Genomic DNA, 60,832 nt, shown 5'->3' with positions numbered 1-60,832 from the left:
AAGAAAGTGATGTGTAGTTGGGCAGGATGAGGTCAGCAGCAATAGAAGAAAGTGATGTGTAGTTGGGCAGGATGATGTCAGCAGCAATGGAAGGAAGTGATGTGTAGTTGGGCAGGATGATGTCAGCGGCAATGGAAGGAAGTGATGTGTAGTTGGGCAGGATGATGTCAGCGGCAATGGAAGGAAGTGATGTGTAGTTGGGCAGGATGATGTCAGCGGCAATGGAAGGAAGTGATGTGTAGTTGGGCAGGATGAGGTCAGCGGCAATGGAAGGAAGTGACGTGTAGTTAGACAGGATGAGGTCAGCGGCAATGGAAGGAAGTGATGCACAGTTATGCAGGGAGGTTGGATGATGTCATCAGCAAGGACAGGAAGCGATGCATGGTTAAGCAGGAAGATGGGATGGTGGTGGCAATGAAAGGAAGTGATGCGTGGTTAGGGAGGGAGGCAGGATGATGTCACTGAGGCTGGCACTTCAGCGAGGCCCCCCCAAGCCCCCAGGGGGTTCCCTGGAGAGCAGGGGACTATGCTGGGGTGGAAGACGTTGCGGCGCTGAGGCCTTGGGCAGGTCATGGCCACGTTGTGCTGCGCGGGCGCGGCGGGGCTAGTCGGGGACTGGACGGGATGTGCCCTCGTGAGGTCCCTTCCAGCCCCGCTTCCCTCCGACCTGCCGTCAGAGGATGCTCACGCTGTCACCCGCTTGCAGCTCGTGCCGGCCACGGAGGGGTTCGCATGGCTCCTCCGCGCTGAGGATTCCCGTATCGCAACGTCTGCAAATGGTGCTGGGACCCGGAGGCAGGCAATGGTGGCACGCTGGTGAGGTAGGTGGGGACCCTCCTAATCCTGCCTCGGTCCTGGCCCCGTGCCTGCCCCAGGAGCGGGTGGGCCGCCAGGAAATGCCCCACGTGGGCAGCGCTGCGTTTGTAGCCGCTCCAAAGCCGACCGGGTCGAGATGGCCGCGAGCGGTGCCGTACTTCTAGCCTTAATGAGGTGTGAACAGCTGGTCCCACTTTGCGTTGGCTCTGCCAGGAACTCGAATTGCTGATGGGATTGGATAAGCTGCCAGGGGGTTTCAGTGCCGCTGTCCCAGCATCCTCCGGGAATTGGACCACACTGACTGGCTGTGAGAGGGTTAAAACTGGCCTCTGCCCCTGGGGAATAGGTCGGGCGCCTGGGTTCCCTCCCCAGCACTGGGAGCGGCCTGCCTGCCCCCCGGACTCCTGGGTTTGCAGGGGAAACGGAGGTCGGGCCCCCAAAGGACCCAGGCGCCCGGGCTCCGGGAGCTTCCCTGTTGCCCTCCCCGGAGCCCAGACACCTGGATCCTTCTGGGGCCTCCTGCCTCAGTTTCCCCTGCACGGCTTGTTCTTTGCACGGGGAAGCAGCTACCCCTGCATCCAGCCAGGCTGGAGCCACTGGCTGGGAGCTGCAAATCCAGGACAGAGTTTGAGTCCGCAGCCCCGGCCCTCTTCCTAGGCTGGGGGACTCTGGGCCAGGGAGCAGGGCCAAGACCTGTAGCCAGCTTTGGGTGGGATGAGGGTGGCTGCTGTGTTGACCTGGCATGGAAATGCAGCTGCTTCTGGGGTGGATCCCAGCTGCCTTTCTACCCGGATCCCTCGCTGGGCATCGCAGGTAGAAGGAGAGAAGCGGAGCCCTCGGTCGCCGTTACCACGTCTCCATGCTTCTATTCCGGGGCAGAAATCAGCCTCCCTGCTTAAAGCCTCTAGTTTTGGAGGGCTCATTTTTTTCCCCGCGCCTGGAAACACCGCGAAGCGGGGAGACGAGGGTGGTGCCCCACGCCTCTCTGCCCACGTCCGAGCACCCCCGGCCATGCGGGCAGATCAGCTGCCCGGCCCTAAGGCCTGTTATTAAGAAGTGGCTAAAGGTTGAGGAGGGAGAGATCTCCCCCAGCGTGTTCCCACCCTTTCTGTTTGCTTTGGCAGGTGCCGGGCCAGCTGTCGAGAGAGCGCCGCGGAGCTCGGTCTGCAAGATGGTAAGATCCACGCCCAGGGCCGGATCCAGGATTGGGAGAAGGGGGCGCAGGAGCTGCGTCGTCCCGTGTAACACAATGCACGTTTTTCTGCAATCAAACAGAAGTTAAAAGGTTTGCTAAGATGCTGGGGGGTGGGAGGGGTCTCATGCTCTATTATCACCAGGGATCCCGATTAAAAAAATCCCCTGTTTTTGAATTAAAGTAACCCAAAATCCACATTTTTTCCACGATCAAAATGAAACACCAGTATATGTCTATTGACATATTTCAAAAGTATATCTATCTATCTATCTATCTATCTATCTATCTAAAATATAAAAATATATAAAATTATATATGTATATATATATATATATATATATGTATTTCTGTGTATTAAATATATGTGTATATCTATGTATTAAAAAAACACAACCCAAAATCCACCTTTTTCTATGATCAAAATGAAACACCACTTATATGTATATCTACATATTAATGGCGATTCATTTTAATCATGGAAAAAGGTGGATTTTGGGTTACCTTTTTTTAATTTGTAAATTGGGGATTTTTTTTTAATTTTTTTTTAAACAGAGGCAACCAGGATCCCTGATTATTGCTTCTGGCCTTTTGGCTCACTACAAGTATAGGGGGCATCCGAATCCCAAGACCTCCGGGCATGAGCCTGCACGTAGGACGCCTGCTAACGGATTTGGGAGCATCTAAAGTCCCAGGGTGAGAGCCTGGGACAGAGGATGCTCGCAGGTGGTAGTGCCATGCCCGGTGTTTAGACCGATTTGAGATCTGCCTGCTCAAGCAATGCGGTTTTTGGAACGATTGAGTTCTGCTCAATCAATATGACTTGGAACTGATTTGGCTAATATGACCTGCGACACGAAATATATTAAATAAAATTAAAAAATCCAAGTAGAACTATTGGAATGCGCATTGATTTATATCAAAGGAATCAAAACGCACGGCAGAGGGCAGGAAGGGGTTTCCCCCCTGCTCAGACTGGTCCAGACTGGGGAGTTTTGCCTTCCTCTGCAGCAGGGGCACGGCCTTGGCCTGGGGCTCTCCAGTGCCCATGACCCCCCTGGCAGCAGCAGGACGTTGCCCATCATGGTCCCCCTGCTTTCCCCAGGGCAGGGGGAGGCGCAATGCCTGGTGCGGCGTCAGGTTGACAGTCATTTTACAGAGTTTAGCTGCTGGGTTTGTCTGGGCTGGTTTGGGCAGCGCTGATCCTGCCTCCAACACTTTACAGTCAGTCATTTCTACACCTGAGTTAATGTGATTGCACCTGAGTTAAGGTTTTTAGCTAGCCTGCAGGGCTGGGAAAGAGAAGAGAGAGGTTTCCAGGCATGGCTAACAGGGCAAGGGGGCAGAAGAAAAAGGGTAGATTGAACAGTGGAGCATCAGGACTATCAAGAAGGAGAGAGGGTTGTTTATACCTGTGGGGTGAAGAGATTAGCAGGAATCAGGAAAAGGGTATATTGAAGAGTGGAACATCAAGACCATTAAGAAGGAGAGAGGGTCGTTAACACCTGTGAAGAGATTAGCAGGCATCTAGGAGATATCGGGGAGCCATGGAGTCAATTGACTCTCTGCTGCCTGGATAGAAATGCCACCGCCCCTCCCAGGCAGCAGGAATCAAAGGGGGGCACGACTGCAACAGAGCTCCCACCCCCGGCAACACCTGACCCTATGAATCATTATCGGCAGGTGGATCGTGCTAAGGATCAGTTAGATCCCCCCAGATCTGAGGATTAGGGAGGACTCCCCCCACCCAGGTCAAGACAGGTTGCTTCCCCTATGCTGAGCCGCATGGCTCCTTTGCCGAGATCTGGTCAGAGACTGAGCGGGTTTGAGCAGATAAGTGCCCGGGACGCAGAGATCATAGCGTGACTGATCCGTGGGAGGACGCAGACTGGGAGAGACCGGGGTGTCCAAGTGGAGAATGGAGCAGCTGGCAGAGCGCCCCGGCTGATCTCACTGGCGTGGGAATCGCGGCCAAAAAACCGTCTTCGTGGTGAAGCAGCAGCAGGACAGGATCTCGGTAGCTCTGCTGTCGCAGGGGCCGGGCCCGAGGGTCTCGTGAGACACAGTCCTGCGGTCCTGAGACCCGGCGGGGAGGAACCGGCCCAGCGAATCCCTCCCAGGCGGGTGGCCCGAGAGTCCCACGTCCGCACTCCCTTCACAAGCCTCTCTTTGCTTTCTTGGCTTTGACTGGGGATCCTGGTTTTCTCTGCTTAAAAAATATCCCCAATTTTCAGATTTAAAAAAGTAATCCAAAATCCACAATTTTCCACGATCAAAATGAAACACCACTATACATAATACACACGCGCGTATATATGTGTGTGTGCATATGTGCATGTGTCTGTGTAGATGTTTGTGTGTATTTATATGTATGTACGTGTGTATATGTGTGTATGCGGATGTAGATGTAGTGGCATTTCATTCCAAGCATGGAAAAATGTGATTGCCTGGATAGAAATGCCACAGCCCCAGTGGATTTTGAGTTACATTTTTTTAATCCGGAAATTGGGGATTTTTTTTTTGTATCAGAGAAAACCAGGATCCCTGGTTTTGACTCTGGAGAAAAGCCAGAGCCTTTCTTGTGTGGCAAAGAGCTCCGCAAGGGAGCGGGGTTGCACACGCTGGATTCCTCCTGGAAACCCCTGGGTCCGTCTTGCACGTTGCATGCAGGTGCTGGCTCGCTTTATCAGTGCTCCTGTTGCACCCTGCAAAGGATCCGGTGGCCGTCCAGGGGACCCCAGTTGAGAATAATTAGATCTGCGTTAGATCTTAGGGTCAGAGGAAAGTCGGGGTGGAAAGGACTTCAGGAGGTCACATCCAGTGCAAGCCCCGGCCTGGGGCAGGATCAGCCCCATCCAAACCCAGCGTCGAACCTCTGAGCAGCACGACCGTCAGCCCTGACGCCGCACCGGGCATCGCCCCTGCCCCTGGGAAAGCACGGGGGCAACATCCTGGGGTCACGGATGCTGCAGAGACCCCAGACCAAGGCCATGCCTCTGCTGCAGAGGAAGGCAAACCGCCCCAGTCCAAACCAGTCTGAGCAGGGGGGAAATCCCTTCCTGCCCCGGTGCAGCCTGAGCGCAGGGGCAAGACCCTCCAGCCAGGACCCTGCGGGGTTGGTGCCAGCCGGATCACAGCAAAGCTGGGCTGGAAACAACCCCACGTCGGGTCCAACCCCCTGCTCCAGGCAGGATCAACCTGGACTAAACCGTCTCCGCCCGTGCGCGTCGCCCCTGCTCTGCAAAGCGCCCAAGGGATGGAGACGCCGCCACTTTTCTCTTGACCGTCCTCTGCTTCCGCCTCCAGGTCCTGCGCTCTGCCGCCTCCGTCATCTGCTCACGGTTTGTCCTCGGGGGAGTTTGTTATCAGAGACCGCAACGAGCACGACGCGGGGCAGGAAGGCCTTGCAGGTCGCTTGCAAAACCTGCCTCGTTCCCGGGAGCCGCGACTAGACCTGCCCCAGGCGACGCTCGTCCACACCTCCCCGCCCGGAGGTAAGGCAGGAGCGGGGGCATTTCGGCCGTGCATTGGGAGCTGGCACACGCCCGCGAGGGGCAATCCCGGGTGTCTTTTTTGGAGCCGGTGTTTTCCCGTCTCGCCTGTCCTAGGGTAGTCCGATAGTCTCATCCCCGGGTTTTCCTCTCCGCCCCTTTGAATCTTCTCCGAGGTGTATTAAAACCCTCCCGGGTGGAGCTGCCCTTCTGCCAAGAGCAGCGGTGCTGAGCCGTGCAGCCCCGCGGCCTGCATGAATGCCGTGGGGCTGGTCCATGGGCCATAGCCCCTTCACGAGGTCCTGCGCCAGTCTCGCGTGGGTGCCCCCATGCAGCGCTCGGGCGCTGGTATCTGACCCCCGGGGTCTAGAAGTGTAGCAGCAGGAGAGTGACCGTTTGCACGGCCACCGGGTATCTGGACCGGGCTGACCCTGGAGCCGGGACGTGTCTGGGGCACCCTGGCCCTAGAGGGGCTGATTTCGCTGCCCTCCAGATGGGCTCTGACCCATCCAGCTGTCCCGCTCTTTCCGCCCACAGAGCCAGGCTGTCCAGGGGATGGGGCAATCGCTGCCCTGCGGCTCAAGCTATTTAACCTTTCTTCCAGCTTCTGACCTCAGCTTCCTCTTGGGTTTTTTTTTCCCAGGCGAAAGCAGGGCCGGCGCGGGCTGGAATGTGTCATATTCTTTTGATGGCTGCCTTGTGCTCTGGCGAGTCCTGCCAGGCTCGGGAAGCAAAGAGGACCGATCCCAGGGCAGTTTCCTTTCCCGGGGAGGCGCCAGGACTACACCCAGGGTCACCCCGGGGGCTTTGGGTTTTATCCAGAGGAGCCCAAGAGAAGCCAAAGCGAGTTCCTCTGAACTAGACTGAATTAAACTGAATTAGTTTGCCGGGAGAATGACTCATCCGGCACCGTTACCAAGAGCCAGAGGCACGCGTATGTCCTCGCTGCCGCGTGGGGAGGTCTCGGGGCCCCTCCCAATCCGTCCTCGTGGTCGTGGCCTGGTCCAGACTCCCCCCGCCTCTGCGTCTCGTACAGCTCGGGTTCAAATACCCGTCTTCCCGCCCAAGAACACGCACCAGGGATCCTGGTTTTCTCCGATTTACAAAAAGATCCCCAATTTTCAGGTGAAAAAAAGTAACCCAAAATCCACACTTTTCCGTGATCGAAATGAAGCGCCACTAATATAAATATATAGACATCCGTCTACATAGATATCTAGATATCGATCTATATCTACATATCGCTATCTATAGCTACATCTACGTATCGATATCTATCTCTATCTAGATATCGATACATAGGTATCGATTGATCTCTATAGATATAGTGGTGTCTGATATCGACCATGGACAAATGTGCATTTCGGATGACTGTTTTGCACCTGAAAATTGGGGATTTGTTTTTATTCGGAGAAACCCAGGATCCCTGACGATCACTCGGGCAATGGAGCGGGGATCCCGACTCACGACCTGCACCCCTTGCGCTCGCCGGATGGAGCCGTGGGTGCGATCCCTGGGCGCGTGCAGGTGGCTGGGATTGGGACGGGTGCTCCTAGGGGCAAGGAAAGGGTGAGGGGGGTGTGCGCCCCCGGGGCGGGTGATGGGGGTCGCGGGGGGCCCAAGCCTGGCTGGGCGAGCAGAGAATTGCTGCTGCCTTCAGAGCGCAGCTGCCAGCGCCCCGAACGCACGGAGTTACCCCGGGGGGGCAGGGGTGGGTACGGAGGGGGGGGCACCTGGGGGGTGAAAGTGTGTGTGGGGGGAGCAGCAGCCTGGAGGCTGAATAAAGTCACGTTTAGGAGCTCGTTAGTGCTGGGGCTTTTGTCTTGGGCATGGGGGGGGGGGGCAACTGGACCCTGATGCTTTCAAGCCTCCCCCCCACACCGAGGGGGGGCTGCTCCTTTAATTTTCAGCTGCTCCTTCAATGGTCCACCCCCAGGGACTGCCCCTTTAATACCCCATCTGCTGTTCCTCCTCCGACTCCTCCCTAGATCTTGCCCCTTTAATACCACCGCCCAGAACCTGCCCTTTTAATGCTCCATCTCTAGGGGCTGTCCCTTTAATACCACCCCCAACTTGCTTCCCCCTAAGAACCTGCCCCTCTAATGCCCCAGCTCCAGCTCTGCCGCTTTAATACCCCACCACCTGTCCCCCCAGAACCTGCTCTTTTAATGCCCCATCTCTCGGTGGATCCCTTGAATGCCCACCCCCACAAGCCTGGCCCTTTGCTACCCCCACCTCCCCAGACCCTGCCCCTTTAATGCCCGCCCCCTCCCTTGGCTTGCCCCGTTAACACTCCTCCCTGGGCCCCGCCCCACTTTGCCCGCTCGCTCCACCCTCCCGCCCCTCCCCTGTCTTGTCCCATCCCGGCCACCGTACAAGCGAAACCACTCTTCCTCCCTCACGTGACTCTGGTGTCTTTCCCCACTCTCGCGAGACTTGGCTGGCCGTGTTTCGAGGTAGGCGGCAGCGGCCGGCCGCGCCGGGGCCTGCGGGAGCGGAGCGGGGCCGGTAAGGGGCGGGGCGGGGCGGGGAGCAGGCCTTGCGGCGGGGGGAGACGCGCTGACCTCTGACTCGGAAGTTGTCCTGCCCCCTTACCCTCCCCCCCTTCCGGGGGGGCTCTCTTGGCTTCGAGGCTCCGTCCCCCGTGACCGTAAAGCCCCCCCCCGACCTCTGACCCCTGGCCTATGACCCCAGCCCCCCAGGGCCTGAGCTGTGACCCCTGCCCTGCCTCCCCGCCGCCCTGCTCTGTGCAGCCAGGTGACAGGTGTGCCCCCCCCCCCACGTACTTCATCCTCCGTCCTGCCCCCCCCCCCCCCCCCTCCCCCCCCCCCCCCCCCCCCCCCCCCCCCCCCCCCGGCCCCGGCTCCTGGTTTCCCTGGTTTAAAAAAACCCCACATTTTTGGATGAAAAAAAGTAACCCAAAAGCCACATTTTTTCCTGTGACGGAGGTGAAACGCCACGGATACGTTTAGGGATCGGATCTCGCGGCAGAGGTGATATCATCCTTTATTAAGCCGGCGGGAGTTCTGCTTTAAAAAAGTGTCTTTTTATCGCAAAAATCTGCTTGGTTTCATAAAAGTGATCATCATCTCTAACCGCGAGTTTTGCCCCTAGATCGATTTGGATACACCTGATACCTGGCTCAGATATTGGGGGGGGTTTCCGGATTTCATTTAGAGTTTTTCCGGATTTTATTTAGAGGTTTTTTCCAGATTGAATATATTTAGATTTTTTTTCTGGATTATTTATTTAGATCCCCCCCCCCCCCCCGATTTATTTAGATTTTTTTCCAGATTAATATATTTAGATTTTTTTCTGGATTTTATTTAGATTTCCCCCCGGATTTTATTTAGATTTTTTCCAAATGAATATGTTTAGATTTTCCCCGGATTTTATTTACATGTTTTCTGGATGAATATATTTAGATTTTTTTCCGGTTCTATTTAGATTTTTCTGAGGAATATATTTAGATTTTTCCCCGGACTTTATTTACATGTTTTCTGGATGGAATATATTTAGATTTTTTTCCGGTTTTATTTAGATGTTTTCCGGAGGAATATATTTAGATTTTTCCCCAGATTTTATTTACATGTTTTCTGGAGGAATATATTTAGATTTTTTCGGGTTTTTATTTAGATGTTTTCCGGAGGAATATATTTAGATTTTTCCCCGGACTTTAGTTACATGTTTTCTGGAGGAATATATTTAGATTTTTTCCAGATTAAAACAAGTCACCCCAAATCCACGTTTTTCCGTGATCAAACCGAAACACCGCTCTCTATCTCTTTATAACTCTCTCTCGATCTCGGTATAACTCGATCTCATCTCGATATATTCGGGTATCTCTATAGCGCTGTTTCAGTTTGATGACGAAAAGTGCGGAGTTGGGGTTACTTTTTTTAATCCGAAAACTGGGATTTTTTTTTTTCTTTTTTTTTTACTCGGAGCAAACCGGGATCCGTGCCCGTTGGCCTCGCTACCCTCCGTGCGGTTTCAGCTAGTGGTGCTTCCTACTTCCTTCCTTGACCTCGCTGCGTGGTTTGCAGCCGCCGTGGCCTGTTTTACTGGGAAGTGACGTGCGTTGGGATGCTTTCAGCGAGGCTGCACCAGTGCTCCTACTGGGGCTTGCACCCAGAGGCTCCTGGATAGAGGGTCTTGCCCCGCGCTCAGGCTCAGACCGACGTTGCACTGGGGCAGGGAGGGATTTCCCCCCTGCTCAGACTGGTATAAACTGGGCGACGTTTGCCTTCCTCTGCAGCGGGGGCACGGTCTCTGCCTGGGCTCTCTGCAGTGTCTATGACCCCCCACCCCGGGCTTTCCCTGCAGCAGGTCTGGGTGCGAAGCCCGGCGCGGTGCCAGGGCTGACTTTGCTCAGAGGTTCGATGCTGGGTTTGTCTGGGCTGGTTTGGACGGGGCCGGGGTCAGGCTGGATGTGATCTCTGTGGGTTCCTTCCAGCCCCGCTGCGGTCTGACTCCGTACCACAGTGGATCAATATGAGACTCTCGGTTCCTCGTAGAGCCTCGTTTACTGGAGGAGGCGGTGTTGAAACGTGCGCGTTCCTCGCTGTGTGTAGCCAGTGTGACAACACGTGTGGAAACACGTGTGAAGCATTGCAGGAGCAGGACTTAAGAGAAGCAAGGTCTGAGCAGTTCTAGCCACTCGCTCATCGTCAGCGTAGGAGACAAGCAGGGTCTCTATATGTATCTAAGGAGCATGTTTTGCCCCGTGGTACTCATGTTCCTCAGGCTTCTGGGTACCCGGACACTGCAATTCCCTTTGGCTCCCAAATGCTGCTGCATAAGGTGCGTCTCTGCCTCAGTTTCCCCCTCCCTAAGAAAGGGATAACACTTCTAAGCCTCCATGGATTGTTAATAAGAGAAACCCCTGTGTGCTAGTTAGGTGTTTGCTTGCTGCAGGTCCCTGTGGGTGCCTGCCATAGGCAGATTGCTTTAAGCTGAACATGTCTCAGTTTTTCCATCTATAAAATGGGAGTAATCCAAGCCTGGCGATCTCCTTGATGACTATACAATCCACATGCAAAGTGGAAGGTGAAACCCTGTCTCTGAACTTGTCTTCTGGTTTTACAGGTGTTTCACGTGAGAGTCACACCCCACCCCCCCCACCCCAAGAACAAAGAAACGGCTCAAAGATGTCGGACAGCGAAGACAGCAACTTCTCGGAGGATGAGAGCGAGCATAGCAGCGAGGCGGAGGAGGTAGAGGAGAATGAGGTGAGGCTGAAGGAGGGAAGGAGCCTTTGCTCTGAAGGGGCCCCTGGGGTTTGTGCACGGTTACAATAACCCAGGGTGATGTTTGGGCACGGCTTGGTGAACAAAAGAGGTGGCCCAGGGGTCTGGACCCCGGGAGGCTGCTGAGCTGGGAGTCTGGACACCTGGGTTCTGTCCCCAGCTCAGCCTCGGGCCTCGATCAAATCACTTCCCCCTCCTCTGAGCCTTGGGGCCCCGAGCGCTGCAGGTGCGAAGCTCTGGGTCCGAGCCCCAGGCCACCGGTTCCAGCCTGACCCCATTTATTCACGTATCACACTCGCATTTCCCCTAAAATTTAGCGCCCGAAAACTGGGGTGAAGGATATGGATTCGGAGCAGTGGAGCTTAAAAGAAAGATCTTTTATTTCTTCACCCTGCTTTCAAGGCACGAGTCTTACCATATTTTCTAGTATACAGTGTACATGCTCTCCCCAATAGCTGCTGGAAATTTGGAATGTTCATTATATGTTGCAAATACGGTAAGAGCCATTTCTACTGCTTACAGAGCACAAGCAGAAGTAAAATCTGCATGCGATTCTCAGGGAGTAGGCAGGTGAGCAGACTCGGCTCCCCCGCTTATCATGCCAGGTCGTGGGCAGTCAGGTCTAGGGGTCACCCAGGGTCAGAAGCAGCAGCCAAGGTTGGAGGGGTGTTCAGAATCTGAGTGTAAGGAAGCCGGAAGATCCATCCGGGGAACCACGTCAGAGATTGAGAGAGTCAGGAAGGGCACTAGATTAGGAGACCAGTGGGGGTGGGTATCCAGGAGATCAAACCAGAGTCAGGTAAGGCCAAACTCCAGGTCTGTGGGCAAGCTGGACCGTGGGTGAGGTATCCAGAGAACCCACCGGAGCCAGTAAAAGCACAAGCCAAGAGGGAGGCAGCCTGGGTGCAAGAGTTGAGCCTTGTTGCCCAGACCCTTCCCTTTCCGGGTCATGGTTTTGTATAGGAAGGGGTCAAGGGTCAGCTGACCCAGGATGGCCACTCTGGTAGCAGAGGGTGGGCAGGTGGCTGGGCCGAGCGATCAGATTCTGATCGTCTATGTCTGCCCCAGTGCTCTGCTGAGGAGGTGGCAGACTGGGTGCCAGATAAGCCAAGGCCCTAAGTTCAAGGAACTTGCTACAAGGAAAGGCCTCTCTATTTTTGCTCCTGCCTTTCAAAAAGAAGGTGCACATCTCACGCTGGGCTGCGTTGTATGTGAGAAAATGCAGTACTTAGGGGTATGTGGATAAATACAGCATCCCTGCTGGGGAAATGAGTTTGGCTGGTGTCTGTCAAGCAGGACCCATGTCCCCATTACTGGCTGCTTCCTGCCACATTGTCCCCCCTCCTTACCTCTGTTGTGGCCTTCTCAACTGTGGTGGGGTCCTGGACAGTCCCTTCTCCCAGGGACAGGTGAAGTTAGCCCCTTGGAGACTCCCTTAGGCAGGACAGAGGGCCCTAACCCATCCCCCCCTCCCCCCTTTGCAATGCGCAGGCAGAGGAGGAACATGCCAGTGTAGCAGGCAGTGAGAAGGAGGAGGCCGAGGAGGAGGAAGAGGAGGAGGAGGAAGAATATGATGAGGAAGAGGAGGAGGAAGATGATGACCGGCCAGCCAAGAAGCCCAGGCATGGCGGCTTCATCCTGGATGAAGCTGGTAAGTAAGGGGGCACCAGAGATGGGAGGTGAAGCCTGCTCTTGGGGCAGGTTCCCTGGGTGGCTAGGGAATTTGATTTCACCCACAGAAGGACAGGAGAAGCCAAAGCAGATTTCTCTCAACAATACCCCAGTTTATTGGGGTATTATCCATCAGCTCCCTTGAAAGTGCCCTTGCCCTCTGCCTTCTCTCGTGTGCTGATTGTTGGGATCCAGACTGGGCTGCATCTGGGAGGAGGGATGGAGGAACACCTGCAGCACAGCACCATGGAGTGAGGGGGGTTCAGCCTGTGTGTGTGGCATGCAGCAGATGAAGCAGGGGGCACATGGCAGGGAGCAGACAGCTAAGCAACAGATAAAGGAGGGGGAGCAGCAGATAGGGCAGGGGAGCAGAAAGGGGAGCAGCAGACGAGGCAGGGAGAAGAAAGTAGCGGCAGTAAGCAGAGCAGCTGATGGGGCAGGGAGCATAATGCAGAGCTGTAGGTGCAGGCATAGGGCAGGGAGCAGAAAGCAGAGCAGCAGACTGGGTAGGGGCTTTCTGGCTGTCCTGAGTAGTGGAGGAAGGAGGCTTCTCTTGGGGTCTCTCCTGAACAGATGGAGCTGCTGGGGACCTCAAGCAGGCAGCATCGGAGCTGCCTCTTGCCCCGTAACTGGCCAGATCCCCCCTGACCTTGTGGGTCTCTTCCCTCTCTTCCCCCCCTGTCTTCTGCAGACGTGGACGATGAGTACGAGGACGAGGACCAGTGGGAAGATGGAGCTGAGGACATCCTGGAGAAAGGTAAGGCCAGGCACCCCTGAGCCCTGCTCCCAGTAGGCTCCAGACTCTTCCCTCCAGAGCTTTTGGGTTGGCATCTTCCCACTGGAGCTGTGTCCCTGCATTCACACACACCCCCAACCCCCCCAGTGCCCTTCGTGGTGCTCAAAGAGACCTGGGCACCGCAATGTCACTGAGCTCTGTGAGGGTGAGGGGCTAGCAAAACCCTTTCTTTGGGGGCCCAGTCCCAGCACTCAGGAGATGGCACCAAGACCCAATCCAGGTGAGCACGGGGTCCTCACACCACTCCCCTGGCTCATGGGTCCAAAGGGTTGAGCACTGGTGTGGTAGGGGCTTGCTGTGCTCTCTGGGGCATGGGTTCAGTGTTTGCACAGCACCTTGCATTGGGGTCTTGCCCCACAAGCAGAGCTCCTAGGTATAGCTGCAGCGCATGTAATATCGGTCCACAAGCTGGAAGCCAGCTGGCCTGGTTCGATCCCAGGCCCCCACCGCACATTACACATAACACCATTAACTGCCAAATTGTGCAATAAATGCAGACCAGCCACACATGCAAAGGGATTATCACACCATAAAAAATGGCTGTCCAGCTACAAAGTTAGCTTGAAAACATGGGACAACTTTATAGCTGGTTTCTATCCAGGTTTAATAATATGAACATGTAGCAGGGCCCCTAGAGCTGTCAAAATACTGTATTTTCTGACCTACAACACGCCTTTGTTTTTGAAGGGCAAAAAAGATCTCTCCTCATAATAAGTAACTGAGTCGCAGCAGCCAGGCCTGTTTCCTGCACATCTCTGCAGATTTTCCTCCCTATTTCGGTGGCAGAACCCTGCTTTACCATATTTCTCTCCTATAATACACCCACCAGGTTCCAGCACCGGTTTCTTTCGGAGAGTCGGGTAGGAGCTTATTGTACGTGACAAAATGCAGCAGCCCTCGTGTTTGCAACAGGATGGAATTTTCCCTGGCTGCTGATAGCTTTAGTTACCTTCCAGAGCCAGACATCAGTCAGTGGCCAGGCCCAGATTCGAGACCTTTAGATCCAGAAAGTCCCGGGAACTTTGAGTCAGTGGAGGCGCTGTCAGAGCCAGGTCACTGCTGGTCAAATCCCCAGACCCAGTTTTCCATTAAATGCTTTTAAAACGCTCCCAAAACAGGTGTATTGCAGAAGCAGCTCCATAGCTAGTGGTTGGGTTGGGTTGGGCAGGGCTGATGCTGTCTGGAACAAGGGGATAGACCAGTGCGACCTGAGATACCTGCCCTGTTTTCCTCCAGTTCTATAAACCCTGATTTTTATTTTCAGCTGCTCCTACTATGCAGTTAAGCCAGCCGATTGCACCCGGCACCAGGAAAACCCCCTGAGCCTGATCCTGGGTCGATCCCTTCGTTTCAAACACCAGCTTCAGATTGACAAACCTTTGGAAGAATCAGTGGGAAAAGAGACCGGGTGTCTCAGAAACCCCTGAAAAACGAGCCAGATAACAAAAACCTCCCACTTTGGTTGCAAAGTCCGTTTCTGGCTGCGTTTTGAGCCAGACGTAATGCATCTCTGAGGCTTATCTTTGCTAGAGACGCCTGTGACGTCTCAGCTTCATGAGCCGTGGTGGCTGTGTGAGGCTACAGTCCACAGAGCTTCTTAGGGCTCTGTTTCGTTGGTGGGTTTGTCATCTGACCCTGGTTTGTTTCCAGAGCTGGAGGGTTGTTAAAAGGTGCTGCGGGGTGGATGTGCTCAGGGTGGGGGGTCACTGGCTGCAGCACGGGGCTGGCCCTTCCCAGAGGAACCTCGTTAGCAGGCTTGCAGCTGCAGCTGGTCGGTGGCTTTTCCGCCAGCTCCTGAGAGCAGCAGCTGCAGGCAGGAGACATGTCAGGAGCATCTGAGCTCCAGGAGATACCCACTGGTCCCATGCACAGCTCCACGTCCCCGCTTCACTGACTTCTCTACAGTGCTGGCTCGGCCAAGCTTGTTACCTGGGGCTGCCCTTGCTGGAGTGACGGCCTACGGAGCCATGGCCCTTGGAGGGCTTGGGAAAGGACATCTTCCCTCCCGCCCCTAGCCCCATAATGCCCCTTGCAGCCTGCCAGCCGGGCCTTCTGCCCAGCTGACAAGTGCCCTGAGGTTTGACCGGTGGTTGAAAATACTGTGGGGATTGGATAAAGGGGCTATTTCCTTTATAGATGCTGAGGCCAAGGGCGGGGGCAGATCTGTCTCATGAACCTCCCCTGGTGTAACCCAGGTCCTCCAGCTGCCCCGTGCTGCCCCCCACCGTCCCTCCTGTTCACTTCCCTCGTGCATCTCATTCGCTCCCGCTTGGTTGTTGTTTTTTTTTCTGCCGCATCTTAATTTTGTTACTTCCCATTTTCTGTTTTTCCCCCTTCCCCTTTCCAACCCCTCCCTCCCCCCCATGGTTGGTTTTGATGCTATTATTTGGCTCATCCTGTCTGCCTTCCACCATCACCACCTGCTCCTGAGCAGAAGAGATTGAAGGTAAGTCAAACCTGTCTTCATTCCAGCCTACCCCACCTCTTCACTGCCCCCTTTCCCTCAGCCTTGCCTTTCTGTCTGGTCTTTTTTTTATAAACCTTCCCTTCCTCTGCTTCCAGGGGTGCCAGAGGCCACTGATCCTCGGCCATGGGGCGGGAGAGGGCAGGGGGTTTGCTGTCTTCTGCATGCAGGCTGGAGGGCCAGGCACACGCAGGGCTGCGTGTGAGCTCCCACATGTTCCTGCTCTTCTCTCTCTCTCTCCCCTTCTCTCTCTTTTTCTGTCTCTCTCTTGCCTGGTGGTAGATGTAGTGTGGAGTGGGCACTCTTTTCTCTTCCAGCTGCTGCCGTGGGGGTGTTCAGGCTGGCTAGTTGTGGCCTGGCTGCAGCAGCCATGTGTCCGTGTCCCAGACACCTGGGTTCTGGGGTGTGTGTGTGTGTGTGCGCGCACACGTGTGCATGAAGTCTCTGGCTGGACTCGGTAGTAGTGTCCATGTTTGCGTGTGAATGCGAAGGTCCAGTGGCTTGACTGTAGTGGTTGGGTGGGCTTAACTCAATGGCAGCCGTGTGTGGGTTTGACTTAATAGCAGCCATGTTTGGGTGTAAGTGTGTGTGTGTGTGGTGGGGGCTTTAATGGCTGCCATGTTTGCACGCGCACACATTTGTGTGGGTGAAGTCGCAGTGGCTTTTCTTCATGGAAAGCTCAGTTGGGTATGGATTTGTGTGCATGGGAGGGATGAAATCTGGATAGCTTGACTCAGAAGCAGGTGTGTGTGTGAACTTCATGGCTTGCTTCTATAGCAGCCCTGTGTCTGTGCAAGCATAAAAACTCAATGGCCTGCCTCTACATGGCCATATGCATATATGAGCACAAAGGTTCGAGGGCCTGCCTCTACAGCCATGTTTGCGTGGTGCGGGGCAGGCTTGCTAGATCTACCTCGAAGCCGATGAGCCTCTGGGCAGCATTACACCAGCCCCAAACCCTCTGTCACAATCCAGTGGCCCCCACAAACTCCCTTCGCGGGGTCCCCTCTCAACTGGCTCCTGTTCTGGCCATGCCACGGCTGGGACCCCCAAACTCCTCTTTCCCCGACTTCCCCCCCCCCCCCCCTTCATGGCTGGCCTAGTCCTGCTATGCTCAGAGGGGGGTGTTTAACCCCCGTGTCTCTCGCAGCCTCCAACATCGACAATGTGGTGCTGGATGAGGATCGCTCCGGGGCCCGGCGCCTGCAGAACCTCTGGAGGTGATGTCTGCCAGGGCAGGGTTTGTGGGGGGAAGGAGGGTTCGGTTGGTGCTGGCAGCAGGAGACTGTCCTGAGTAGTGAGGGGATGGGACCTGAGACCTTCTACTGCCCAGGCCCCCTTGGCAGAACTGAGGAGAGGGAATCCCCATTTGCAGTTTGAAGGCTTGGATCCTTGGGAGGAATCCAGGGCAGGGGTGATCACATCCAGCCTAGTACACTGACCCTGGGGCTCTGCTTGAAAGCTAGGCTCCAGCCTACTGCCATGTCAGATGTGGGGCTGGAGATACCCCCCCTTCCCCCTTTGTGCAGCCATGCCTCCATCCTTCAGCATTTTGGAGGGGAGAAAGGAGATGGTAGTGGGGAGAAACCAACCCTTGAGCTGGTCCCAGAAGCTTCATGAGCTCTTGGGAGTGAATCCATCAAGGTGGAGCTGTGGGTCTTCCCCCTCTTTTCCCCCCCCCCCAACACATTGCTCTGACCCATTTTCTTGCTCACTTTCCCTTCTCTTCTCCCCACAGGGACCAGCGGGAGGAGGAGCTGGGCGAGTACTACATGAAGAAGTATGCCAAGTCCTCAGTGGGAGAGACGTGAGTGTCAGATCCCCGGGGCCGCAGCCCGGCCCCTGCCCCTCCAGGGCTCTGAGAGCAGCCTAGTACCCTTGCAGATGGGCTCCTTTGAGGACATGGGGCACAATGAGCATTCTTTTTTCCCACAAAGCTGGAGGGAAGGAGGCCTGAATCCAGCCAACGATGGCCAAATTCTGGTCACCGCACCTCTGAAAGGATATAAATCAGCATTCACTTGATTTGGGGATGTTCTTTACCACGGCTCATGTTTGGGTTTGGGGTGATTTAAGGGTCTGATGGATAGGGTGTAGAAGGAGGATATAGAAGAACTAGAGAGGGTGAAGGGCAACAAGGATGATCTGTGCTATGGAGGGGCTTCTCTAGGAGAAGAGACTAGCAGGGCCAGTCCTGGTCAGTTCAGAAGAGAGATGCTCGAGGGGGACAGGACAAGGGTTTACAACATACAAAGAGGTGGGGGAGAGAAAGTCACTAGGGATTGATCCCTGGCTGTCTCACCAGACAAGGACAACAGGTCATGGCATGAAATGAGCAGGCTGGCAGTTTAAAACAAACACCAGGATGTCCACTTCCACCCATGAAAGGGGGACAGCTTGTGAACACCAGATGTGGGGGAAACTGAGAGTTTAGCTAGATTCAAAAAGGGACTGGATCAGTTCTTGGAGGAAAGGGGCGTCGGGAGCTGTTGAGCATGGGAGTGTGGGGCACAGCCTCTGAATCAGAACGCCTTGGACCTTCAGTGGGTCCGACCAGAACACTGCAGCTCTTATGTTTTTAAGTCCCACGGCTGCCGTTAGGGCTGTGACCTGTCTTCTGGGCTGGGTCCATTGTGGGGAGGACCTAATGCCCATAGGGCTTGGAGTACTGCGTCCAGTTCTGGGCACCGCACTTTAAGAAGGATGTGGCCTGCCTTGAGAGGGTTCAGAGGAGGGCCACCCGCTTGGTTGGAGGGCAACAGGGCAGGCCCTTTGAGGAGAGGCTGAGGGACCTGAACCTGTTCAGCCTCAGAAAGCGGAGGCCAAGGCAGGATTTGGTGGCTGCCTACAAACTGGTTAGGGGAGATCAGCAGCAAATAGGAAGGGTCCTATTCCCCCCAGCACCACCTGGGGTGACGAGGAACAATGGCCAGAAGCTGCTGGAGAATAGGTTCAGGTTAGAGAATAGGAGGCACTATTTCACTGTTAGGGTGGCTAGGATCTGGAACCAACTTCCTAGGGAAGTGGTCCTCGCTCGTACCTTGGGTAAATTCAGAAAGAGGTTGGATGAACACTTGTCTGGGGTTGTGTGATCCCAGCGTGTGCTCCAGCCAGTGGCAGGGGGTCAGACTAGATTATCTATTTAGGTCCCTTCTGACCCCTAAGTACTATGAAACCACAATCGGGGTTATGACCCCTACTCTGTGGACCAGCTGCCTTTGGCTCTGCCGTTTTCATGAGGTGCCAGTAACCTCTCCTCCTTGGGGTGAAAGGCTGGAGTGTGAGGAGCAGGCCTGGGCTGTCAGGAGTCCCATCTGCCCCAATTTCCCTGGTCCCACTGCTGTCCTCTGGCCTGAGCTCTTGTTCTGCCCTTCTTCTCCCTTGTAGGGTCTATGGTGGTTCCGACGAACTATCAGACGACATCACGCAGCAGCAGCTGCTGCCCGGTGTGAAGTAAGTGCCTGGTATTGGGCTCTGACAGGGGAGAGGGGATGATAAAAGGGGGTCTGGGGTCAGCGGGAGGGTTGGCCAGGGTTGTGGCATCCCACCCGAGGGGGGTGGGCAGGGGTTGCTGAGGGAAGGATGCCAGGGTGGGGACAATCTTGGAGCAGGGACCCTTAACCCTTCTCTTCCCTTCTCGCCCCTCCAGGGACCCCAACCTGTGGACTGTGAAGTGCAAGGTACAGTGTTTCCTAGCACAGATGCCATCAAAGCAGCCCCTGGGTGGGCATGACCAAACCACTTCTCCTCCTTGAGCCAGGAAGGGGCATCCTTCCAGCTGTGGGGGCTCCAGTCCTAGCATCCTTTTCTTCCCCAGATCGGTGAAGAGCGCGCCACGGCCATCGCGCTCATGAGGAAGTTCATTGCCTACCAGTTCACAGACACGGTAAGCACATGGGTGGCTCCTGATGTAGACAGCTTCCAGCTCCAGTCCGTGTGGGTGCCCTGGGGGGGTCCGTTGCCCATCTCTACCACGCCTCCTCTCCCCGTGCAGCCCCTGCAGATCAAGTCGGTGGTAGCCCCTGAGCATGTCAAAGGCTACATCTATGTGGAGGCCTACAAGCAGACCCATGTCAAGCAAGCCATCGAAGGCGTGGGCAACCTGCGCATGGGCTACTGGAACCAGCAGATGGTGCCCATCAAGGAGATGACGGACGTGCTGAAGGTGGTGAAGGAGGTGACCAACCTGAAGCCCAAGTCCTGGGTGCGCCTCAAGAGGGGCATCTACAAGGATGACATTGCACAGGTACGGGCTGCAGGCGCTGCCTGGCTTGGGGACGTGGGGGAGGGGGACATAGCTGGCACCAACAAGACGTGACCCATGAGGTAGTGCAGGAGCTGGATGCCTGGACTCCTAGCAGCTGCTTCAGGTGGCAGCGTGGCTTGGAGAGTGGACTGGGAGTCTGCGTCCGGGGATTCTGGCTCTGCCCCGCTGTTGTGACTTCATTAGGGGGTCATGGAAAACCAGGCTGGTCCAACCCCTGCTTACAGCTACACCATCCACAATCAGAGCAACTCGAACAAAGGCCCAGCCTCAGTCCCTGGGTTTACAAAACGCTAAATGGTGAAGAGAAAATCAGTAAGGATTTATTCTTGGCTGTCTCTCGCCAGACAAGAACGAGGCGCCACAGCATGAAACTAATAGGCAGTAAGTTTAAATCGAACACAAGGAAGGTCTTTTCCACCCAGCATGGAATGAAAGGGGGGAGCTCGTGGCCACCAGATGTGGGGGAAGCTGAGAGCGTAGCCAGATTCACAAAGGGACTGGACATGTTCTTGGAGGAAAGGGGCATCGGGAGTTCTTGAGCGTGGGAGTGCAGGGCATGGCCACTGCGCGTGGACTTCCAATGGCTGCAAGGGAGAGAGGAAAAGGGGGAAATCGCTGCTCAGACCCAGTTGCTCTCCCTTCCAGCCTCTGCTCTCTGCCACTGTGTAACACAGGAGACCGGGCAAGATGAGCCTATGGTCCGACCCAGTCCAATGTAGCTCATATGTGCTTGTGTCCTGAAGCCAGATGGGTGTGATCACAGGCTTCTCCGCCTCCATTAGAGCCATGGGGGAGGGGGGTGATTGACATTGCTCTCAGAGCCTCTCATCGTCCTGCAAGCCACTGCCTGTGGGATCGTGTCTCTGGTAGGCAGCCCTGTAACCCTTCTGCTCCTCTTCCCGGCCAGGTGGACTACGTGGAGCCTAGCCAGAACCAGATCTCCTTGAAGATGATTCCGCGCATCGATTTTGACCGCATCAAAGCCCGCATGAGCCTGGTATGCATGAGAGGTGCCTGCTGTGCTGATTCCTCCCGTGTCCTGACCCTGGCACTTCCAATTCTGGTGGCTTTTGGGCACGTTCATCCTAAGACCTTAGAAATCATAGAGAAGTCAGGCTGGAAGGGACCTCCAGAGGTCACATCTAGTCCAGCCCAATCTTCAAAAGGAGACGGGACATGCAGCTTGCTGGGGTTATTTGACCCCAGGGGGGTTTGGGGGTGGACCCCTGATGATCTCAGAAGGTCCCTTCCAGCCCTGAACTTCTGTGAATCTGTGAACCCCCTTGCCTGAGGCAGGATCACCCCTGTCCAAACCATCCCAGACAAATCCATCATCCAGCCTCCTAGCAAAACTAGACAGTCAGCCTGACTGTCACACCTGAACCTGCCACAGGTGAAGCAGCATCCAGTGTCCTGCTGTTAAAGGGAGTTCACAGATGCTCGAGAGATCCCAGGCAGAAGCTGTGTCCCCACTACAGAGAAAGGCAAACCCCTCCCCAGTCCAGACTAGTCTAACCAATGGGTCAAATCCCTTCCTGACCCCAAATGCAGTGTTGGTTTGAGCCTGAATGCAGGGGAAACATCCTGTAGCCAGGACCCTGTGGGGTTGGTCCTAGCAGGAGCATTGATGCTCCTGCTAGGACCATCCCCAGCCTGGCCCACAGCCAACACCCAGTGCTTTAAGGAAAGCTTAAAAGAACCCACATCTGCCCCAAAAGCACACCTACAAAACGTACATCTTCAAAGTTCCTAGCCTGTTGGGCTGTAAAGCACGGGCCTGCTGTGAGGAGCTTGCTCTGAGGGCATCGCTTCTGTCCTGGTTGTGGCGGGTGATGGCCCCAGTGAGATTGGCCATCCATGCTCCAGAGGGGACCTGCTAATAGCATCAGACAGGAATCGGGTTCATAGAATCCTAGACAATGAGGGTCAGAAGGGAGCTCAGGAGGTCGCATCTAGTCCAACCCTCTGCTTAAAGCAGGACCAGCCCCAACTACATCCAGCTATATTGGTAGGATCCTTGTTCAGTCCCAGCAGGGTCATTCCTGGTGAACCACCCCAGATGCACCTTGATGTAGCCACGGGGGGAGATTCCATAGCTGCCCTATCCCCGTGCTACCCCAGCTCCCTATTAGCATCCCCCAGTCCCTTCACCCTCACATTTTCCTGGGCCCAACATTAACCGCCTCCATCCTGCCCTGCAGAAAGACTGGTTTGCCAAGCGGAAGAAGTTCAAGAGGCCCCCACAGCGGCTCTTCGATGCCGAGAAGATCCGGTGAGTGGCAGTGGGACAAGTCCAGGCGCTGGGAGTTGGGGGGACGTCACCGCTGAGGATAACACCAGCCTATGGGTTGGGGGTGGCAGGGACTCTCGCTGTTCCATTGCCTCTTCTGTCTGCTCCATCTGGACACCTGGGACTAGCCTTACCAGAGGATCCAGATATCGCTGGGGAGCAGTCTCTCCCCACCCTGGGTTTGCGGTGCCTCAGTCAGCATCACTGCCCCATAATGCTTCTCCCCATCTCCCTTCTCCAGGTCCTTGGGGGGTGACGTTGCCTCCGATGGGGACTTCCTCATCTTTGAAGGGAACCGCTACAGCCGCAAGGGGTTCCTCTTCAAGAGCTTTGCCATGTCGGCTGTGGTGAGAGATGCCTCAGCGCACACTGGGCTGGAGCTGGCGGGGTGGGGAAGAGCTTTCCACCAAAAATGCAGATTACTTCCACTGAAAACTCATCCGTGTTGGTGCTGAGATGCTGCAGCAATGCATCCTGGGAGATGTCTCCCAAAGGACCTCAGTTTAGATCTAGAATCGCTGACCCAGACATGGCATGGGCTGGGGGAAGGGTTTTGTGGGGGAGATGGGCATATCTCAGGGCATACAATGGGTGTCTGGGTTGGGGGTCTAACAGGTGGGAGAATCTCTCCCTGCCCACACGATGTACTGAGATTCTCATTGGCTCATGCCAGCTGTTTCACGGTGGGGGGGCACAGAGGGTGGAGCATGAGATGGTGCCCATGTATTCACCCAGCAGGGAACCCCATTAACCCTCACCCGATGTCTTTCCCCCTTTTCCTGCACCCCGGGTGTGCCAGATTACGGAAGGCGTGAAGCCCACCTTGTCTGAGCTGGAGAAGTTTGAGGACCAGCCGGAGGGCATTGACCTCGAGGTGGTGACCGAGAGCACCGGTAAGTAGTGACGACTTGGATCTGGGAGATGTGAGGTTCTTACCCCTGTGGGTTGGGTCATCTCAGCCTTTTCCCAGCAATATCTGGGGCACGTGCTCCTTCCTTTCCCCTGGGTCCCTCTGGGAGGCACAGCGGGGACGGGATGTTTTTCCTGGGGAGCCCTGTCCATTCCAAACCTTCTCCAAAGAGTTTAGAGTATGGATTTGTGGGATAGTTCGGATAGGGATGATCCTGCTCATAGGTGGATCTAGTATTTCGAGACGGGGGAGTGAAGATGCCATGGCCCATCGTTGCAACTAACACAATGTGTTGTTCTCCAGTTAGAGAAACTAGAAACTTTAATATGCCAGGGGGCTGGCACTATAACACTCGGTTTTAAAATCAAAGCAAAACCAAAGAGAACTACCCCTAATTCAGATTCATAAAACAAAATCTCGCCGCCTTCAGTGTCTTGATGGTGCCTCTGATACGTGACTGTCAGTCCTTTCTACACTTGAGTTCATGTGACCACACACCGGTGAAGGTTTTTGGCTAAACCTAAAAACAGTCTCCAGGGTTGTGAAACAGATGGGATCATAGCAGGAGTGGCTAGTAGAGGGCAACAGTCCAGAATAAAAGATGGTTTGAATAGTGGAACAAGACCATTAAAAAGGAGAGAGAGTTGTTAATACCTCTGCAGTGGAGAGGTTAGCAGGAATCAGATGACAATGAGCCATGAAGTCAGTGGATTCCCTTGCTGCCTGGATAGAAATGCTGCTGCATCTCCTAGGCAGTTGGTTTTAAAGCATGGGTGGAGCAGGAACCAAAGGGGGTCCCTGGATGCGGCCCTGATCCTGCCTCAGGGAGGGGGTTGGACTAGATGGCACCTCTGGAGGTCCGTTCCGCCCCACTTTTGTCCAATTCTGTGACTCTCTCCCTCCCAGGCAAGGAGCGGGAGCACAACTTCCAGCCAGGGGACAATGTGGAGGTGTGCGAGGGTGAGCTGATCAACCTGCAGGGCAAGATCCTCAGCGTCGATGGCAACAAGATCACCATCATGCCCAAGCACGAGGACCTCAAGGTGACGGGGACACCACCCCCTACTCTCCTCATCACTGGCAGCTGGGGGTGGGGGGGTCTCGCTATCAAGGCTTGGGTTGGGGGTGGGCACGGTTCTGGTCTCCAGTATGGTTCCAGAGCTGGGAAGAATTTCCAAAAGGCTGTTATTGAATTGAACGAAGGTGGGGGCATCTCCAACCCTGGAGACGTCCCAGAGCAGGTTGCATAGACCTGTGGCTGGGGTGGTTTAGCCAGGACTGATCCTGCCTCGAGCAGGTGGCAGGACTAGGCATGACACTTCCAGCCTGACTTCCCTGCGATGCTATGAATTCTGCTGCCAGCCAGCCATGCCCCGCACCTGCCCTTCCTGCTGCTCTGACCCCCCTACCCTCACGCCCTTCTTTTCTCCTCTGCCCAGGACATGCTGGAGTTCCCGGCCCAGGAGCTGCGCAAGTACTTCAAGATGGGCGACCACGTGAAGGTGATCGCTGGGCGCTTCGAGGGCGACACGGGGCTCATCGTGCGCGTGGAGGAGAACTTCGTTATCCTCTTCTCGGACCTCACCATGCACGAGGTTAGCGGGGATCCCAGGGGTAGATCTGGAGGGGGTGAAGTGGTGCTCCCCACCCCGTTTCGAGTTGGATCCAGCCTGGGAATCTCTGCTAGGAACAGTGAAAGCAGGAGAGGCTGTGGGCAGGGATTTCCCCTTTGGGAACCCTCCCAATCCCTGCCCATCTCACTGCTACAGCTGTTACTGTTCCCAGCCTGCACGTACCCCAGCTGGAGTGGGCAAGAGAAACTTTGAAGTTTCCCTGGACAGTGGGGAAAGCAGCAGCAGCAGCAGGAAGGGAGGGGAGTAGAAGGGATGTGCGTAGAGGGGAATGGGGAGGAAATCTCATGTGCTTTAAGGACTTAACTAAAAGTCTCCAGAGGCTGCTGTGGCACGGTGTGTTGTAAGCACATAAGCATTGCCGTTGACTGGGTCAGACCCTGGGTCTGTCTCGCCTGGACTCCTGTGTCACACAGCGGCAGAGAGCGGAGCTGAAAGGGAGAGTGACAGGGTCTGAGCAGGGGTTTTCCCCCGTTCCTCTCTCAGTTGCAATCATTGAGGGTCCAGGATGTTCCAGCTTGGAGGCCATGCCCTATGCTCCCATGCTTCACAGCCCCCAATGCCCCTTTCCTCCAAGAATGTCCCCATTCTGGCTGAACTCTCAGCTTCCCCCACGTCCAGTGTCCTTGAGCACCCCCCTTTCATCCCACACTAGGAGAAAATGACCATCCTGGTGTTGGTGTTAAACTTCCGGCCTGCTCGTTTCGTGCCGTGATCTCTCGTCCTTGTCTGGCAAGAGAGCCAAGAATCAGTCCCTAGATGCTTTCTCTTAGTACGTTGTAAACCCTTGTCCTGTCTCCTCTCAAGTGTCTCTCTTTTACCTGGCCCTAGTCTCTGGGAAGCCCCTCCATAGCACTGATCACCCTTGCTGCCCTTCTCTGCACCTTCTCTGGTTCTTTTATGTCCTTTTGGAGGTGCCAGACCTGGGCGCAGTATTCAAGATGTGGAAGCACCCTGGATTAATAAAGGGGCATCCTGATACTTTCTATTGTGTTTGCAATACTCTAAGAGTATCCCCAGCAGTTGTGGGTGGGGAAGGGTCTGCCCCTGCTCCCTCCCTCCCTCCCTCCCTCCCTCCCTCCCTCCCTCATGCCTACCCTCCTTTTCCAGCTCAAGGTGCTGCCACGGGACCTGCAGCTCTGCTCAGAGACAGCCTCGGGCGTGGATGTAGGCGGGCAGCATGAGTGGGGGGAGCTGGTGCAGCTGGACCCCCAGACTGTGGGTGTCATCGTCCGGCTGGAGCGTGAGACCTTCCAGGTGAGGTGGGGGTGGGGGCTTGATGTGGGCACAGCTGCTCCTAAGGCTGATACCGTATTTCTTCATGTACCGCATGCCCCCGTACCTTCAAAAACTAACCCTCCTCAGTTGGGAGGTGCATCTTAAGCAGGGAAGGTGATTTTTTTTGCACTGGAATAGAAGCATGGAGACACTGTAATGGCTGCATAGAGCACTGTAATACCTGCCACGGGCTGTCCTCCTCTCGCAGCTCCAAGGAGGTCTTTGGCATTGCTGCTATTTTTAAACCTTTCTCAGTCACTGCTGAACTGGCTGTTACTTTGGGCCAAGGGGCCAAAAGCTGCTGCTGATTCAGCAGGTGTCAGAACACAAGATCTGCTGTTCCCTGGGTCAGACCACAGGTCCGTCCTGCCTGGTTTCCTGTGTCACGCGGTGGCTGGAAGGGAGAGTGAATGTCTGAGCAGGTTTTTCCTGTTTCTTTCTCCGTTGCAGCCATTGAAGGTCTGGTTTGGAGGCTGTGCCCCTCACACCCATGCTCAATAACTCCCGCTGCCCCTTTTGCTTCAAGAATTAGTCCCATTTATTTTCTGAATCTGGCTCAACTCTGTTTCCCTCACGCCAGCAAAGCCTGGGAAATGGTCCTTTGTGACCTGGGTCTGGGCCCTGCCATGATCCCTCTGAGCTAGAGGGATTCTGGGTGTTTTGGGGGCCCCCCTGGGAAACTAAGGATGCTGTTGACCTGGGTCCCAGCCTGCCTCAGTTTCCTTGAGCCCCACTCCCTCCTGGCCCTCTTGTAGGTGCTGAACATGTATGGGAAGGTGGTGACCGTCCGGCACCAGGCAGTGACGCGGAAGAAAGACAACCGCTTTGCCGTGGCCCTGGACTCAGAGCAGAACAACATCCACGTCAAGGACATTGTGAAGGTCATCGATGGGCCGCATTCGGTATGGAGCCGGGGGCCGTCTTGCACCCGCGAACCCCCTGCCCCTTCCCAGAGGCTGTCAGGCATGGCTGCTTTAAAGACTTGTTAACACTTCTTATATTGGGGCAGGGGGATTAAACCTTCCTACGTGGCCGTATCCCTCCTCTCTGCCAATCTCCCTTCCTGAGATCAGATGCACTTTTGGGGGGCAACGTCCTGTCTCAAGCACCCCCAGAGAGGGCACTTAATTCCAGAAGCACTGCCTTTCTGTGCCAGGCAAAACCCTCGTTCTTGGTTCAGGGAACCTTTTGGCTACTTGGGGGTCCCATGCCCACCTGAGCATGGTGCTCACAGCCTCTCTTATCCGGGCAGGGCCGTGAGGGTGAGATCCGCCACCTCTTCCGTGGCTTTGCCTTCCTGCATTGCAAGAAGCTGGTGGAGAACGGAGGCATGTTCGTCTGCAAGACCCGGCACCTGGTGCTGGCCGGGGGCTCCAAGGTGAGGGCTCTGGGCTGGGACCAGGGCTGTCTGGTACTGTGGTTCTGGCCTGGCCTGGTGGGCAGATGCCCCATCTCCTAGAGCCATCATGCCTCAGGAGATCCCCGGCTCCTTCCTGACCCCCAGGGCGTTGTGGCCTCGTGTGGTCCAGCTGGACTTTCCTGGGTTCCTTCCCCGGCTCACAAGTGTCCCCTTCTCACCCCCCTGGCTAAAATAGAGGTGGCCACCCCAGGGGTGGGGAGAGAGGGACAAAGGGGGGTACCCCCACAGCCCCCGTGGTGGATAGGGAGGGACCCAGCCAGCCTCCCCTCTCCTTGGGCTGTGGAAAGGACCTGCTTGTTGCCCCCTTGCTGGCTCTAGGGGTGCCACAGCGCCCCCTTGTGCCAGCCCCACATGTTATCATCACATCCCTAGTGTAGAGGTGTAGGGGGGTTCCCCACCCTGCTTTTGCCCTCACAGGCTTTGCCCCCCACAGCCCCGGGACGTCACTAACTTCACCGTTGGAGGCTTTGCCCCCATGAGCCCTCGTATCAGCAGCCCCATGCACCCCAGCGGGGCAGGTGAGCACCTGGGGGCAGGTTGTAGGGAGGGTGTCTGGGGTCTTGTGATGTCTGGCTCACCCTACATGGCTCGTGGGGGATGGTCTCTGCAGCTACAGCAAGAAGTGGGTGGGGGGAGTATGGAGGCGACCTGGGATGTGGGGTGGGGGGGGGGGCGGCGCGGCGCTGAGTGCTACTGAGCACTTCTTCTCCCTCCCCAACCGCAGGCCAGCGTGGCGGTTTCGGCGGGGGCGGCATGAGCCGAGGCCGCGGGCGCCGAGACAACGACCTCATCGGGCAGACAGTCCGGATCTCCCAGGGGCCCTACAAAGGTAAGAGGGGGCCACGGGTTCGAGTCCCACTCTTAGCTTGTGGGAACGGGTTGTGTGGGGATAGGAATGCGCGCGCGTTGGCATGTGAGGTGGGGGAAGCCACGGCGGTCACCGTGCTCCCTGGCCTTGCTCTGCCCTGGCCTTCCTGAGTTGTTGCCCAGCTTTGGGTCCACAGGGCTAACGAGTTCCAGGGCAATTTGAGGGTCTCTTGTTCCCCCTTGTGGCAGTGGGTCAGGGTGGGGGCGGCTGGGAATTTTGGCAGCATCAGATGCCCTGTCTGTGGACACGTGTCTTAGTGGTTACAGATGGGGGGGCTAGATCAAGCAGGACACCTGAGTTCCTTTCTCGTGGGGGGTCCCCTGGGAACACTTCAGTCAGCGGGGGGCAAGGGAAGAAGCTGACCCCAGTCTCCCTCTGAGCAAGGGCCAGTGGATCCCAGCCCATTCCTGGTCCCTTTGAGTCCACCCCCTCAACCCCACGGGGTGTCAGCACCCCCTGCTGCCTGTGGTGGGGTCAGTGACATGTGCTCCCATCCCTTGCAGGCTACATCGGGGTGGTGAAGGATGCCACCGAGTCCACGGCCCGCGTGGAACTGCATTCCACCTGCCAGACCATCTCTGTGGATCGCCAGCGTCTAACCACGGTGTAAGTCCGGGGCTGTGGGGGGGCATCGCTGTGCGGGGGAGAGCCCAGAGTTGGCCTCTAGGAACCATTGTAGTCTCCTGACCGGTGCTCCCCACCTCTATCTGGCTCAGCCCCCACCCTTGCTGGGGACTTGCTGTGCTGGGGTCTCACCCAGAGCCTAGCAGGGAAAGGGAGAGCTGGCAGAATAGAGCCTAGGAGGGCAGGAGCCAGTTTGGGGGAATCCTGCAGTGTCCCGGGGGCACAAGGGGGCAGGGGTGGCAGGGAATGGAGCTGCCATGAGGAGATGTAATAGAGCGTGGACCTCCTAGGTGGGGGAGGGCAGGGCCTGACCCCTTTTGTCCCCCGCCCCCGCCTTGAACACCCTGCGGGGCTGGGGCAGGAAGTCTGGCATTGGGGATCTCTGGCTGCTCCCATTGCAAGGATGAGCCGTCCACGACGCCCCCACCCCAGGCACCTAACCACCCCCTCCTTCCCACCAACAGGGGCTCGCGCAGACCCGGCGGCATGACCTCCACCTACGGGCGCACACCCATGTACGGCGCCCAGACCCCCATGTATGGCTCAGGCTCCCGGACACCCATGTACGGCTCGCAGACCCCGCTGCATGACGGTGAGTGCCCCCCTGACCTGGGGTAGGCCAATGGGGGGGTCCCTGTGGTGGGGCAGAGGTCATAGAGCCTGGGGGGGGGTCTGTAGTGGAGCCACATGGGAACCCTATGGGGGGGCGGGTGCTGGGAGGTGCCCCTGGCCCCTATGCCCTGGGGATCGTGGGTAAACGTTTGGGCACTGACCGGCCGCGTGCTCTGGGTTCTTTGCAGGCAGCCGGACCCCACACTACGGCTCCCAGACGCCTCTGCATGATGGTAGCCGGACGCCTGCCCAGAGTGGGGCCTGGGACCCCAACAACCCCAACACGCCGTCCAGGTATGGGCTGCCCATTGTGGGGGGTGGGGAGGGGGCTGCGAGGCAGGGAGGCCGGGCACCCATGGCCACTCTGGGCTGTGGGGCTGAAGGCTGGTGGCATTGTGGGATGCAGGTGAGGCAGAGTTGGGTGCTGCACAAGACATCATTCACACAAGTGGCCTGAGAGACCACATGACATGCATGTGTATGTGCACACATGCACAAGGCCACGAGGTGGACACGAGTGGTGACATGAGACGCATATGTGCACAACCACATGCAAGGGGCTGTGTGACATGCACAGACACGGGGGGAGCACACGGCCATGTAACGGACATGAGGCCACATGACAAACTCGTGTCTGCCCAGAGGCACAAGGTACCACATAACATGCACGCAAGAGGCCCCGTGACAGACAGGAGGGGGCCAGGTCCTGCACACGCACACACTAACATACTCGCACACAGACTGCCCTGGGCTCCCTGCAGGCCTCACAGAGCGGGTGCTAGGAGAGGATTGGGCGGCACCAGGGTAGCAGCTTCCCCGGTGCCCCCTGACAGCCATGTTCTCCTCCCCCTCCCCGTGCCAGGGCGGACGAGGAGTTTGAGTACGGCTTTGACGACGAGCCCACGCCTTCGCCGCAGGGCTACGGGGGCACCCCCAACCCCCAGACCCCCGGCTACCCCGACCCCTCGTCGCCGCAGGTCAACCCGCCCTACAACCCGCAGACGCCTGGGACGCCGGCCATGTGAGTTCATGCTTTGGGAGCGGGGGAATGGCTACCAGCTGGAGGAGATTGCTGGACAGTGCCGGGCTCCTGGCTCCGCTCCTAACCCTTTTCCCTACGGCAGGTACAACACGGATCAATTCTCCCCCTACGCTGTCCCGTCCCCGCAGGGCTCTTACCAGCCCAGCCCAAGCCCTCAAAGCTACCACCAAGTAGCCCCCAGCCCTGTGGGCTACCAGAACACCCACTCGCCGGCCAGCTACCACCCTACACCATCACCCATGGCATACCAGGTAGGCAGGGGATAGGAGCTGTGGCTCTAGGCAGCAAAGAGTTCATGTTTGGGAACAGGGAGCTCCCTGACTTGGGGTGGAGGGGGACCCTTCCTGAGTGCCACTCTCATCCCCTTTTCCCTGCCCTGTGCTCCATCTGCCACTACAGACGGAGGCCACCCCTCTAACTCAGCTTCTTTTGCCTCCCTGTCACACAGGCCAGCCCAAGCCCCAGCCCAGTGGGCTACAGCCCCATGACACCAGGAGCCCCATCCCCAGGGGGTTACAACCCGCACACCCCCGGGTCCGGGATCGAGCAGAGCTCCAGCGACTGGGTCACCACCGACATCCAGGTCAAAGTGCGAGACACCTACCTGGACAGCCAGGTGGTGGGGCAGACTGGAGTCATCCGCAGCGTGACGGTGCGTTGGGAGCTGTTCCTGGGGTGCGGGGCAGTTACCAAGGGGGTTGGGCAGTTAATCTGGGATGCTCCCCCCCCACTCCCAGACATTTGTTTCCCCCCCCACGTGGGGTGAAAGTGGGGAGCTTGTGGGCACCAGGAGTGGAGAGTTCAGCCAGATCCAGCCGGGGGCTGGACCTGTGCTGGAGGAAAGGGGCATCGGGGGCTGTCGGGCACAGGAGTGCGGGGCACGGCCTCAGGGTTGCCACGTCCTGGACCCTTGATGGCTGTGAGGGGGAGAGGAACAGGGGAAGCCCTGCTTGGACCCCGTCACTCCCCCATCCAGCGCCGCTCTCTGCCCCCATGTGACACAGGAGACCTGGCAGAATGGACCTGGGGTCTGACCCAGTCCACAGCAGCTCTGAGGTTCCAACCCTCCCACCCCAAGGAATATAACAAAAGGCTCGAGGGCGACACAAACTCATCATTCACAAACCTGTTGCTCTAACCACTGAGCTATGGAGCCAGGCCTCGTGTCCAGCACAGAGGAGCCCTTGCTAGTGCAAAGCTTGTTGCTAGGAGGATGGGAGTTTGCTCAAATGCTCGTAACAAAGCCTCAAGCCTGGTTATGGGATGCAGAGGCCCAACCCCTAGATCCACTTCGGAAGGGACCAGATCCTTACCTAGCAAGGTCCCCCTCTCCTGCCTCCCCAGCTGAAGCTGCTACCTGACTTCCCTGCTTCCTCCCCTCCAGGGCGGCATGTGCTCCGTGTACCTCAAGGACAGCGAGAAGGTCGTCAGCATCTCCAGCGAGCACCTGGAGCCCGTCACACCTACCAAGAACAACAAGGTATGCGGCTGCCCCCAGAGCTGGGCTTCGGGGCTTCGGGGAGGCTCGGATTTACAGGGAGGTTGGTCCTTGGAAGGCCCTGAGCAGGGTGAACCCCACTGGAGGGGTGTTACGTAGCTAATGCAGGGGTCATACTGACCCACAGCAGGGGGGTGTCAGGGTGGGAAAGGACCTGGATGAAAACCCTATTTTCACCCCCCTGCTCCATCACCCACGGGTGTTGCCGGCTCATCTTTCCCAATTGGCTGGTCTCGGTTGCCTCGCGTTTGGATTGGCTGTGACGCACTTGGGAAGGCTCGAGGCTTTGTCAACGATTGGCCCCTGAGCTCAGCTTCACAGCCCACATCCCAATCGTGGCACATCCAAGGGACCTGCATGGCCTAAGCTCCCCACACCTGTCTCAGCCTCTCCTTGCCTGACCCCGCATCTCCCGCTCCTCCCTCCCAGGTGAAGGTGATCCTCGGGGAAGATCGGGAAGCCACAGGTGTCCTCTTGAGCATCGACGGCGAGGACGGCATCGTGCGCATGGACCTGGAGGAACAGCTCAAGATCCTGAACCTGCGGTTTTTGGGCAAGCTGCTGGAGCCGTAGGGCCCATAGGAGCCTCTGGCAGCCCCTCAAGACTGGCCTGTGCAGCACGGGGAAGGGGAAGGAGCTCTCCCAGGGAGAGGGGGGTGTTGCTTTTAGTTCTTTTCCACACTCTATTTTGTTTTGGGGGGTGGGTTTTAGTTGTAGTCTGGCAGGTGCGTGTCTTAGCAAAGCCGGGGCCACAGGGATGGGGCGAGGGTAGAGGCTGTAGCACATAACACGCTTCACTGGCTTCTGTTTGGGGAACCCTTTCATCTGCCCATGTCCAAATAAACCTCTCTCTTCCCCCCCCTGCACCCACGTCCTCCGTCTATGTCAGCAGGGAAGACCGGCAGGGTCTCGAGCCACAGGAAGGGCTGCACAGTCATGCCCTATGGATTCTGGGCAGCCAGAGATTGTCTTTTGCTTCCCCACTGGCCTGACACCCCTGAGGGGCGCAGGAGGATTTTACTCTAGGCAAGCTGAGAAACTGGGGGTCAAAGAGCATCTGTCCCTAGCAGAAAGGAGCGAGGGAGCCAGGTTTGGGCAGGAGAGCTGGGCTCAGAGGCTGGCAGCGAAGGCCAGGCACTTATCGGATGAACCAGGGCCTCTTGCAGTCAGTTTGTTAACCTCTGCAGTGCCCCCGAGAGGAACCATGGGCTGTGCTCCGGGGGGGTAGGAGCTGGGGTAGCAGGGGCCGGCCATGACGGATGCTCTGATACTGAAGGGCTTGGGGCTGCGCTTGGCAAGTGGCGGCTGGAGTGTTTAAAGCCTGGAGGCTGCTCTCGAAGCAGCTCCGTGCACCTTAGATAGTCGGGCTGAGAGCCCAGACGGAGTCACCGAGGTATTTAAGTCTTTGATTCACGAAGGTATTTATGTCCTCGACTTGCAGAGGTTCCTATGAGGGGGTGAGACCTGCTTATGCCTTTCTGGGTCTGGCCCTAAGTGCAGTGGGCAGAGATCAGGGTGGAGCCTGCGGCTTCTTCATAGAATCACAGACGAGGAGGGTTGGAAGGGACCTGTCCACCCCCTGCTCCAAGCAGGGCCAGCCCCAGCTCCATCATCCCAGCCGAGGCTTTGTCTACCCGAGTCTTCAAAACCTCCCAGGATGGAGACTGCGCCACCGCTCTGGGGAGCCTCTTCCAGCACTTCACTGCCCTCCTCCAGAGAGAGCTCTTCCTAATACCCAACCTCAACTTGCCTTTAAATCGGCAAACGCAGCTGGAATTTGTGATCAGAGCCCCCCGCAACCATTGCAGAAAAATTCAGTTGAGTCCAATGTTTCCGCTGTCCACACGGGCTGGCAGCTGCTTTGCCTGCCGAGGTGCTGGAGCGGGTTTGTGTCAAACCTTCGCTGGCCTTGTGTTTTCCACGTGGGGCCTTGCGGGAGGGGGCTGAACCGCGGCCGCGCTGGAAGTACACCCTGCGTCCGTTGTTCTAGGCTGGGCAGCGCCTGCCGTCCTGTCGTGCAGAGGTGTGTGAGCCTCGCGGGCCGCGCTGACCCAGCAGCAGTGCTTCTCTCTTGCACGCACAGTCTCACACTCGCAGTCTTGTGCGCACCTTCTCACGCATGCATGCAGTCTTACATGTTCACACATACATGCTTGTGCCCACTCGTGCGCTCAGATGCAACTATTCACTTGTGCATACGAGCTTCCACTCATCCAGCCCTGTGCGCTCACACTTGTGCAGGCACGTGCACTTGTGCAAATAGATGCACTCTCATGTCTATGCATGCTCTTGCACATGTGCTTTTGTGCACTCATGCACTGCCACAAACACATGCCCACAGTTGTGCAGGAACTTGTACATTCCTCTATGCATGTTCTTGTGCACTTGTGCGCGTGTACACTCATGCACACACATGCATGTGCCCACTCATGCAGGCACATGCACCCTTGCATGCGTGCATATGCCCACACTTGTACATGCACGCATTTTTTTTGCACTCCTGCGCACACTCAAGCATTCACACATGCTCACACGTTCTTGTGCAGATGCACAACCCAACCACACGCCCACACAGCGCCAGCAGGTGCACGTGTTGTCATTAGGCTTCAGGGTTAACGCCATGAGACGAACCACGTGGTCCCTCACCGCAGCACCCCCGGGCTTGCACCCTCGAAGCACGTTGCGGGGCGGTGGAAGGCGCAAAGCCTGCCGGGAGGAGGGGGGGTCACTGCCCCCTTGGCGCCAGCGACCGTAGCCAGAGCAGTTCCCCCACGTGCTGCCTTTGACCTTCGCCGCCTTCCACTTCCGCCTCCTGCCCCCATCCCTGATTGGCTCGGGCGCCCCTCGTCCCGCCTCCCCACTCCGCGATTGGCCGGCTTCCCCGGCCCTCCGCATCTCCATTGGCCGATACGTGCGTCTTTTCCCTTAAGCCCCGCCCCTTTAATTTCTTCACCATTGGCCCGGTGAATCCAGAGGGGCGGGACTCGCCGCGACTCCCGTTTCCTGGATTGGCTTGCGCCGCGGGAAGGGGCGGGGCCGGCCCCGGCAGCCCGCGCCCTGATTGGCCCGGCGGCGCGTGCGCGGTGTGGGCCGGCGCGGGGCAAGATGGCGGCGGCGGTGGCGCGGGCGCTGAGGGGCTGCTGCCGGCGGTGGCGGGCGGCGCCGTGGCGGGCGCTGAGCGCGGGGCCGGCGCCGGGCTCGGGGGGCGCGGCGCACGTGGGGCCAGCGGTGGACGCGGGGCCGGCGCCGGGCGCGGGGCTCACGGGGGCGGTGCTGCAAGACAAGCTCCAGCGCCCGCAGGTGAGGAGTGGGCGGGGCCTGAGTGGGTGTGTGGTCTCGGTGGGGGCGGGGCCTGAGGGGGAGGGGCTGATTGGTTGGGGCGGGGCCTGAGGTGGGAAGTGATTGGCCATTGGGGAGGGGTTGATGGTGGGGTGTTTGAGGGGGCGTGGCCTGAAGGGAACTGATTGCTTGGGGACGGGGCTGGAAGGGGAGGGGCTCACCGATTGAGGGCGGGGCCTTCCTGATGGGGAGGGGCCAGTGATGGGTTGTCTGAGGGGGCGGGGCCTAAGAGGCGCAAACTGGGGGAGGGGCTCACTGATTGAGGTTGGGGCCTGAGGGGGCGTGGTTTCCCAATGGGCAGGGTCTGATGGTGGGGCCTGAGGGGGTGGGGCCTGAGGCCCCAGAAGTTGGAAGTGGGGGGCTAGAAGGCACCGCTGAGGTCATCGCCAGGGATCCTGGTTTTCTCTGATTTAAAAAAAAAAAAAAAATCCCCAATTTTCACGTTAAAAAAAGAACCCAAAATCCACATTTTTCCTTGATCAAAATGAAATCCCCCCTCTCTCTCTCAAATTAGGTTATTATTAGATTAAATGAGGCCAGATCCAGTTAATTGGTGGCCGTCCACCCGCAGGCCGGATCGAACGTGTTGGGGGGCTGGGCCCAGCCCTGCCCTGCCCTGCCCTGGGTTAACACGCAAGCTCCCGCTTGCTTGAATGGGGCAGCTAATTCCCTTTGTCATCACCCCGCAGACCGGGCTGTCTGCTTCCGCATTGATTCCCGCTTCATTCCCGACCCGGAGATGTCGCGAGAGCTGCCAAACCTGGCGAGTTTCCTGCTTGGAGTCACCGAGGGGCTCAGTGATGCGCTGGGTCTGCTCCCCGGCATGCTTAGGGGCTAACTGCTTTTCGTTCCTTTTACGAGGGTTTCTGTGAGAGGATCTGCCGTTGCCTCTGAGTGGCACGTAGAAAAGCCAATGGGATTCCCCCCCAGTAGAGGTTTTGAGGCTGGTAAGGGGGTTCATCGACTAGCATGGGATTCACGTGACTTCTTGCTGCCGCTAATTTTGATCTCTTTCCTTTTTCTCCTCCCCGCCGCAACGGGTGCAGACGACAGAGGGAGGAGACGGGAAAGACGCCGGCTCTGATGAGCAGCAGGAGAAAAAGAGGAAGGAAAACATAGCCTACGCCAAGAAGGTCGTGCTGCGGCTAGCAGGGCTGATGGGAGCCGGGAGCGGGCTAGCGATTATCTATGTCTTCGGTAAGTCCCGGCTGTACAGGCTGAGGTGACCGTATAGGAGCTGGGTGGACACGCGGCCTGTACCACCCATCTTCTGGAGCTGAAGTTTGGGTTTCCGGGGGCTGGTGGGGGGCTGCAGTCAAGCAGAGAGCGAGGACACAGGTGGTTGTTAGAAGGAGAGAGCTTCAGCTCTGCTGGGCAGCCGTCGGAAAGGCAGACTCGGGGATTATTAAGAAGGGAACGGGGAGCAAAGCCGGAAGTATCGCAGCGCCCCTTTGTACACCCGTGATGCACCCACACCTCCAGTACAGCACCCAGTTCTGGTCCTCGCACCTCCAAAAGGAAATAGAAGAGCTTGAGATGGTCCAGAGAAGGGCAGCAAGGTTGATCAGTGCGATGGGGAGAGACTAATGAGGCCAGGCCTGGTCTGTTCAGAAGAGAGATTCACAGGAGTTTAGGGCTGGAAGGGACCTCGTGAGATCATCGGGTCCAGCCCCCTGCTCCGGGCAGGAAAGTGTACAACACGGGGACAGGACGAGGGCTGACAACGTGTGAAGGGGGAGAGAGAGAGTCAACAGAGATCTATTCTGGGCTGTCTCCCCCCAGACAAGAGCAAGGGGTCACGGCATGCAAGGAGCAGGCCGGCCGTTTAAAACGACACCAGGCCATTCTTTTATAGATGGTATCTGTTCCATCCAGCGTGGGATGAAAGTGGGGAGCGGAGCTCGTGGGCACCAGATGTGGGGGGAGCGGAGAGTTTAGCCAGGTTCACAAAGGGCCTGGGCCCGTTTTTGGAGGAAAGGAGCATCAGGGGCTATTGAGCATGGCAGTGAGGGGCACGGCCTCTGTATCGGGACGCCCTGGACCTACAGAGCTGGAGGCTGCAAGGAAGAGAAGAAAAGCCCTGCTCAGACCCAGCCGCTCTCCCTTCCAGCAGTCGTACGTAACCCTCGCCACAAGTCGCTGTCTTGCTCTGTTGGACTGCCCGGCTGGGTTTCTAGCATGACGCCACGAATTGTGTGTGGCTACACGCGTGTGTATCTACATACATATGTACATGCATACACGCAGACACATATACAAGGGCATTTCCGAAAGTAGAGGCAGTTTCAAAATGCGTGCAACAAGGGAGAAACCACCTAGCAGCAGGGAACACGGATGCCCCCACTGACACGCTGCTTACAACTGCGTAGAGAAGGACGGTTTGGACAGGGCTGGTCCTGCCTCAGGCAGGGGGTTGGATTGGATGCAGCGTCCGGAGGTCTGTTCCAGCCCCGCTTCTCTCGTGTTTTTAACCCTGTGGATTCCTTTTAGACCCAGAGGGTTCAATCTCGTGTATTGTGTTGGCGCGCACATCAATGCTCACGTGGCCCCAGCAGCCCAGAGCGGCTCTCGAGGCACCCCGGGGTGCTCCTGGGCTCCTGGTTGAGCATCACTGCTCTCCAGCCCTTAGCTATCTGATTTTAGGTTGGAGGCTTCACACCTGTACCTGTGTGGCAGCCACCTGCTTTTCCTGACCTCTGCAGCCATTCGTGATGACACGGTGACTGATGTGGCTTTTCTCTCCCATTTCACAGGCAGCAACTCCTTGGATGAGCATGGGGCTAAGGTAAGGAGCTTTCTGCTTCCTTTGCATTTTGCGTCTTGATAATAAAAGAGGATTTTGTGGGGTCACAGAGAAAACCAGGATCCCTGCTTAAGAGATCGAAATGCTGGTGGGAGACAGTGATTACGCATCTGTGCTGTCTAGACTCAGCTTCCATTAAAACAGGCTTTTGGTACCTTGCCCTTGCTGCTGATTTTCCCTCTGATCCCTGCGTCTCAGTGCAACCCGTTAGCGCCAGCCCCTCCTTCTTAGTCTCATTTCCTTTCTTAGAGGGTCTTAAAACGCTGCTTGTTGTGTGGGTTGAAAATGCATGTAACATTTATAAGCAGCTGAGTGCTCCTGTATGGTGTTTTTTTTTGGTGGAAGCGGTGTTTCTGCTTGGAGAACTGGGTAGAAACCTGTTGAACCCTTTCTGGTAGCATCGGGGAGATGTAACCAGGATGCTTTGCATTGGAAAGTGTGTCTAGGTCTCTCCCTGTTGTATTTCAAGCACTTGGCTGCCAACTGGTGCAGTAGACTATAGAGCAGTGGGGCTGGAAGGGAGCTCCAGAGCTCACATCCAGTCCACCCCCTGCCTGAGGCAGGATCAGCCCTGTCCAAACCACCCCAGACGCATCCGTCATCTATGCTTTACGTGAGACGACTGTCAACCCTGACATAGCACAGACCTGACACCCAAACTTGCCCCAGGGAAAGCAGGGAGACCGCTGCAGCCAATGTCCCGCTCCTATGAAATGTTGTCAATAGATGCTCAAGGGATCCCAGGTAGAGGGCCCACCCCCTTTCCCCCCAGCAGCTCATATTAATCTGAGCATGGCATAAAATTCCTTCCTGGCCCAAATATGGTGTCAGGCTGAGCATGAGCAGAGGGGCAAGACCCTCTGGCCAGGACGCTCTGGATTTGGTGCCAGCAGGAGCATTGGCACAGCTCAGTTGCCGTCCCCTGCAGCCAGCACGTTTGGGGGAGGCTTAAAAACCCCCTGATACATGGAGCAGAAGGATGGTGGGGAACAACCAGCAAAGCCCGGAGGCCTGGGACACCCCCGTAGCAGAGCACAGGCATCACTGAGCCTGGATCACCCCGACCAGTGGCTGTCCAGCCTCTCCTTGAACCCCTCCAGGGATGGAGAGTCTGCAGCTTCCCTGGGTGTGTCTGTTCCATTGCTTCCCTGCTCTGACAGTGAAGAAGTGTTTCTGGATATCCAACCCAGGCTTGCTTTGCTGCAGCTTCAAGCCGTGGGTCTGTGTCCTCCTCTCTGCAGCAAGACAGAAAAGCTGCTTTCGTTCTTCTTACAGCAGCCCTTCAGGTGTTTGAAGCCTGCTCTCGTGTCTCCTCTTAAACACTTTTTCTGCCAGCAGAACATGCCCAGGTCCTTCAGGCTTTCCTTGTAGGACTTGCTTTCCAAGCCTTTGATCATCTTTGTTGTCTCTACACCCTCTATCTTCTCCACGTCCTTTATAAAATGTGGAGCCCAAAACGGCACACGGTATCCAGACAAGGTCTGACCGAGGCTGAGCAGAATCATAGAAAATGAGGGCTGGAAGGGGCTTCAGGAGGTCACATCTAGTCCAACCCCCTGCTCCAAGCAGGACCAGCCCCAACTGCATCATCCCACCCAAGGCTGTGTCTACCTGGGTCTTCAACACCTCCAAGGATGGAGACTGCACCACCTCTCTAGGTAACTTGTTCCAGTGCTTCACCACTTTCCTAGTGGGAGAGTTTTTCCTAATAACTCTGCTTTCCCATAGCACTACCATCCAGCCAGGTGGCCTGCGTTTGGTATTTGTGCTTTTGATTACCCTCCTGCAGTGAAACACCTTGCATTTGTCTTCAGGGAACCTCAATAAAAGAGATCACTCCAGAAAAATCCCCCATCCATTTCTGGGAGTTCACCTTGCAGGCTTTTCTCTTTCCCTCCCAGAGGGATGTTCCTCTTGATTCCCAGATCTCCTCTCGCCTGTTTTACAGGAGAGTGTTTGATATGCAACAGAAGCTGCTGAGGAAATTAGGTGCAAATTGCTGGGCTGGTCACGCATATGGAAGGGTATTATGATTTTTTTTTTTTTGAAGTGCCTCTTGGCTTCCTGGCTTCTCTTTCAATTCAGGCATCATTTGATGTCCCCATTCCTCACCTGGCTGTGAATAGCAGCTAATTGTCATAAGGGAAGTGCTGGGCACACTCCCCCATGTCCTCAGGTGAGCAATTTCTCACTGCTAGGAAGTCCTACACCTTACACACTTCTCTCACCTCACTGCCAAGGGCCCTTCTCACTTTGGCAGGCAGCGGGTTTCCCTGGTGAGGGCACATGCCATGTGCTCTGTACCTGCTAGAGGCAGCCATGCTAACAAGCCCCTTGCAGCCATACAGTGACAGGATGTGTCATTAGAGATGGTTACATACTGCCTTGATCCTGCCTCCGGGCTCGCAGGGTGGATGTTCTGACCTGCCTCTCTCTCTCTGTCTGCTAATGATTTGTCTGCTGGGAGTTTCTCTCCCTCCCACTTCATCTTCCCACATCTACCAGCCCTTCTTAACTACTTTCTTTTCTCCTCGGATCCAAAGAAGGAGGCTCTGTATTGAAAAACTTGGCTAACTTTTATCCCAGCTGTGCAACTAGTCCAATAAAAGAAATCAACCCCCAAAAATCCCTGCCTCTGGACACCACAGTAAGGGTTCACAGCCGGTTAGGGATTATCAATAACCCCATTGTTAGGGATTATTAAAAAGGGAATTAGGAGACAGAAGAAAGGATTGTGATGTCCCTTTATAAATCCTTGGTGTCCACACCTTGAATACTGTGCCCAGCTCTGGTCCCTGCACCTCCAGCAGGAGAGAGAGAAACCAGAGAAGGGCAGCAAGGGTGACAGGTGCTCCGGAGGGGCTTCCCCAGGGGGAGAGATTAATGAGGCCTGTTCAGTTTAGAAAAGAGATGGTTGAGGAGGGGACGTGATAAAGATGTACAACCTGCTGAATGGTTTGTCCTAGTGGACTCCAAGTTGAACATGAGCCGGCAGTGTGACGAAGCCATCAGAAAAGCCAATGGCACTTTATCGTGCATCAGCAGATGCATGACAAATAGGTCCAGGGAGGTGATACTTCCCCTCTATCGGGCGCTGGTCAGACCGCAGTTGGAGTACTGCATGCAATTCTGGGCGCCACACTTCAAGAAGGATGCGGATAACCTGGAGAGGGTACAGCGAAGGGCAACTCGTATGGTCAAGGGCCTGCAGACCAAGCCCTACGAGGAGAGACTAGAGAAACTGGACCTTTTCAGCCTCCACAAGAGAAGGGTGAGAGGCGACCTTGTGGCTGCCTATAAGTTCATCACGGGGGCACAGAAGGGAATTGGTGAGGATTTATTCACCAAGGCGCCCCCGGGGGTTACAAGAAACAATGGCCACAAGCTAGCAGAGAGCAGATTTAGACTGGACATTAGGAAGAACTTCTTCACAGTTCAAGTGGCCAAGGTCTGGAATGGGCTCCCAAGGGAGGTGGTGCTCTCCCCTACCCTGGGGGTCTTCAAGAGGAGGTTGGATAGGCATCTAGCTGGGGTCATCTAGACCCAGCACTCTTTCCTGCTTATGCAGGGGGTCGGACTCGATGATCTATCGAGGTCCCTTCCGACCCTAACAACATCTATGAAACATCTATGAAACCTGCTGAATGGTGAAGAGAAAGTCGGTAGGGATTTATTATTATGGCCTGTCTCTCACCAGACGAGAATGAGGGGTCACAACATGACAGTAGTAGGTAGCAAGTTAAAAATGAACACAAGGACCTGGCGTGGAATTAAAGGATGGAGCTCGAGGGCACCAGATGTGGGGGCAGCTGTGAGTTCAGGCAGATTCAGAAAAGGACTGGGCACGTTCTTGGAGGCAAGGGGCATCGGGAGCTAGTGAGCAGGGGAGTGCGGGGCACGGCCTCCGAATCGGAACATCTTGGGCCCTAAATGGCTGCAAGGGAGAGAGGAACGAGGTGGGGGACCCTGCTCAGACCCACCGCTCTCCCTTCCAGCCTCTGCGCGACACGGGAGACCGGGCAGGGTCCGACCCAGAACACGGCAGCTCTTATGACTGCAGATAAAGAAGCGGGTTCCTCTCTGGGCATCTCAGCTGCGTAGCAAGTTTCTGGTCTTCCTGGGGTAGTTTGGACAGTACTTCCCAGGCTGATCCTGCCTCGGGTAGGGGTTGGATAAGATGAGCTCTGGAGGCCGCCTCCAGCCCCACTTCTCTCTGACTGTGACTCTGAGAAGGAATAATCTTGACATTCTTCTGTCTTGGCCCTCTCTGGGTCTGTCTAGCTATTCACGGAGAGAGGCAGCGAATGGCTTCAACCCCCCAGTGGCTCGTTGTCTGCTGCTCTTTGACACAGCTGCTGACCTGCATCTCTCTGGGCTGTCGCTCCTTTGCCCTCCTGCTCTATAAACCCTTCTTAATGAGCACTGCTTCCTCCAGTGTCATATTCATGCCTTCCCCACAGAGCAAATGGGGCTGCTGCGGGCACACTTCGCACCTCCCCGAGAGGCGCATGGCGTTGCCTAAGTGAATCTGGGCCGTCTGGGCTATAAACAGGGAGAGCTTTGATCTGCTGCTTTTCCCACGTGGCTTGTAGATTGAGCTTCCTCTGTCTCATTGTTATGGCCCCAAGAAAAGCTTCCTTTTTCCACCGGAGCTTTTGAAACCTCACACACGCGTGTTAAACACCCGGCTTACTTGAAAAGATGGTTCGCAGGAGCAAAGACGACAGCACTGGAGAGGCGGGGGGATGCAGGGAGGAACCCCACCCCAGAGCAGAGAAGCAGCATGAAGAGCTGATCTTTCCACCAGATGTGGAGAGGTGGCAGCCAGGGCACAAACTCTCTCCCCAGTGGGGTACGGGAGTGGGAAAAACAACACCAGAAAAGCCTGGGAAGTGCCAGAAAAGCAGGGAAAGGCATGTGAGGAATCCCAGCGGCTCTTCCACAGATGGGCCTGTCCTTACAGCAGCAGTTGCACCCTACATATTTATTTGCTGCTGTGATTTATTGACTAACCAAGATGGGAGCCTCCTGGTGACCTGGAAACCATTGTCCCGAAGTCACCGTTATCATTGCTCCCTTTGGTACTGGGGAAGTTTCTCTCCCCGGCCCAGTCTTGCGTGCAGCCCCTTGCGTTAAGGCTAGTTTCCGATTGTGGCAAGCTCTTGAGAGAGAGAGATGAGTTTTGGCCCCGTTGCACTGTCCTTGTTCCTCCTCTTCACTGGGGGTTCAGTAGTCAAGGCTGTGAAAGGCAGCAGAGGATGTTTCTTAAGGGTAAGATGGACCCAGCTGGGGAGATCTGCCATGGGCTCGATGCACTGAGACATGGGAAAGCAAAGGAGGGATAGTTAACTACTCTCAGGTTTTCTCCAGCGCTCCACAGGCGTTCAGAGAAGAGTCGCCTCATTCCCTTGAATGCTCAGAGCTGTTCAGGGTTGTTGGGGAGTCCCAAACACCCCTCGCCCCTTGTCGTACATCCCCAGCACAACACGTCTCCTCCCAGATCCTTTGCTCCCACCGGCTCAGTCTGGATCCCAACCATCAGCACGTGAGAGAAGGCGGATGGTGAGGGGCAGTTTCAAAAGAGCAGAGATGCAGAGGCCATGGATCATGTGCAAGCCTAATTAGGTGACCCCAGGAAAGAACAAGGGGTGCAGGTCGTGACTCAGTTTCCCTGCTCTCTTGGCCAAGAGATCATTCTCTCAGAGACATGGGCAGGAGTACAGACCTTGGGACTGGAACTGTATAAAACTCCTTCACACCAAGACGAGAGGGGCTGAGTCTGGAACTTGTCTTGCCCCATGAGGATGGATTCAGAGGGGCCTGAGACCTCCCACCCACTAGTGAGGATGTCTCTGTATTGTCTGCTGGTGGTATCCCAGTAAACCAGCATCTGGTTCGGAGGAACTTGCTTTGGCTTCTCTTGTCCTTCTCTGGAGAGTCATCCTGGGCCTGTTGCTGTCTCCCTCCGCTGTCTCCCAAGAACGGAGTTGCTCTGTTTGAGGATTTCCCCTGGGTCCCCAGCCTTGCGGGAGCTGCCTCTCCAGCGGCATCTCAGGTGGACAGGTATCGACAGGCCAGACAGAGCCAGAAAGGGTCCTGCATGGGCCCCCCCGGCCAGTGCTGATAGCAGGACTTGCATCCAGCTAGGATCTAGGGCAGGCGTAGTCCCCTGCCACCTCCTCGGCGTCTTCCAGAGACTGCTCTTAATGCCAGGCTCTAGTGTGCTGGAAGTCGGGAAGGGGCTTACTCCCTGCAGCTGACCCGTCTTGGCCTACCAGGACCCTTGCGTGCTTAGGGGGTAGCTTGGGTCTCCCCAGCTCTATCCTTTTCCTGCTAGAGGCTGCATCTCCCCAGACTAACATGGGGCTCTCTGGAAACCAGCAGTTCTTGACCTTTGTAGACCCAAGGTGCACTTTTGGAAACAGTCAGCTCTATTTCCATTGTTTTGGGTTTTTTTTTTACTACAGGACAACTAATAAAGTGATTTATCTGTTGCAAAGAGCTGGGCAAGACCCTAGTAGGGCAGAACAGTGTGGATTCCTGTCGCAAATCTCTAGGTTTAGCTTGCGACTGATCTATGCGCACCTTGCAGTGCTGACCATGGAAGGGTCTCAAGGCACCCCAGGGTGCTGCATCTCCCCCTCCCCGGCTAAGAATCATTGCTGGAAAACCTGGCTCTCCTCCCTGCTCTGAGGCAGGCTCCTGGTATTTGCGCCTGGCTTTTCTGCTGCCTCGCCAGTGCCTCTCCCTAGATGGTGCCATCATACCGCCTCGCGCTTGTCTGGGCCCCGGGCCCCCTCCCAGCTTGCGGGCAAACAAACCCCTTGCTGTAAAGGTGTCTGAAGGCTGATGAGGTCCCACCAGGCAGCCACGGGACGTCGTGGGAGCAGATGGGTTGTGCAGCTGGCTTGTCTCAACTCCCCTCGTTTCTCCCGCTCCCTTTGCCCTACCAGGAGGATGGGGCATGATCACTGGTGCGGGATGATCTTGGCGTGGCGATGCCTGTGCTTTGCTTTGGGGATTTCCCAGGCTTCTGGGCTTTGCTGGTTGCCCCCCACCCTTTGCAGCTACAGGTGTCAGGGGGTTTTAAATCCCCCCAGAGGTGCTGGGTGCTGCTGCAGCCCAGGCTGGGGATGGGCACTGGGCTGTGCCAATGCTTCTGGTGGGATCAACCCTGCAGGGTCCTGGCTGGAGGGTCTCCCCTGCGCTCAGGCTCAGACCGATGTTGCATTGGGGGCAGGAAGGAATTGTCCAGCTTGACACAGACTTGGGGGCGGGGGGGATTGCCTTCCTCTGTAAGAGGGGCATGGCATGCATTGCTGTAGCTGGACCAGGAGAGTGGGGGCGGGGCGGGGGGGTAGGGGCTGAACTCCCAGCCCAGCCCTAATCCTTCCATCGTGACAGGTCGGTGACTGTCTGTTCCTAAACCTTGCCCTAGCTTCCCAAGCAAGAGGGGTCTGGGGCTAGCAGTGACTGGAGCTTGCACAGACCGGGAGATGGTCCCCTGCCCTTCAGCCTAGCTGGGGGCAGCCAAAGGGCACACGTATCAACTCCTGGTTCCTCCCTCCCGGCCCCTGAAACCCACATCATCAGTGGGACCCCATTGTAGGGCCGACCAGGGGGAGCCCAGACCTCCCTGGACCTGCTCCTGCTGGGCAGTGAATTCCCGTCCCCGGGGAACCCCGCTCTCCTCCTTGTTCCCCAGCCCTTCCCATTGTACGAATGCAGCGGAGCGATGGTGGAAGTCGTCGGCTCTTCCAGGGCATTCCCATGCTGCTCTGCTTTTCCCGTGTCTCTCGGCTGTATTGTCACGGGTGTAATTTTGGCTGCTGGTTAGTTCAAATATTTTCCTCCAGGTCAGGTCTCCGCTGTGATTGCATGCAGTATTTCCACAGGTGGTGACTTCCCTGTCTGCTTTCCCTCTGTGTTGTCTGACGTCACGTCAAGCTGGATGGTCGTTGTACTAAGCGGGTGGACAATGGATTTGTCTGGGCTGGTTTGGACAGGGTGATGATGGGGGTCGAACTGGACGTGACCTCTGCGGGGGTCAACCCTGCTGCTGTCCCTCCAGGCTGGGGAATATCATGGAGGCCGTCAGGCCTGGACTAACCCGCTTTCTCTCTCTTTTCCCTGCAGATTCCAGATGAATTCGATAACGGTGAGTAGAGGTTGAGTTTGGCCTGTTTCTTCCTGGCTGATAAATTTGGGGGTGGTGATGGGGGGCAAGGGGTGGGGGTGGGACTCGGCACTTGTTGCTTCTATATGTGTTGGCTCAAGAACACGGGTGACAGGTGAGTGGGGTGATGGTCTTCGCCCTCCAAGCTGGGATGCACCTCCTGCCTGTCCCCAGCAGCTCCCAATCAGGGAGCGACCGACTGGGGAAACACCCATGCACACGCACTTGCGTGTGCAAGTGGGCGTGGGCACAGCCCAGAAGCCCCAGGCTGGGTATCTTCCCAGAGAACAGGCTCCGTTCCCCTGGGATTGGGCTTTAGACCCTTGCCAAACCCATCTGTAATGTAGCAGTGCCTTGGGAAGGATGTCGAGGTTGCCTGCTCCCATAAAGCATTGAGGTGCCCAAATCCCTTTGACCTTAGAGCTGAATGAATAGGTGGGAACCCAGGCCCCCCGACTGGTTCTGGGCCTGGCAGCTTTGGTTTGTCCTCAGTGGAAGCAGGAGGTCCCCATTTCAGGAGCAGAACTGGCCACGGAGAGTTGTAGCCCAGCAAAGCTGATTCAGTCCAAAACACCGAGCAGTAGAAACACCACTGGCTGTTTTCCAGTCTCGCTCTCTTCCCCTCTCTCCCAAACATTGGTGCCGTCTCCTCTCCCGGGCTGGGTTCGTGATGGGTTACTGCCATAATACTCACCGGCTTTTCCTCCAGCCCACTTCGGGCCCGCCTGCCTGAGAAATCACTTGGAGAGGGGAGTTTGCTATGCTTTAGATGCTCTGCGCCATCTTTGGCAGGCGCCAGATGTCTCAGCTTGAGGTCCTTGGCTCCGCTTTGAAAGCAGAGATCTCTGCCAGCGTCTGTGTGGAGAATCAGGCCGGGTCATTAGCGTGCCGCAACTTCACAGCTCCAAGTATCTGGGCACAGCACGCCCAAAGTTTCATGGAAGAAGCTGCGAGTTGCCTAGAAGAAAGTTGCATTGGAGAGACCGTGGGCTTATAGGAAGGCAGGGCTGGAAGAGACCTCACGGGCTCATCTAATCCAGGCTAATTAACAACTGTTACCAATGCACTAACGAATGAATCCTCAGTTCCATCTGAAACCTGGGACAGGAGCAAGCTGAAGAAAGGCAAAATGATTTCCCCATGCCAGTATTTCTGGGCCTCAAGTCTAACGTGGGGAACCGTGAGTCTCAAAAGCTTGAGAACCGCTGCTCTAACTGCTAGATCCCACTACTCCCCCTGGCCAGGGGCTTCCAGCTGGGAGCTTTGGACTGGCGATGATGGATTGCCCAGGCTGTGAGCCGAGCTGCTGCCCTCCCCCAGAGGCAAAACTTGTTTGCTTCCCTGGGGCTGATTTTTTCTCACCTGCTCGTGGGTCTGGGAGAGAGGAAGGGGGTCGTCCCGCTGGGTTTATGATGCCGGGCGGGTTGGGAGCCTCCACGGGCAGTTGCAGCTGCTGTTTGGAAGCGTTCCCACCCCCATCCCCTCCCCAGCTTGGAGCCGGGCAGCCTGGAAACTGCTCTTCACAGCTGGACACCTGTGGTGGGGCTGGAGGAAAACCCCTCTGGAGCCTTTATGCAAGACCCTACCAGCGCATTGCATTATCCCCGGATTTGTGCCGTGGCCTCTGGTGCCTGGAGGGGATTTCTGAGCCAGGAGCTGAAGTCCAGGAAAAAGCAAAACCCTGTTTAAGCAAGGAGAGCTTGAAGGGAGGAGAGGGATTGACCTACTGGGCACTGGAGAGTGATGCTGTTGGTGGAGCCAGCGCTCCAGCTCTTCTGGGGTAACTGCCCACGTGGATGCTCAGACCCTGCAGGGAACGAGAGCGGGCACGTGGCCACAGACCCCAGAGTAGGCAACACACTGCCAAGGCCAGCCTGCTATGAGCTAACCCGGTGCTTTTATGGCAAAAGAAGGCAGCAGCCTCCTGCAGAAGTGTCCCTTGCAAATCCAGGGCAGTGATTCTCCCGGCCCTGGGGCCAGTTCAGGGCCCCACACTTCCAGGAGGAGGTGGACACATTGGATAGAGTCCAGCGGAGAGGGACACAAGTGATGAGGGACCTGGGGCTGGAAGAGTATGGAGAAGAGGAGACCAAGGGAGGATTTGATCCCAGCCTTGGAGTGATCACAGAGAGGGTGAGGACAGGCTTTTCTCCGTGGCCGTTGGGGACAGCTGCAGCAAGGAAAACTGAGGCTGGAGAGGAGGAGGAACGTCCTGTGTCCAGTAGGGGACTGGACTGGACTGGACGTCCTTGCAGGGTCCCTTCCAGCCCAACTTGCCTGTGAGCCTAAACCTTGGGGTGCGGCATCACTGCCATTGTGCCCTGCTGTTCCCGCGTTAATTAGTTTCGGTTTAAGGTCCTCATTAACCCCAGGCAAATTGGTAAGGAGCCAGCAGCTGAAGGGGCCAGAGGCCTCCTGCCTGGAGAGCAGCTCGCTGATTCCCACCCATTTCCATCACCCCATTTTATAGCCAGCTGCAAACGCATCCATGGCATGCGCTTGGCCAGGGAGGTGGGGGGCAATGACAGCCATGATGGGGGGTGACACCTGTCAATCAAGCAGCTGCTGAATTTCTGCTGACCCCGTGGGGTGATTCCCAATCCCCAGACCTTTTAAGAAGTTCTTTGTCCCCTTGAACCTCTGCTAATTGCATCTTTATTTAATGGTTAACGAGCGCTTTTTTTAGCGAGCCTGACTTGTGTGACTTTGCGGGACAGGGCAGATTGGCACCTTATAGACCAGCTAAACCAGAGGCACATAACATTGGAGGCCCGATTTCAGTGGACATCTGCACGCTGTCCTCCACTGAAATGTGGGCCAGCGCTGTACCATGGAAGGAGCGTGAGGGTCCACAGGACATAGGTGAGGCCCGCTGTAGCCTGGCAGCCCCCAAGGGCACCGGGCTTTAGGACGGGCAGGGGGTGTTAGTAGCAGCCTTCAGCTCCCTGCAGGGTGGATCCAGAGAGGATGGAGCTGGGCTGTTCTCAGTGGTGGCAGATGACAGAAGGAGCAATGGGCTCAAGTTGCATCAGTGACTCTTTGTTCTTCTTTCCCGCTCTGTAACAGCTGGAAGTGCACGAGTATCAGCAGCGGGCACAGGGTGGGGGGTGACTGCATGGGAGGCTCTGAGACCACCATCAGCCAAGCCTCAGTGCTCTGCGAGGAAATTGCTCCCAGGCCCTTCTCTCCCCGGCCGTGAGTCTGCTTTCTGCTTCTCATCCCAGCTGTGGACATCTCCAAGCCCTTGCTCTACCCCGGCCAGGGAATAGCACTCTCTGTGCCCGGCCAAAGCCTTTCAAGTCTCAAATCTGCACTTCCAGGTGTCCTTCCCCAGGCTCACGGCTTTGGGCAAGAAGCTCGTGAGTCGGGGAAAGCCCGACAATATGTTAACGCTTTGTTGAAGCCCTGACGTCGGTGGCAACAGGCCAGGCCTGCGGGGGTCTCCTTGAGCCCCCCTGGCTACAGAAGTGGGAGGAATATCCAGCTGCTTTGCAATCCCCGCTGCTAAAAAGGGGCCACGGTGGGACCAGCTGCCCTGAGCAGATGCAGCGACACATTGTGTGTGTGTGTGGGGGGGGGGGGCATACATCTCGTGTCCAGGCCGGGAGGTCACTCCGGGCTCGTGTCGGGGATTCAGGGGAGGGGGGTTGACCGTGCTTGTCCTCCAGGCATTGCTGGAAGGGGGTGTAATGGGGTGCTGGGGGTGGTGCCAGGCCCCTCAGCCCACCCCTAAGGCCGTCAGTTTTCCCGATGCTGGCGGGAATGGAACAGCGGGGCGCTGGAGCAGGGAAGGGCGTGTGGGTCCTGGGGGCAGAGGGGTGCGCATAGGTTTCTGTCTCTACCCTCCCCATATCGGTCCTTCGGACCCCCCCACTCTTCAATCCATTTGGAAGGGCCCTGGCCTGCAGCTGTCTCCTGTAGCGCCGCGACTGCAGCGCCCGATTCCGGGGGCTGCCTCCAGCCACGGCAGGTGCATGCAAGGGACGTGCCTTCGGCTGGGAGCGTCCCCTCGTCCTCCGAGACCCTCTGGCTTCATGGTGCCAGCTCTTGGAGACCTGGCTGGGGGGAGGAAGGGGGTTATATCAGAGGGACTGCGATGTGCTCAGCACATCAATCCCCCACGTGTGTTCCTGCCCCTAAAAACAGAAGGGCAGATGGAAGTCGGCGTTAATACATCTCCAAGGGCTGGGAAGCGGAGCCCATGGGGGGGCTTTGTCTGCTCATGGGACCCCCGAGGGCGCCTGTATTGGGCGGGGGGGGGGGGGGTGGGCTCCAGCCAGGGGCTTGCAGGCGCTTTTCACCTGCTCCCTTCGGCCTGGCATATGTCCCGATTTAAAAGCCATTCTTCAGTCAGCGGCTCATTGTCGAGCACAATAGAGCCTGCGCCCCCCTCCTTTCTTCTCTCTTGCTCGCTCACTCGCTCTCTCCAAATCTACAGCTAGTTCGCCAAGCTTTTTCTCTTCGGTTTTGAAGCCCAACAGGGTGGGGCGAAAGTTGTTTAACTTCCCCCCACCCCCAGCCATCGCCCCTTCATGGGATCATAGGACATGAGGGTTGGACCGGGACCTCTGGAGTCACATCTAGTCCAACCCCTGCTCAGAGCAAGACCAGCCCCAGCTACATCATCCCAGCCAAGGCTTTGTCTACCCGGGTCTTCAACACCTCCCAGGATGGAGGCTCCACCACCTCTCTGGGTAACCTGTCCCAGTGCTTCACCCCCCTCCTCATGAGAGAGTTTTTCCTAATATCCAACCTCAACCTCCCTTGCTGCAGCCTGAGCCCATTGCTCCTTGTCCTGTTGTCTGCCCCCACTGAGACCAGCCCAACTCCATCCTCTTTGCAACCTCCCTGCAGGGAGTTGAAGGCTGCTATCAAATCCCCCCTCGGTCATCTGTTCTCCAAACTAATTAAGCCCAGTTCCCTCAAAGAGTTGAGTATTAATGAGGGGTGCTTGGCACCTAACAAGGGGGGACCTTGAGTATAAAAAAAAAAATGGAGAGCCGCTGGCTTAGAGCCTCAGAGGCGGAAGATGGAACAAGGAGCAATGGGCTCAAGTTGCAGCAAGGAAAGTTGAGGTTGGATATTAATAAAAACTTTCTCAAGAAGAGGGTGGTGAAGTGCTGGAACGGGCTCCCCAGAGAGGTGGTGGAGTCTCCATCCTTGGAGGTTTTAACCTTGACAAAGCCCTGGCTGGGATGATGTAGTTAGGACTGGTCCTGTTTGCAGCAAGAGTTGGACTTGATGTGACCCCCTGAGGTTCCTTCCAGCCTTCGTTGTCAGTGGTTCTATATTTCGAAGTCTCCCAAGCCCCAGGGACCTCCCCAAAAAATGCTACCAGGGTGTGCAAAAGGCCCTGTTTGCTCCCAAAAGGTCGTTCATTGTCACTCCCACAGCGCTGTCCCGTTTTGCAGTGAGGGGTCAGCTAGCAGCCAAGTCCCACCTTCAAAGCTGAGCCCAACTTGGCTGGATAAACTCCAGGGATGCATTTCAAAGAGAAAAAGCATCCTTATTTGTTTAATTCCCTCCCTCTGGAGGATTTTTAAACTGTTTTTTTCTGAGCAGGGCTGTGATCAGATTCCACTGGATTGGCTCTGGAACGGATGCCTGAATCCTGCTCTCTCTGCCGCCCCCCGGCACCATCCAGCCCAGCTGCTCGCCCACATTATCATCACAATCGCCCCCAAACGCCGTCCTATTCAGGGTGCTGGCCTGTGATTGATTAACTGTACAACTTCTGTTTGAATAACCCCAGCCATGGCCCGGACAGCCAAGCCCTCGTCTCCAAGGGGTGGTTAAGCGTTTCAGTCGCACGCTCTCCGAGGCCTGACCCCTGCACGGGACCCTCGGAAGAGCTGGAGGGCCGGGGATTAAGGAATCCATTAGTAATCCGGTGGCGTGGCGGCTGGGTGGGGGATGCTCCCCGCGTGCATCAGCTGGCTGGGATTGCCAGACAGCGTCCCACGCTTCGTGTGCTGCGCATCAGGAGATAGCGGTTGCGTTTGCCTGGGAGGGGTGTTTTCCTAGACATCTGCTTTGTAGATACCGAAGGCGTGCATGAAACGAGAGCTGTCTCATAACAGCCATGTGCTGGGTCCCAGTGTCTTGTGTCCTGCGGAGGCTGGAAGGGAGCTTGAATTGGGTCTCTGGGGCTGGGGGCAAGCATCATTTAAGAGCGAGCAGCCCTAATAGGCTCCAGGACTAATGAGATGTTGCCTCGCACTTGGTCACAAGGTTGCTGTGTAAGGTCTCCATCCCCCCATCACCTGAGCAGCTCCCAGCTACGGGGAATGTCAGCCAGCTCCCCAGGTTGCAGAGGAGGAAAACGAGGCCGTGTAGGCAGCGTGGTGCCAATCACCTGCAAGGCAGCTGAGACTGGACCCCAGAGGCCTCCACACATCTCCCTGCCACGGGTAGACCCCCCCACCCCACCCACAGCTTTCCCCTTTTGTCTTGCAGACCCCGTGGTGCTGCAGCAGGTCCGAAGGACGCATAAATACTTCAAAGACTACTGGCAGGTGAGTCGAGGCCCCGGGTCCCTCCCTGGACGGGGAGCGGGGGGCGCAATCCTGCCTCCCCTCTCCTTAAACTGCCCGAGGTGGAGCTGAGCACAGCAGCTGGGACATTGTACTGGATTTGTGTGGTGCTGGCTCCCTCCAGTCATCTCCAAGCACTTTGTGACGTGGGTGGGGGTCTTCCTCACATCTAGTCCAGCCCCCCCCCCTTTCTGCTCCATGCATCAGGGGGCTTTTAAGCCTCCCACCACAAGGGTGTTGGCTGCAGCCCGGGATGGGGCTGGGCTCGGCCAATGCTCCTGCTGGCACCAGCCCCACAGGGTCCTGGCCGGAGGGTCTTGCCCCCGTGCTCAGGCTCAGCCCCACGCAGCACTGGGGGCAGGAAGGGATTTCCCCCCTGCTCATACTGGTCTGAACTGGGGGTTTTGCCTTCCTCTGGGGGCCAAAGATAGGGTCAGAAAGGGGTCCTGCCTTCAGCACACCCCCCCACCCCCCAAACACCGATCAGCTCAGGAGGCCTCCGCCATCCTCGGACATCCGTTACACTGGGGGCTCTTTGTGGGGGGTCAGAGAGGTCTGAAGTACTGGTTATTGGGCTACTTCTGACAGGAGCCGGGGGAGGGCAGCAGCTTTACAGGGGGCTTCTCAGCCTTTGAGCTGTGCCAGCCGGTCATGGGGGGGCGGGGGGGCGCACGAGGGGATGAGCCAGCCGTGGGGTGAAGGGGAAGGGGTGAAGCAACCGGCCTCTGATGCCCCCTCCCGGCCTCTCTGCCCTTCAGATGATCATCGAGCCCATGAGTCCCAAGCTGCTCCCGGACCCCCTCAAGGAGCCATACTACCAGCCCCCCTACACCCTGGTCATCGAGCTCATAGACGTCCTGCTGCGCCCTGAGTGGTCGGTAAGGCCTCGTCCGCTCCGGGGGGAGGCGGCTGTAGCTCAGCGGGGAGCCGACCTGTTTGGTGGGTGGGCTGCTTATTAGCCCTGCGCCCTCCCTGGGTGGCACTCTGATCTCCTTCCACTGTCCAGTCTGCTGCTCTGCTATCTGCCCCCTGCCCTTTCCGCTGCTTTGGTTTCGGCTCCCAGCCCTATGCCACCTTCCTGGTCCGTTGCTTTGCTTTCCGCTACCTGTCCTATGTTCCCTGCCCCACCTGCTGCCCTGCTCTGCTTTCTGCTCCCTGCCTTGTGCCTCTTGTCCCATCCGCTGCTCTTCAAGTGTGCCCCCCATTCTCCCGTGTCCAGCGGCGAGCAGAGGCTGGAAGGGAGAGTGACTGGGTCTGACCAGGGTTTTCCCCTGTTCCTCTCCCCACAGGCTCCTCCCTTTCACCCCACGCTGCGGGGAAACGACCGTCCTGGCGTTAAACTGTCACCTTGCTCGTTTTACGCCATGACCCCTCTTTCTTGTCTGGCAAGAGACAGCCCAGCATAAATCCCTAGTGATTTTCTCTTCACCCCTTAGGATGTTGCCGTGTCCCTCCTGGAGCATCTGTCTTCTAACCTGACCAGGCCTGGCCTCAGTCTCTCCTCGTAGGGAAGCCGCAAACCATCCTTGCTGTCCTTCTGAACCAAACAGGCCTGACCTCGTTAGTCTCCCCTCCCAGGGAACCCCCTCCATAGCACCCATCATCCTTGCTGCCCCTCTCTGGACCTCTTCCAGCTCTTCTGTATAACTGAAGGCTTGTATTGTTTGGGCGGGGGGGTCTGTAGTGAAGCGCCCGGCCCCGTGACCCTACTTCCCAGCCCTCTGGCTGCAAGTCACGAGCTCTTGGCCGCTTCCCTGGCAGACAGCACGAGCCTTGCTCCCATCCTCCTGGACCTAGTGCCATCTTTTTTCACGGCCTCTTCTCTGTGTTTCTTCTTCCTTCCTTTGCCCCCAGCTTGGCACCGGCTGGCGCTTCAAAAAGCGGCCTGGCATCGACAGCCTGCTGCAGCAGTTGGCACCGCTGTACGAAATCGTTGTCTTCACGTCCGAGACGGGCATGGTGAGTGAGGCAGGGCCCCGGGGTCCCGCCGGAGTTGGGTCCTCCTGCGGGTGCAGCCGGCAGGTCCTGCTGATGTCGGGGTGGGGAGAACAGAGCTCTTGTGTGTCTCCATAACAGCCAGAGAAGGCTGCGGGGTGTGGGGATGCGAGTCTGCTCAGGTCCAGTGCATCCTCAAGCGTCTCTTCTTAACTGAACAGACCTGGTCTCTTTAGTCTCTCCTCATTGGGGAACATGAGAGAAGTGACTCCCGCTCTATCCAGCACCAAGGAGGCCTCCCCTGGAGCGCTGGGTCCAGATAGGGGCCCTGCGCTTCCAGGAGGAGGTGGACAGACTGGAAAGAGTGTCAAATGGGACGATGGGCCTGAGGGGGTGGAAAGCTGGAATTGCTCAAGGGATTGAGCGTGGAGAAGAGGAGACCGGGGGGGGGGATTTGAACCCAGCCTTCAAGGGCGATGGCAGAGAGGATGAACACAGGCTTTTCTCTGTGGTTGCAGGGAACAGGAGCAGGGGCAATGGCCTTGAGCTGCAGGAGGGGAAACTGAGGCTGGAGAGGAGGCGGAACATCCTGCCTCTGAGTGTGGTCCAGCATGGGAATGGGGCATCTCCATCCCTGGACATGTCCAAGAGCAGGCTGGACAGACTGGGGTGGTTTAGTCAGGGATGAAGCTGCCTGAGCTGGGGCCCAGACTAGACGAGATGTCACGAGGTCCCTTCCAGCCGGGCGCTCCTAGGAGCGTTGAGATTTCAGCCCAGCACGGGGTGGTTACGTCTCTCTGGACACCCCTCCCTGAACAGCTCACAGGCGGGTGGCCGTGCTGGAGTGTGCCCCTGCCTATTTGAATATGTATGGACCCCGGCTTCTCCATTGAGCCTGTTTAATCGGAGCTATTGCCGTGCTAATCTGGTGGCACTAAAGGGCACCTGCCAAAGCCGGGCTGCCGAAGAGCGAGTGTCTGGGCAGGGACCTCCTAGAAGCTGCCCACCCTGGCCGGAGGCAGAGCTGAGATTCTCTCTGCCGCACTGCTGGAGGTCCCTGGGGTTTGCTGCGAACCCAGCCCGGCGTTACCCTGGGGACAGCTGCAGCGTGAGAAAGTGAGAAATGCAGCCAGGCCTGTGCCTGCCTTTGTGTTGCTCCTCTCCTGCGACTTTTCCAGTCTCTGTGGACTCGTTGGCGTCTGGGCAGGGGGGTGGTTTGTGGTGCAAACTGCCATGTTTGGCCCGAGACATTGAGTTACGTAAGTGCCATGGACCGGGTCAGACCCCAGGTCCGTCCTGCCCAGTCTCCTGTGTCACGGTGGCAGAGAGCGGCGCTGGAAGGGAGAGTGACTGAGTCTGAGCAGGGTTTTCTCTTCCCCTCGCGCCCATTAAGGATCCACCCCCCGATGCCCCTTTCCCCCCAACACGAGCCCAGCCCCCGGGTGGATCTAGCTGAACTCTCCGCTCCCCCCACGCCCGATGCCCACGAGCTCCCCCCTTTCACCCCACGCGGGAGGAAACAACTGTCCTGGTGTTGGTGTTACACTGCCGGCCTGCTCGTTTCATGCTGGGACTCCTCGGCCTTGCCTGGTGAGAGACACCCCAGAATCAGTCTCTGACTCTCAGTATATTATAAACCCTCATCCTGTCCCTCTCCAGCATCTCTCTCCTGACCTGACCAGGCCTGGCCTCGTTCCTCTTGCCTAGCGAAGCCCCTTCCTTACCATGGAGCATCCTTGCTGCCCTCCCTGGACCGTCTGTATGTGATGGACCTGGAATAGGGTTAGAGGACCCAATAATCCGCTTTACCCGCAGGGAGGAACGAACACCCGGGATCTAGTATATGCAGTGGAGGACTCTCCGTGTGGCTGCCTTTGCCAGTGGCAAACGCTCTTTTAGCAATATCATAAAGTGTCAGTATTTGGCCTGAAAAAATCCTCCTTCTAGCTCACCTCAAAGACTCGGGTGAAATACAGATGCAGTGTGGCGGGGGTTGCCCCAGCTTGCTCCCTTTTCCAGCCTGCTTTATGCATAGGCTGGTTCCCGGTTTCCTCGGCCTTTACAGACTCCAGGGCTCTCCTTGGAAAAAGCCAGCGCCAACGGCAAATTCGGGGAGCAGCTCTTCTGTTGCAGAGAGCTCCGCGAGGCCAGAGGGTTTGGAGGCCGCGTGAATCGCGGTGTTGGCTTCCTCAGCCGTGCACAGCACCCTTCAAAGAGCAAGGTGCCGCGGCACCCGGCTGAGAGTCTCCAGGCTGGTTCTGCCCCTTGGGGAGTCGTGTGATCGGATCCCTCCGGTCTTCTCCGGACTCAGCGCTTCCCCTTTTCCCCTTCTCTCTCCCCCACTGCAGACGGCGTTCCCCCTCATCGACAACGTGGACCCCCACGGCTTCATCTCCTACCGACTCTTCCGGGACGCCACCCACTACGTGGACGGGCACCACGTGAAGGTACGACTCCCCGGGGATGGGGGGGGGGGCTTTCCTCCACCGCGCGCGCCTGGAGTGTCACCGTGAATGCCTCCAAGTGAAAGGCTGCACCTTGGCTCTCCCCCCTGCCCCCCACGCTGGGTGTTGGAGCCTTTGGGAGCCTAAACCCCCTCCCCCTGCCAGCGTCCTGCTCCCAGGCTCTGGCATTCGAGTTCCTCGGCAGAGCCCGACCGCTCCACTTCGCTGCGAACCGTCTGTCTCTCCGCTCCCCCCGTCACCTTCCATCTGCTGTCGGGGGCTCCGGGGCCTCCTTTTCTCTCCGGCTTGTTTTGATTGTGAGGGATTGGGGCTGGGGGCAGCTGGTGGGGTGGGAGGGGGTGTTTGCTGCTGGGATGTGCTGGCGCGGGGAGGGAAGCCCTCAGCAAGGCTGATCTGACTGCTGGAGGGATCTTTTGGGGTCCCAGCGCAGCCCAGCATTTTGGGGACCTCCCCCTCCTCCATATCTCTGGGCAAGGGGCTCTTCTCTGATGCCAGCCCCCCCTCCCCCACCAGCTAGGACATCCGGGGAGGAGGCCTGAATCCACTGTGACCGTCTCCGGTGCCTGGTCACTTCTGCCCGGGGTCACACAGGGCTGGAGGCTTTTTGGGGGGTAGGTATCCCCCCATGCCTCACTCTGGCAAGAAAACGGGAAGGGGGGGCTACCTCCTTGCCAGGCCTTGTGCCCGGAGCCGGATCTGATGCTCACTGCCCCTTGTCTCCATCTCTCTTACCCCACAGGATATCTCGTGCCTGAACAGGGACCCGGCTAAGGTGGTGGTGGTGGACTGCAAGAAGGAAGCCTTTCACCTGCAGCCGTTCAATGGCCTGGCCCTCAAGAAGTGGGACGGGAACTCAGAGGACAGGACCCTCTACGACCTCACTGCCTTCCTCAAGAGTGAGCTAGGGGAGCCGGGGTTGCAGCCAGGAGCGGGGTGGGAGGTGTTTCTGTTCCTAGCCCCGCTGTCCAGGGGTCACTGTTAGGGGCGGCAAGGGGAGGGGGTCATCTCGGTGCTGAGGTGAGGGATGGGGGGGCACCCCTCTGCTTCCAGGGCTCTGCCCAAGGGGGTCACTGGGGTGCCAGGGAGGGAGCAGGCGGTGCCTCGGTTTACACCCCCTGCCCCGGGAATGGGAGGGGGCTGCAGGAGACGGGTCCCTTCTGGGGATGCCTGACCCGGCCCCGGTCGCCTTGCAGCCATCGCCCTGAGCAGCGTGGAGGATGTGCGGACGGTGCTGGAGAACTACTCGCTGGAGGACGACCCCCTGGAAGCCTTCAAGCGCCGGCAGTCGCAGCTGGAGCAGGTGAGAGCATCCGGGGCGGGGGTGTGTGTGTATCTCGCGTGCGGGGGCCTGGCAGGTGGGGGGGCACAGAGCAGTACTTTGCCATGGGGGGGGCAGGGGCAGTGATGCTGGCTGTTGAGGGAAACCGAGGCAGAGCTGAGAGTAGACCCCAGAAGTCTCCAGTCCAGTGAACTCCACCACCCCTGGCTCTGGAGCCCTTCGCATCTCTGCCACCGACTCCCCAAGCAGGCTCGGTCATGGCTCTTCCCTCCACACTGATCCCCACCCCCACGGGGGTAGGCTGGTGCCAGAGCCCCCTTCCCACCCCGCCTCCTCTCCCACTTCCCTGCAGGAAGAGCAGCAGCGTCTGGCCGACCTCTCCAGGACCAAGAAGCAGCAGCTGTTCCTGGGCTCTCTGACCAGCCGCCTCTGGCCCCGCTCCAAGCAGCAGTGACCCCGCTCTGGGGAGGACCCCCGGAGGCACCCCCGAGGCAGGTAGGGGGCCGCGAAGACCTGCCCCCTCCCCTCATCAGCTCCAGCCACAGCCTCCCATTGGACTCCATGTGGACTTGGTGTCTGGGGGGTCTCCCCCACGCCTGGATCTGCAGTGGCCCAGCAGGGGCAGGACAAAGCGGGGGCTCCTCACCTCCCACCCCCCGTGGGGCACGGACTGCTCTTGGGAAGCACCGGGAGACACCGGACCCTCCACATGCGCCTGTTCTATGGGGGGGTGCGGATCCATGCTCCCCACGGACAAGGAGCAGTGCATTGTGGGAAGGCAAATGCAGATATCCCCTTCCACCTCTTTTGACCCCCCCTTTCCCCCCTCTCCCCCCCATGACCCATTCCTGGACCTGGTTTCCCTGCCCCCGCCCAGGTCCCTGATCCCCCGACCAGCCTGGGATCCAGTGATGTGGGGGGGGGGCTTGGGCTGCTGCTGCCAGCCTCAGAGCAAGGGGGGTGTGGGGGGGCCCTGCAGCACCCCCCCATCACTGTAACCCTAAGGGTGAGAATAAACCCATCACTGAGGACCCACTGTCGCCGGCTCATTGCAGCCCAGCAAGGGGGCTTCCACCCCCACCCGCCCCAGAGCGATAAGTCCCCCCCTCCTGGGATGTTATATGGGGGGGTGGGGAGCTGTGGTGGGATGTTCACCCGTCACAGCCAGGCCTGGCCCTGGGGGGGGATCTTCCGAGGGTCCTTTCTCATGATCCCAGGACCCCCTGTCTACCCCAGATCCCCCATGATTCAGCCTCCCTGGAGGCCAGGCCTCTCTTATCCCTCCCCTTTTCCATCCAAAGGGGCGGGCGGGTCCCCAAACTGAACTGCCTGGAATGGGGCAGGTGAGAGCCCGGTGCCCCCTGACAGCTGGCAAGGGGCCTGCATGATTCTTTTTCAGCCAAAATCGGGCTCCCTGCAGGGGTGGAGCTGCCCCCGGCAGTGCCCGTCCCTGGGGAGGGCGAGTGTGGGCGACGGGCCCTTCCCCTCTTTTCATGGGGTCTTTTTTGGGGGAAGCGGGCTGCTGACCCAGGTCCGGGCCTGGCTCCGGGGCATCTTTGCACCCTCTTTTTCTCTCCCGTGTGCACTAGGCCGCAGGGTAGGGGCTCGAGGAGGGAAGGAAGGCGGTGGCGGAGGCTGGGACAGGGCCTGACTCCTCAGTCATGACCCCTCGTCCTGCTTTGAGCTGGGCCCCCTGCGCTGGGTGCTGCACGTGCCCAGGCTCAACTGGGTCCAGTCCCCCCCACACTCCTACCCTGTGTCCCAGACTATTGGCAACTGGGGCTGCTTGGTTTGCTTGGGGGGGTGCTCTGGGTACACCTGTGCCTCAGTTTCCCTCTGCACTGAGGGGACTAATTATGAAGCTGACTCAATAGCCAGGTGCTATAGGGGGGCTTGACATGGGGAGGTGCCCCCCACGCCAGTCACCCGGGGGCGACGGAGAGCTGAACTTGGGTCCTATCACCAGCCAGGGGGGGGCATAGCCTGGGCTGGGGGGGGGGGGGGTGTGACTTTTCTCCCCTTGGTGTGATAAAGGGGGGAGGGGAGGCTCCCAGGGACCATGTGTCCAGGTGTGAACAAGTGTGTCAGGGAAAGGGGGGGGGCTTCACACCTCCAGGATTTTATAGTGCCCCCTGCCCTGCCCTTGTGGGGGGAGCAGAACCCGCTCCTGCTGCGAAACCATG

The 60,832-nt window shown here is 57.3% G+C and overlaps 2 protein-coding genes across 5 annotated transcripts; both read left to right on the top strand.

Annotated features, from left to right (window-relative positions):
* The first annotated feature begins 1,997 nt into the window (after positions 1–1,997).
* On the top strand, positions 1,998–32,985 carry SUPT5H (SPT5 homolog, DSIF elongation factor subunit). 4 transcript variants are annotated; one of them, XM_059719068.1, is made up of 31 exons: positions 1,998–2,101; positions 5,315–5,502; positions 10,588–10,730; positions 12,240–12,399; positions 13,111–13,176; positions 15,650–15,661; positions 16,830–16,899; positions 17,418–17,486; positions 19,067–19,132; positions 19,329–19,359; positions 19,497–19,565; positions 19,674–19,925; positions 20,854–20,943; positions 22,148–22,218; positions 22,478–22,583; positions 23,036–23,129; positions 24,053–24,189; positions 24,586–24,741; positions 25,888–26,034; positions 26,811–26,957; positions 27,308–27,433; positions 27,909–27,993; positions 28,200–28,304; positions 28,847–28,949; positions 29,432–29,559; positions 29,768–29,873; positions 30,442–30,600; positions 30,704–30,872; positions 31,070–31,273; positions 32,006–32,101; positions 32,549–32,985. In XM_059719068.1, exons 3-31 carry the CDS (start codon positions 10,650–10,652, stop codon positions 32,690–32,692), a joined length of 3,249 nt encoding a protein of 1,082 aa, XP_059575051.1. In that variant the 5' UTR covers positions 1,998–2,101; positions 5,315–5,502; positions 10,588–10,649; the 3' UTR covers positions 32,693–32,985. The 4 variants fall into 4 exon arrangements, with proteins under 4 accessions (XP_059575051.1, XP_059575050.1, XP_019350029.1 ...); XM_019494484.2 differs by lacking the exons at positions 1,998–2,101; positions 5,315–5,502 and adding an exon at positions 7,885–7,955; XM_006277739.4 differs by lacking the exons at positions 1,998–2,101; positions 5,315–5,502 and adding an exon at positions 7,919–8,007.
* Positions 32,986–35,209: 2,224 nt separating this feature from the next.
* TIMM50 (translocase of inner mitochondrial membrane 50) lies at positions 35,210–59,680 on the top strand. Its single transcript, XM_059719409.1, has 11 exons — positions 35,210–35,419; positions 36,505–36,655; positions 38,212–38,243; positions 46,398–46,419; positions 52,894–52,952; positions 53,729–53,848; positions 54,825–54,929; positions 57,254–57,352; positions 58,110–58,266; positions 58,564–58,670; positions 59,002–59,680. The coding sequence occupies exons 1-11, from the start codon at positions 35,225–35,227 to the stop codon at positions 59,101–59,103; spliced, it is 1,149 nt and encodes a 382-aa protein (XP_059575392.1). The 5' UTR covers positions 35,210–35,224; the 3' UTR covers positions 59,104–59,680.
* Positions 59,681–60,832: the final 1,152 nt, after the last annotated feature.

This window comes from Alligator mississippiensis, chromosome 15 (assembly GCF_030867095.1).
Source record: "Alligator mississippiensis isolate rAllMis1 chromosome 15, rAllMis1, whole genome shotgun sequence".
Lineage (NCBI taxonomy): Eukaryota > Metazoa > Chordata > Crocodylia > Alligatoridae > Alligator > Alligator mississippiensis.
Note: the sequence above shows the minus strand (reverse complement) of the source record. Positions and strands in the feature narration are given on the sequence as shown.

Coding starts and splice junctions, on each gene's coding strand:
- TIMM50 (XM_059719409.1), top strand. CDS start 35,225: ATGGCGGCGGCGGTGGCGCGGGCGCTGAGGGGCTGCTGCCGGCGGTGG. Junction 36,656..38,211: donor AGCGATTATCTATGTCTTCG/GTAAGTCCCGGC, acceptor CCCATTTCACAG/GCAGCAACTCCTTGGATGAG. Junction 46,420..52,893: donor TCCAGATGAATTCGATAACG/GTGAGTAGAGGT, acceptor TTTGTCTTGCAG/ACCCCGTGGTGCTGCAGCAG.
- SUPT5H (XM_059719068.1), top strand. CDS start 10,650: ATGTCGGACAGCGAAGACAGCAACTTCTCGGAGGATGAGAGCGAGCAT. Junction 19,926..20,853: donor ACAAGGATGACATTGCACAG/GTACGGGCTGCA, acceptor CTTCCCGGCCAG/GTGGACTACGTGGAGCCTAG. Junction 28,305..28,846: donor CTCCCAGGGGCCCTACAAAG/GTAAGAGGGGGC, acceptor CATCCCTTGCAG/GCTACATCGGGGTGGTGAAG.